Consider the following 72,089-nt stretch of genomic DNA (forward strand, 5'->3'; position numbering starts at 1 on the left):
GCACAGCTCTGCGAATCCTGATTGAAATTCAATCTTTGCTCAAACAGAAATCTTGTTAAAAAAAAAAAAAAAAAAAAAAAAGGTATTGTTTTTTAAATGTATTTCTTTTAACGTCTGGCTTATTAGTGACATTGTTGAACAGCCCCCCCTGCCCCCCCCCCCCCCCCCCCCCTTGTGCTGCGGGGCAATTAGTTGCTCTGGCATCTCAACATGCACGCCCTCCCTCCCCATGTGCCCAGGGCATGGAGAGCCAAATCGATTTGTGCATCTGCTGTAACTGACTGCAGCAGCGCAGACTCTAAATAGGCCGGTCGTTAGAGAGGGGGGGGGGGGGGCGCAGAGCTCAGATTTGGAGAGCAGGGCAGCACCTGAACTCGCCTGGAGAATATCTGCCCCGGATGCCTTCACAGAAATTAAACGCTCTTTCCTAAATAGTGCTGATACGACTGAGTCACACATCTCTACATTCTGTGCTAGCAACATAATGTACATGAACCCCAATTATAAAACTGGATCTATACTTCTATAATTCAGGTTTAAACGTGTCAAAGGGTAAAAAAATGTAACTATTGCATTGCCTTAACAACTACTGTGTCCTTCTAGACCACCTGTTTACTGTAATGGTGTTTTAATCCAGGTTAAGATACATGAAGAAGGCAAATAAATCTAAGCAGCTTGTATTAAATGGTTCAGTTTATTTCCTGAAATCTGAAAAGAGTAATAAATTAACATCTTCAAGAATACACAAAATGTACAAAATGCTATACCTTTTTTTGTAGGAGGGGGGCAGGGTACAGGGCTCCAGCAAACAGCAAACTACAGTGCAGTTATCTACCAATAATGGTGATGGTTTTCAGATACTTATGAGTGTTTACAAAAGATAATACTGGTTACACTGGGTCCCAAAAGCAGTGTCAGAATTTGACATTTCAGTGAACAGCCTGAATTCAGCCTTAGCCTGACCAGAGAGAAAAGTGAATTCACTGATTCCTCGCACAAGTAATGAATATTTAACACAAACAGTAGCATCTATTCTCATTCGGGAGACAGCATGCATTCACAGCTTCCGACATGGAAGCTAAGCCAAGCAGTGGTTTATTTAACTGAATTTAGGAGTGTTTTCGGGGGTTATACTGTACAGTAACCCATATGGGCCATTTCACCATTCAAAGACAACCATGGGATTGTGGCTGTAGTGAAGTACGGTGGCCCTGAAGGTCAATCGTCTCTCTCTGAGACAGCTGCTTACGCAGTTTTTCAGAGCATGGAGGCAGAGGCCTCATTTACACACTACAGCATCACAAATGGCGGATTTCCCTCCTGACCCACACAAGAGAACAGGAAAAGGAGAGAGACTCCAACTCAGAGGCTTCAGAACGGACACTTTCACTTCGGGTCAAACCACACTGGCAGCTTCCTCATCTAAAACACCATCACTGGACTGCTGGCTTACAAATGATGCCCTAAATGACTAAACCTTGAGGGTTTAAACAATCTGATCAGGACGTACAAAAAAAAAGAAATAAATAAAATTTGAATCGTCATTCAGGATTCTTCCAAGACAATGTCCTTCAGGAAGTGGAGATGCAACCCTTTCGTATTTCTCGCAGGAAGTACCACTGAGTTGTCCAGTCACATGGCACACCCTCCCTGCTTATGTGGTCCTTGTGTTAGTGGTCCCACTGCAAATAACGTCCCCCAGGAAACAAGGACACCGCAGCTCTTAGTTGCTGCAAGTGTTGATGTTCTTGCCGTCAGCTGCGTCCTCCACGAGGGAGAGGTGGTAGTCTGTGGAGAGGGTGAAATGGGAGACACAGCCGACCAGACCCCGCATGTACTGCCTGTTTGTGTGCAGAGAAATCTCCTTCATCCCCCCTGGGAAACAAGGAACACCATCATCATCAGCATCATCAACATCACCACAATAGCATTACCACCATCACCAGGTAATGGTGACAGTCAACATCACTGTCACATTCTCATGACCATTGCCACCTGCAACAGCATCCTCATCATCACTACCATCATCATCATTGCTACCATCATCATTGCTATGACCCCCTCCTCTGTCTGCCAGTGTTGCTTATTCTGGTTTCTTCACAGGTGCCTGGTGGGCAGAGCAGAGGGTCGTTGGTGGGCGGAGCAGAGAATTGTTGGAGGGCGGATGACATCATCATAATCATCATCACTGTCCCTGTCATCATCGCTATTATGATGACGTCATCGCTGTAACTTACCGACATACAAAACGCCGTTGGTGTTGAGCTGTCTCATTTTTCCCGGTGATTTTCCGGTCTTGGCTCCGTAGTCGTCCACCGTCAACTTCCCAGACTGACCATCCTAAAAATGCGGAGAGAGCATCAGCTGACGTTCCCTTTACCCATCAGAGGGGAGGGACAGAGGCTGATCTTTCTCTCCACTGCAGTGATGCTGGCTGCTATGGACTGGTCACTGTTCACAGGCATTTACACTGAAATAACAGATCAGCTGCAGCCTTGCACAAAAAAATCCAGGCATGTTTCACAAGTTCAATTCTCGCTCTCTCTAACTCTCTCTCTCTCTCTCTCTCTCTCTCTCTTTCACACAAACACGCACGCACACACACCTGCATGCACCCACATGCCTAACAACTTTTTTTTTTTTTTTTTTACTTGATTCAAGGTTAATCTTGCTTTTTTGGCATGGAATACAGTACAAAACCAACTTAATTTGCAAAGCAACAACCCAGGAGAGAGTGCTTCCTAATACGAGTCAACATGACAAGAGGAGCAATGGGCTTTTTTTCAGACGGCCATTTTAAACATGAAACGTGAAAAAAATCTCTCCTCAGAACAGGAGCCATATGCCCTCGGGCACGGCGGGCACTGCCCAATACGTCCCTGAAGACCGGCATATCAAAGGCGTAAACATTGGTTTCAAAGGTTAGTTGCTAAGCAGCCAGGCAGCACAGAGGTCACACCCAGTACGTTTGGCAGGGCTTTAAAAAGAGGCTTCCACACTACATAACATTTTGTGTATTTTTCCTTTCAACAATGAATGCACCAATTTGGCTTTTTTTTTTTTTTTTGTTCTGCTGTAACTGACACGCCTTTCTTTGGCGAGGCACTGCTTCATGCTCGTGCACTGCACTGTCACATGACGCATTACAGGCCAATGGGTGATGCAATACAATCCTGCACAGCCAATCTAAGGACACGTAATCGAGTAAAGAGTTTACGGTTTTAACTGCCGGTCATTCCACGGCTTGTGTGGGTCTACAGGAGGTCGGTTCGAAGGGGGAACAACCTGACGGCCTTGACTCTGTGCCACCTTCCGTCGCTGAAGGTGCCGTTCACCATGACCGTGCCAACCCCGCTGCCCAGGTTGTAGCTGGAGAGACAGAGGGAGGGTCAGTCAGTCCAGCACACATCGCATTTATTACATTACAGGCATTTAGCAGACGCTCTTATCCAGTGTGACTTACACAACTTTTTCACATAGCATTTACACTGCATCCATTTATACAGCTGGATATACGGAAGGAGTGTAGGTTAAGTACTGTACAACGGCAGTGTGCTACCCGGAATCGAACCTGTAACCATTAGGTTACAAGACCAGTTCTTGATACTACACTCCCGTCCACATACCCAATGCATACTGTACACACAAAACAACACATACACACATGCGATTTACATACAGGAGGATACACAAACATACACATTCAGTACTGCATATACTATGCATACATACATGAGTACACACATGCTGTGCTCACAGATGCACACACAAACACACATATATACTGTACACAGAAACACAGAATGCGCACACACACACACACACACACATAAATACACAATCACCCGTACAAAACCCCAGCACAGACACACACCCGTGCAAGCGGTCTGTTCTCAGTTTCTCTTCACAGGAAGTGACACGCAGACAGGAGGACAGGAAGCAGAGAACCGCAGAAGCAGGACGGAGCGGGAGACTCACCTGAAGACGAGGGCCCCGTCCTGCAGGCCGAGGGACAGGAAGTCGCTGTTGGGCCCCGTGGGGCTGCCCCCCCCAGAGTAACAGGCCGTCTGGGGCGGTGCTCTTAAAGCGCATGAACGCGTTAGTCCTGGAGCCGCTGACTCTGAGAACGGATTACACACAGGGCTTTAGGCTCAGCTGCTTTACACACACACACACACGCGCACGCACAACGCACACCACACCACGCACCACGCACGTACACACACGCACACGCACACGCACACGCACACAGATACACACATCCACACACACACACAGACGCACATATAGATTTTATTTCTAACTGACATTATTGATGGTCGGTGTCCCCACTGTGACTGAAGGAAAATGGCATCAGGTTGCCGCGCCAACGAGCCGGGAGAAATAAAGGGCCGGCCAGGCGAGTTCCGCCGTTTACCGCGCAGAACAACAAGCCGCTCTGTAATCCGCCAACCGCTACCACCGTTCAAAAAATAACTGACAAAAACGACACGGGTCAGCTGCGTAATGAAAACGAAGACAAACGCTGCCGTGTCATGGTCTAAACTGCTCGCCACGCGGCTGATGCGCGCGGCACGTAGTCTTACAAAACACCGCTCCCGAAACCTGCCAGATGGAGGCGGTCACGGCAGAGCATGACTTGGGCTTTCGGGACAATCTAACGAGCGCTGCAGGAGGTCTGAAGATGGCAGCCATCTTAAAGTGAGAGAGAACAGGAACGGTGGTTTAAAATCGCTGGTAACCTCACAGGTAGACTGGGGCAGCACTGGTCAACCCTGGTCCTCAAGAGCCAGAGGGTATGAGGATCTTTGCTTCGGTTTGAAAATCACAGACCAGTTTAGAATAAAGAATCCAGGTCAGGTAAATGTGTAATCATTTACTTTAATGAAGTTCTGTAAGAGATGAGCAAGAAAAAACCCAACATTCATCCTGGCCCCCCAGGTCCAGGGTTGGCCACCCATGGGCCCAGAACAAAGACTGAAAAACACACAGATCGGTTCCACAGATACAGCGCACACTCATAAACCTGTTAATACGATTGGTCGAGGAACACGCACGGGGGGATGGGGCTCCTTCGTCCAGACAATGGGCCATTCAGGGGTACTGAGGCCCCCACCAAGGGGAACACACACAGTTTAATCCCTACTCAGGGGGCCCCCAGCGACCACTCCAGGAACAATTCACTTTGGTTAAGTACCAGGAAACCATTAAATGCGGTCGATTTGGGGTCAAGTAGGTTCAAAGGAAATGCCGCAGGGTGCTGTAGGCAACCTGAAATACACGTTCTCACCTGTAGGCTTTTTTTCACTTATTGGCTCCTGTTTTGGGCACACACACTAAGATTTTTTGAAGAAATATTGAATCTGCGCCGTTGCTTCAAATCGACATTGTAAACGTAAGTTGGGTATAAATCCTGATTACTCTTGCACAACCGATACCATTCTTCTTCTGAAAGAAAATTGCCTCTCAATATCACGCAATCTTGTGTTGAGATAATTACCAGTTATCTGCCTGGCTTGTGGGCTTGCTATAAGATATAATTATGGGAGAACGTGAAGCTGAAACACAGGCGGGGCAGCCACAGGTTGCGCTAGTTTAGCTTGCTACGCAGTATGCAAATGCTCAAATACAACAGTCAAGCAGGCAGTTCTCATGTCCCACGCTTCCTGTTTGATGCTTTAAATTGAAACCTAAATTCCACAGACTCCACGGCTCCAGAGGACCGCGATTGGTCACGCCCCACTCTTAAACTTTGCGTCTGTTTGAGGCCATTTCAATTTCATTGTCATTAAAAAAAAAAAAAAAAGCAATACTCATTTTGGACAATATGATTTGATGGTCAATGATGCCTGTTGGCATTTGGCATTTTCACAAATTAATCATTTTAAACATTCGCAACCAACTGCGTTAACTTGACATTTCACTAAAACAGGCCGTTTACATTCAAAAAGGTGTATCATAGCAATATCATGACCGAAAGGTTTGTCCAGATATAAAAATATGAGAACATTCATTTTGCCACATTGTAAAAATATCCTTAACATGGGGCTTCCAGACTGGGGCTTATGACATTTCCAATGAAAAATAAGTATTTTTTTCTAACTTCAACCAAAAGTGTACCCATTGCCTAGGACCACAAAGCCACAATCAAACCCAAGCCATATACTCATATAAAATGAATGCCTTTCAGAATAAAGCAGCGCACCTTTTGAGGATGTCCGGTTGTCGTAGGTGAGGTAGCTGCGTCCGATGAACTGAGGAATCTCTATCGCCTCCGTAACAGCTGGGAGAGGGAGGGGGTGCACTTACTCAACACGACCACTAGATGGAACTCAAGGACTTTTCAGACGAGTAAAAACGACATACTCAATTCACTGTACTGTATTGTAATAGAAAATATCAGCAAACATTAATATGGGCTCAGAATTATTCACAGAATATGTATGAATTAACTTTTGCTGTTTTGGATGTTGTTCATCTCAGTATTCATTAACATCATCTTTGCAAGGAAAAGTATTTGTGAGAACTTTGCAGTACAGAGAGACTTACTGTTTAAGCAATAATTTCCACACTCTTTGCAGCAGAAAAAAAAAGAAGGGGATAGATTTAGGACACGGCAACGTGCAACTCAGTTACATCCACAGCGTCAAATGCATATACTGTGCCTCAGGACCTTCTGGGGTCCCACAGCGCTCACCCTACTGACAGTGCCTGATCACAGAAAGCCCAAACTGTCCTGTGACTCAGGACTGTGACTCAGGACCGTGACTCAGGACCGTTTAGGGTCCCGCAGGCTCACCCTACTGACAGTGCCTGATCACAGAAAGCCCAAACTGTCCTGTGACTCAGGACTGTGACTCAGGACTGTGCCTCAGGACCGTTTGGGGCCCCGCAGACTCACCCTTCTGGCAGTGCCTGATCACAGAAACCCCTGTGACTCAGGACTGTGACTCAGGACCGTTTGGGGCCCCGCAGGCTCACCCTTCTGGCAGTGCCGGCCGTCGTAGCCCAGGGGACAGTCGCACTCGTACTCGTCCCATTTGGGCCGGCACGTCCCGCCGTTGGCGCACGGCTGGTCCACGCAGGGGTGCACGGCGTTCTCCAGATTCACCCCCTCGGCCGGGGCGGCGGTCAGCGGGATGGTGCGGTCGTTGAGGAGGACCTGGAGACGGACGCACGGACGGACGCTCAGGAGAGGGCTGCTCTTTACAAACGCTCCTTTACTGTATCTTACAAGGTCGCATTTAATTAGCATTTTGTCATTACCTTCTGTATGTTGCCGCTGAAGGGTCGCAGGACCCCCGCGCTGCTCTTGGTGATGTCATAATTAGGGACGCCGCCGATGTACAGTGGAGTGTTACACTTGATCTGAGTGAACGCCCCCTGGTGGACACAAGGAGAGGCACACAAACCAGGAACGTGACAGTAAATTACCAGTAATTACACCAGAGGGATCCCTAACCTTTTTAATCTCAAGGCCCCCCTAAACCCCTCTGACTGAGTTTCCCGCCATTAATATTACTGTTAACCATTACCCAGCAGCCACTGCAGGCTCCAGTGCAGTGGCTAGGTCACAGATGGCCAGAAACATGTCCAAAATCAGACATCATTTACATGGTCCTACATCTGATTTGTATACATGACCTTGTATAAATAGGTATACCTGAAAATCCAAAAATATGCCATTTCTAAAATGTGTAAAAAATGAACTGAATATTCGTTCATAGGGCCATTTGACTGAGGCCCCGGTACGGGAGCCCTGCACTAACGGCACAAAATGGCGGCCGTGACCGCACCTCGGCCATGCTCTCCACGGGCCTCTGGTTGTCCACCTGCAGGATGCCGTTCTTTGCGGTACGGGAGACGCGCAGCTCGTGCCAGGAGCCAACGCTGACCGGCTCCTCGCTCCTGCACACACACACACACACACGCACGCACACACACACACACACATACGCACACACCAGGAAAACAGGGGAGGTCACCAACAGACCAACCGACTGAGAAAGACCAGCGCTGAGAGACCTGAATCAAGCCCCACCAATCAGGACTGGGCTCCGGAGCAACTGCCTGATCAGCAGCAACAGCAAACACTCAACTGCTAAAAGCTAGTAACTATAAGAAAACAGGAATCAGATTAAAAGTGAGCGGTGGCATATTTCAGCAGCTAGAGGGCGCAATTTACCCATAAATCAATCAGTCTACTCCATGCAGAAGTACCCTGTGAATAAATGCCGTTTCCTGTACAGTATCTGTGATTTTGTAGCACCGGTGCTGGCAGACAAATTGAGAATGACTTGGCGGGTCTTGGGAGGAGGTGTGAGTTTAGCCAGCGGCGTACCGGATGAGGGCGGCGCCCGTGCCGCAGTCGAAGCGGAACTCCAGGTGCCCGGCCGCCAGCGCGATGGACAGGAAGTCGCGGCTGTCCGTGTCCTCGCTGTAGAGCAGCGTGCCGTCGGGCGCGGCCGGCCGGAAGGTCACCTCAAACTCCATGAAGGAGAGGTACTGCCTGGAGGACTGCGGCCAGGGGGCGCTGGCGTACGACCGCAGCGTCTCGTTGAAGCTCGGCAGCGACAGCAGGAAGCCTGAGGAGGGTCAGAGGTCATTTAACTCACCCACACTCAGAGGCGGTACCGCAACACTCAACGACCAATGAAAACGCAAGGAGAAGAGAAGGAAATAAACACAGACGTTATGTTGGTGGAGTCTCAGTTTGGTGAAGTAAAGAGGGGATTGGACGTTAACATTGTGGAGGCGGAGTCTCAGTTTGGGGAAGTAAAGAGGGGATTGGACGTTAATATTATGGAGGCGGAGTCTCAGTTTGGGCGCAAGGTGGGAAGCCTGGTGAAGTAAAGAGGGGACTCACTCTCCTGGCAGTGCGTGCCCCTGAAGCCAAGCGGGCACAAACAGATGTACCCGTCCGCCCGGTGGGCGAAGCACGTTCCTCCGTTGGCGCAGGTGACCCCTCCACAGACACTCCCGCTGCACTCTCCTGCCAGGTGAACACACACACTCAGTTGAACACACAGGGGAACAGACTCAGGTGAAACAGGTGAAGCACACTCGGGTGAACACACTCAGGTAAAACACAGGGACCAAGCACCCATTTAAAATGCTCAGCCTATTCTCAATGGCAGTAAAAAAATAAAACAAGCCAAAAACCATCAACATTCTTCTCCTGAGATCTTGGGGAAAAAAACACTCAGATCCAGGGCACAAGCAGAGCATTAACTAATAATGCATGTTATGAGGAGGATCCTGTACAGTTCTGAACAAGCATGAGAGAATGGTAAAATAAAGAATCTGCCTGAGTTTGCTCCTGTGTTTGTGCAGAAGAGTGGCAGCACTTTACAGAAAAGTTTTATAGATCTGATTTTTATTCATTTATTTTTTTTTACTGTTGTGCAGATCAAACTGTCGAGCTTCCTGTATGTCCGTGACAGCAGTGGTTATGTCTAAGACGGTGCTGTGTGTGTGCATGTGTGGGCGTGTGCGTGTGTGTGTGCGTGTGTGTGCGAGCGTGTGTGTGTGTGTGTGCGTGCGTGCGTACATGTCTGTGTGTGCAGGCAGTTCACAGAGCAGAGGGGCAGTGCGTGAGAATTCTCCCAGCTCAGTCTCTTCACTGATCCAAGAATGTCTAACATGCTTCACTGATAAAGTCATATCATCCCAACGGCTGTAGGAACACAATTTATTTATTTTTTTAAAGTAAAAACTCTGACTGTTTTGTCCTGAACTGAATAGTTCTCGATATAAAACATGCTGATCACAGGCCACATTATTACACAAACATAATTGTTATGACTGTAAGTATACGCACAGTATGTGCGCCACTGTCCAATCAGAATTAATTACTTCTTAACGGATTAAATCATGTGTTTGGTTTGGCAGAAATCCTGCCGTGTTCGCGGTAAGGCGGAGGCGTGGGAGTGCATATGGATCTCCGGGCCGGCGGAACATATGGCGCACACAAGCGCGGCGCAGACGGCTGAGAGCGACCTTGCTTTGACCTCCGCAGTTTGGGAATCAGACATCTGCGTGGCGTCTTAAATTCAGCTCCCGCTGCCTCTCCCACGGCTCAGCGCCGCCCGCGAACGGACCCGCGGCACGTCTCCCTCAGCGAGGGGAGGACGAGGCGTTCAGAAACCGAAACGCCACAGCGACCGCACGACCAGCGGCCGCCGGCAACATCCCCGCTCCGGCGATCGATGATGCGTCTGCGTCATGACCCCATTCAGTTCAGCAGGGGCTCCCTGCCACCCCCCCCCCCCCGCCAACCCTGCCTGCCCCACCACACTCTCCCTGCTCTCCCCACATAGCCCTAGTCTTTCATTGAGATCCCACACAGTAAGCATTTTATGTGTTGTATCAACTCATACAAAGTACATATGGTCCCTAATGAGCTCAGTTAGAGCTGAAGTAACACCGGGCATTTCACTGTGCAGACGCACAATCTGGCATAAACTGAACTGTGGGGACGTACTAAAAGACAGACAGGTCAGCAGCGAGCGCAACCAAGGCTGACCACGCCCACTGTCGGCCACGCCCACCCCAGCCACGCCCCCTGTCGGCCACACCCACTCCCGGCCACGCCCACCCCCGGCCAGGCCCGGCGTACTCACCGATGTCGGCCCCGCTGAGGGCGTGGCCCCGGGGCCAGGGCCTCATGTCCACGCCCTTGCCGTTGACGCTGACGGACTGCACGCAGCCATGGAAACCGCGGTTGGTCCCCGCGGCCCGCGCCAGCCAGTACACGCCGGGGGCGCCCCCAACGAAGAACGGCGTGCGGAACGTGATCTTGGTGTACTGGCCCTGCGTTTCACAACCAATAAGAGTGCACCGGTAAGGTATGACATCACAATGAAGTGGAACGTGACCTTGGTGTATTGACCCCGCGTTTAACAGGGACCAATAAGAGTGCACAGGTAAGGTATGACATCACAATGAAGCGGAACGTGATTTTGGTGTACTGACCCTGCGTTTGACAGGGACCCACAGGCGTCCAGAAAGTCCACATAATAATCATGTAAACAGAGGGTTTTATAATGTGCCGAACTGCGTGGCGCACACAAGCTGCCCTTACCTGTGAGCGTCCGGACACAGGTGTGTCGTTATCGAGCCTCAGCCACCCGCTCGTCCCGTCCCTGTACACCGTCACGGTGTGCCACTGACCCAGCACCACCCGGCTGTCACTCACGATCTGCGCCGCCCCTGTGCCACAGTTAAACCTGCACCGGTCAAAGGTCAAAGGTCAGAGGTCACTGCTATTGTTAGCTTTCAGCAGGTTTACAATTCCAAGCAGTTCGATGCCCTTAGCAGCGAGCACACGTTTTTAACCCAACGAGCCGCTGAGCAGCGGGCACACGTTTTTAACCCAACGAGCCGCTGAGCAGCGGGCACACGTTTTTAACCCAACGGAGTCCACAGCGCCCACCTGAAGTGCAGCTTGCGGCGAAAGAGCGCCAGGGAGGTGTAGTCCCGCGGGCGTGCTCGTTCTCCCCACAGTACAGCAGCAGCCCGTCCTCCGCCTCCGTCTGACAGACACACAGACACACAGACACACACACACACAGACAGAGACAGACAGAGACAGACACACAGACACACAGACAGAGACAGACAGAGACAGACACACAGACACACAGACACACAGACAAAGACAGACAGACAGACAGACATCCTTCCCGTCAGCACCTAAACCGCTGGTACCCAACCCTGCTCCAGGAGATCAACCGTCCTTTTGGTTTTCACTCCAACTCTAACAAACCACACCTCATTCAACAGCTACAGATCTTATTGAGCTGCTTTTTAGTGGTGTCAGGTGTGCCAAATTAGGGTTGGAATGATAACCTGATACAGATTACTTGCCAGGTGAAAGCCATATTACTCCATTCAAGACTGAAACCCCTACTTTCCTACTCTGAGGATTATAGACTATAGCAGAGTGATACCTGGCCTCCATTTTGAGTTAACCTGACAAACAGCCAAAGCATCTCACCTTGAACTCGAGGGTGATCTGAAAAGTCTGGTAGGAATTCTTCAGGGGTTCAAAGGTCATGTGGGAGTAGCCGTAGAACTGAGGATACTGCACTGCCACACCTGGGTGAGGGGGGGTGAGGGGTCACAGACGAAAATAAGACTGAGTTATTCTACTGCTTAACAGAAGCAGAATTGAACAGGGGCATCTGCAGAGGGATACTGAAAGTCTTTGTCACGTGAAATGCATGTTGGTGCAATTCTGACATGGGGAATTAAGACTCTGGGGGTCTTGCTCAACAAACAAAGTCAAAAAAGACATGAAGTATGTAGAGAATACAGAGAGAGAGATAGAGAGGGAGAGGTGGAGGGAGAATACATGATAGAAGATTCTTCTCAGAGAGTGCCCTTCTAGTCAGCTCTCTTATTTTCCCCATCAGCCCCCCCCCCGCCCCCCGCCCCCCGCCCCACCCTCCCCACCCTCCCCTCATCAGTCTCCATCCCCCCCCCCCCGGTAGTTCTCCCATCTGCGGGAGGGACACAGCGCTGGAGGGAAGGTTACTGTGACTGCCGTTACTGAATGCTCCCATGGGCATGAGAAGGGACAACCAAACCGTCCCCCAGTCTCACAGTATCAATCTGCACCCCCCCCCTCACCCCCCCCACCCCCAGCCTCACGGTATCAATCTGCAGTCTGTACAGTTTAGTGCTGCAGCTACAGGGCTGTGGGCACACAGGACAGGGAGAAGCTCTACACCTGCACCATCAGCAGCAGCACCAGCACCTGCACCTGCACCTGAACCTGCACCATCAGCAGCACCTGCACCTGCACCTGAACCTGCACCATCAGCAGCACCTGCACCTGCACCTGAACCTGCACCAGCAGCAGCACCTGCACCTGCACCTGTACCTGCACCAGCAGCAGTACAGCAATCCTTCAGCCACCTCAGCACCTCCAGCACGGGACACAATTTGACCCAAGCATTCAGCAGCGTATGCATGTCATGAAGGTGCCAGGAACTGAAATCTAATGTCTAGTAAATTTCCGTACATGTTAAAATACATGTCATATCCTCCTATTCGGGAACATCTATTGCTTTGAAAATGATAGAAAATGGCTGCAGAGAAAGATTTAGACATAAAAGGAGGTTCTCGTTTTGATGGAGGTCAAGAGTGACCCAAGATTTTCCAGAATGTTTGGTGGCTGAATCATTGTGACTATAAATGGCTAAATTATTGGATGTTTTGTAAGCGGGGGGGTGTACACAGACATGCTTATATCTGTCCTACCGTTGTGTATAAGTGCAGTCGGAGGAGAGGAAACACAGTAAATCACATTAGCGGGGTCGTGGAGAGGAGACCTTGAGCACAACAAAAAGGGGGAACAGAGCCCGGCGAGAACGACAGGAAAAACAGGAGGAGAGAAAACCTCTGGGGAAATGAAAGGAGGGAAGAGGGAATTCCATCACTCATCCCATCTCAGAGGGGGAGAGGGAAGGAGGGAAGAGGGAATTCCATCACTCATCCCATCTCAGAGGGGGAGAGGGAAGGAGGGAAGAGGGAATTCCATCACTCATCCCATCTCAGAGGGGGAGAGGGAAGGAGAAAGGGATATAAAGGGAGGAGAAGAAAGGCAAACGGCGAGGACTGTCCTTCAGAGAACAGATCAAAACCGGGGGGGGGGCGTTTCGGTTTGTTTTTGGGGGGGGGGGGGCGGGGGGGGGGGGGGGGCGCTGAGGAGTCCTGTAGGACGCGTAGGGAAATGGAAGCTTCTGTCTGTGGGGTACCTTCACTTCAGCAAAAGCTGCGATTAGGAAGAATTCAGAAAGTTTCCCAGCGGTGGTGAAATTGGAAAGGCTAATAAACCAAGGAAATATCATCGGAGATAATTACCGCTTGGAATAAAATGGCCTTGTGAGAAATTTTCGGGTCCATTGAGCATCTTTCGGTGAAATGAAATTTTCCAGATGCGACAGGAATAGGTTTATATCGAACCACGGCCACCGTGATCATCATGACCGCCGGTGAAAGCGAAGCCGCTCTGCTATTCTAAGAAATTATGACGTACAAAAGAGACAGAATTAGCATTAACGTTATTGTTAAGTTTAAAACGTTCTTTCCGGAGCAATCAGCCCACTCAAGCTGGCACAAATCCGTCATCACATTAAGATTATTTTAAAATGACTGCACACAACTTTTGAGGACTCCTTCCTAATTGTATTTCTTAACCAGTTTTCGTCCCGATTCTAATAAACCTTTTGAACGATGAGATAAGGACAATCCTGGCTAACTGAAACCCACCCATCCTGAATGAAACACGCAGACTGCAGCTCTGCAGCTCGCAGTTGGCACCGGCAAAGAAACAGGACCAGACCAGGGACACACATCACTACAGGGATACGATACCTGGCAGCCCTCCAACTTTTATTTGCACCATCACGTATCATCATATCTTTTTTATACTTTATTCATAACAGATTTATGAAAATCAAATATTTTTCTCCGCTCTTAACTATATCCGGGGGTCACGAAATATTCTCAGAGCTGGAATGGGGAGAAAGAGCTGGAGCAGGCGATGGCTTTAATTATGGATAGTCTCTCCTGTACCACACACAAATGGATTCCGTTCTGGCCACCGGCCACCAGACAGCAAACAATTTTCTGATTCCAAGAGCATTCTGGGAAAGTTAGGGCAAAAGTTCCAGCGGTACATTTGGATTGTATTAGGGTCAGGGTTTAGGATATATATATAAAAAATAATCTAAATTGAGTATGACCATTCGCCGGAAATTCTTTCAGGACTTTTATGTAAGAACCTGCCATTACTGAAACTGAAATTCTGAACCTCTGCAGTAGATTCAGTTATTTACATTGACACATTGAAGACATTTTCATGGCTAAACGACAACCATGAGGAGTAACTGACGTGGGGAACATTTTTCAAATATACAGCATAAGATCGTTTTAGGAACGTATGTCAGCACACAATCAAAGGGAATCAAACCAGTGATATGGCCCAAATTTCCAATATTTTTGAAAAGTTATTGGCTAGAACAGGAGGTGGGTTTTGACCCCCTTACCCTCAGAGCAGGTGACCCCCCCCGGCCCAGGCTGCAGTGGCATAACCCCCTTACCCTCAGAGCAGGTGACCCCCCCCCGGCCCAGGCTGCAGTGGCACCGCGACCCCCGCTGTCGTAGTCGTTGATGCAGAAGCTGTCGGGGGGCACACCGTGTCCTCGCAGGGCAGGTCGTAGAAGCGGGGGACGGGCCCCTTCCATTGGGTGACGGGTCTGGAGGGGGCGGGGACTAGCGCGGGAGGCGGAGGTGTGGCTGTGGAGGGGGCGGGGCCTAAGGTGGCAGCGGAGGCCTCTGTGGTGGCGGTGGCAGTGGGCGTGGCGGGGTTAAAGGTCACGGTGGTGGAGTAGAAGGCCTCGGGGGTGGGTGTGGTGGGTGTAGGCTCAGCAGTGGTGGTGGGGGTGGGGTGGGGGCAGGGTGGTGGTGGGCGCAGGGGCAGAGGTGGTGGCGCTGGTCGGGGCAGCAGTGGCGGTCGTGTTGGGGCAGCGGTGGTTCTCCTGTAGATCACGTTTCCTGTCCCCGTCTGGGAGCGCAGCTGGGACTTCCTGTCGTCCGTGACGGCGGGAAACGGGTCGAGCTGAAAAGCGAGCGGACGCAGGGCGGTGAGCGGCGGCGCGCGGGGTTCCAGCGAGCTCTTCCTCACGGCCGCGCGTCGCGGGTCACCCACCTCCTCGATGTAGACGTCGTAGTCCGAGTCGTCTGCGTCGAAGCCGTCCTCGTCGTAGCTCTGCGGCCCGGTGATGTAGCCCCGGCTGTAACCGCTGCCCACCTCCTCCGCAACTGCGCGGACGACAGAACAGAGGGAGCGGGGAGCAGCATCATTTGGACATGCTCCATACGGCCATTTTACATAACGCTGTTCTGTCATTCATTTAAAATAAAAAACACATCTTTAGAAAGATTCTTGCATTCACCTTTCTTGCATTCTCAGAAGCTAAAACATCACAGATTGTAAGTTAATACGACAGTGTGCTATATGTGTTCAGAACTGAAACGCAGTTCTCTCGCGGGTTGATGAAGATGAGGGTGAAGAGCAGTTATTACAGGTGAACTGAGGAACGGCACATGCACCCAATAGGAGCTGGTGACAATGCATGGGATGAGGTGATTGGTGGTCTCCATGGCGATGAAACATGGGGGGTGGAGCCCAACCCAAACCCCAGGCATACCTGTCACTCTGTACCCGTGCCGATTCACCAGGTATCGGAAACTGCGCTGTGGGTACAGGACTGCCCGAGGGGGCGGAGACAAAAGAACACACCTGTCAATCAACTGAGGGGAGGGACCAACAGTCCCATTGCACAGCTGAGCTTGAAAAATATTTTGTTTGGAAAGGCAATTCTCAGGTAAACTCAAATAAATTATTTCGCTGTAAAATGCACAAAATGCACCCGGTAGCTCTCAAAACAAGTCTTTCGCTGTAAAAATGCGTCCAGTACATATAGTTTTCTCTCAAAGTGAAAGGCTGAACATTGGTCATTTCATGGTGCATGTTTTGGCAGAGCAACGACACGCTCTGATTGGCTGGATAAATGACACTGGGAGTAAAACTTCACGCATCGCAGAGCGCCTGTCTTTGAAAGCTGGTCATGGAAACAGCACCCAAACACGCAAAAACAGAGTCCTGAATTGAGCCATTAATCTACCTAATCTATAATCTCTCTACGGCGGGGGGGGGGGGGGGCGCAATTTCAGTCCTGGAGGGCCAGCATATGTGCAGGTTTTTGTTTCCATCAGTTACCCAGGCCAAATGAGCTAACTGGCTGTGTGCACCAACACTGGTTATGTTCACCGGTAGATTAGACCACAGACACTAAAACGTTTCATAGTCTGCAGCGTCCCTTCACTAAGAAATGCAGCTAAAATGTCCGATGGTGTAAACAGACGTTAATTAAGTAATTAATTAAGCTCAGAAGTTTGGGAATGAAACCCAGAAGCAGACACCGGCCCTCGGTGCCCACCTCTGCTCTACGCTGTGCCATGTTAAGGGACAGGTGCCTACGCTGGCACACGGTGCCGTGCGTGTGAGCGCGTTTCCGTGTTGATGAGATCACGCGTGTGTTTGCAAGTGCGGTGGCCTCGATCGGGACAGAGGTCACACGACACTCGCCCCCAATCACCCCCCCCCCTCCTCACTGCGGGAGGTCCGGCCTGCTCTTAATCCTGTCTGAGGCAGACAGAGGGAATAACCCGATTTCATCCAGTGGAGGATAGGGGGGGGCGGGTGAGTGGGGGAGGGGTCTGGGGGCGGGGCTGTGACGCAGGGGCTGGCCTCTCTGTCCAAACCACCAGGGTTTAAGATGCTTAATTCAATTAGCCCGGGTTAACCCCCTGACAGCCAGGCTGCGTGCGAGGGCTTGTGCCCCCCCCCCTCCCTTAACCCCCCCACGGTCCTGCACACACCTCCCACCGCACCCAACCCGCCCAGTGCTCTCTCCTGCCTGCACCGATCGGATCCCCGCGAAGGTTTGGGAGCGCGACAGAAATAACAGGTCGCAGTGGCGCTCGGATGCGAGACAGTACTGCCACAAATACGACACACCACCTAAAGACCTGGGAGAGTAACCCAGAGGATACGCAGCTGCACCCTTACAGCGACACACTTACCCACTGCTTCAGTACATACTCAGCTTCAGCAGAGGATACGCAGCTGCACACTTACAGCGACACACTTACCCACTGCTTCAGTACACACCCAGCGTCAGCAGAGGATAATGCGTAAGAGTGTACATTACATAAGTCGCCCAGGACAAGGGCATCGGCTAAGCAGACGTTTGACATAAACCGCTTCTTCGTCTCACATTAAAATCCCAGTGACTTCATGGCCAGGGGATTTCAACTCTGAGAGCATCAAAACCTTAAGCATCACTATAAGTGAAATGTCATGGCTAGGGTTCAGAAACGCCTCCTGACCATAGTCTTCTTCATGTAGACAGATTGCAAAGAATGAGTGTAAAATGCATCGCACGTTACCACTTAACTGTCTCCACAAATGTGCACATTTCTATTAATGATGCAGTTGATGAGGTAGCAAATTATCGTATTTCTAATATTAGAGCACTTATGTCATCTCTCTGGGGACTTTTTGAGACAGCGAAGAGATGATTCAGAATTTAAACTCTAATAAGAAGCGGGAATGAAATGCTTCCTCGTGAAAGGCAATAGGACGTGACTGAAAACTCCACCCTGATTGGCAGCTCGATGCGCTCGTCTTTCTCTCTCCACCAATAGGAGCGAGCCTGTTTTCTCTGGAGGGAGCTCTGAGGCTTCATTAGTCTGTCCTGCTAGGAGAGGTGTTTAAGCCAATTACACCATGCGGGGCTTGGAGCAAAGAGGCAGGCTAATTTCAAGCAACATATATTTCAAATGAGAGACGGAGAATACGGGTGGTCCTGTGCACCCCCCCCCCATCCTGTGCGCTAACTTGTAACGATAGGATAAGGAACTGTACTGTACTCTACTGTAGACTGAGGCGCATTTGTCTTTTAGTCACCCAGGTGCATTGTGGGTACCATTTACTGAATAGCCTGAATTGAGGATATTCAGTAAGTGACTTGCAAAATGATTGTTGAAAAGGACAGAAACCCTAGGCTAATCAGGCAAAGAGACTCAGAGACCTCAAAGCATCCTACAGAGTTTATGTTCACATGCTTTTATGGGAAAACTAAACTGGCCAAAAACAGCCGGAACAGGGCAATCTAGTCAGAACACAGATTAGTCCCAGAGCTGCTGTAGTCACAGAACCTTTACCCTAAACAAGCTCGTCAAAACTGAAACACATGCCCACGCAGGCACACGTGCCCAACCGCACACACACACACGCACACACACACTCACCTGCACACACCTGATTATTTTGCATTTGTATTATTCTATTCTTGATATTTTACCTTGTTTATAATCAATTTTAATGGGGTTTCTGAAGTTTTCCAATCTACCAATGGCTTCAATTAGGGTTAAGGCCCAAATTAGGGTTAGGGTTAGGAAAACCGTAAGTCTGAGGGTAAAGGCAAGTTCACAGCTGTGTTCAGCAGCTTGAATAATGGTTAAGACACAGGTTTGTTTATGATTTTGAATGAGTCAAATATTTCCTACTGTAGCATGGGTACCTATGGCCTTTAACAACATGTGCAATATATTCATATTCCTTCAAGAAATAAAAATGTTTTTAAAAGACCTGAAACATTATTTTTCATTTGTATTATTCTATTCTTGATATTTACCTTGTTTATTAATCAATTTTAATGGGTTTTCTGAAGTTTTCCAATCTACCAATGGCTTCAATTAGGGCTTAAGGGCCCAAACTTAGGGTTAGGGTTAGGAAAACCGTAAGTCTGAGGGTAAAGGCAAGTTCACGGCTGTGTTCAGCAGCTTAGAAAATGGTTAGGACACAGGTTTGTTAATGATTTTGAATGAGTCAAATTTTTTCTACTGTAGCATGGGTACCAATGGCCATTAAAAGAATGTCAATATATATCCATATTTCTTCAAGAAATTAAAATGTTTTAAATTACCTGAAACGTTATTTTTCATTTGTATTATTTATTCTTGATATTTACCTTGTTTATTAATCAATTTTTACTGGGTTTTCTGAAGTTTTCCAATCTTCCAATGGCTTTCAATTAGGGTTAGGGGCCCAAACTAGGGTTAGGGTTAGGAAAACCGTAAGTCTGAGGGTAAAGGCAAGTTCACGGCTGTGTTCAGCAGCTTGAATAATGGTAGGACACAGGTTTGTTAATGATTTGAACAAGTCAAATTTTTTCTACTGTAGCATGGGTACCTATGGCCTTAACAACATGTGCAATATATTCATATTTCTTCAAGAAATAAAATGTTTTTTAAAGACCTGAAACGATTATTTTTCATTTGTATTATTCTATTCTTGATATTTACCTTGTTTATTAATCAATTTTTAAATGGGTTTTCTGAAGTTTTCCAATCTACCAATGGCTTCAATTAGGGCTAAGGGCCCAAACTAGGGTTAGGGTTAGGAAAACCGTAAGTCTGAGGGTAAAGGCAAGTTCACGGCTGTGTTCAGCAGCTTAGAATAATGGTTAGGACACAGGTTTGTTAATGATTTTGAACAAGTCAAATATTTCCTACTGTAGCATGGGTACCTATGGCCTTTAACAACATGTGCAATATATTCATATTTCTTCAAGAAATAAAAATGTTTTTAAAAGACCTGAAACATTATTTTGCATTTGTATTATTCTATTCTTGATATTTACCTTGTTTATTAATCAATTTTAAATGGGTTTTCTGAAGTTTTCCAATCTACCAATGGCTTCAATTAGGGCTAAGGGCCCAAACTTAGGGTTAGGGTTAGGAAAACCGTAAGTCTGAGGGTAAAGGCAAGTTCACGGCTGTGTTCAGCAGCTTGAAAAATGGTTAGGAGACAGGTTTGTTAATGATTTTGAATGAGTCAAATTTTTTCTACTGTAGCATGGGTACCAATGGCCATAAAAGAATGTTCAATATATATCCATATTTCTTCAAGAAATTAAAAATGTTTTTAAATTACCTGAAACGTTATTTTCATTTGTATTATTTATTCTTGATATTTACCTTGTTTATTAATCAATTTTTACTGGGTTTTCTGAAGTTTTCCAATCCTTCCAATGGCTTAATTAGGGTTAGGGCCCAAACTAGGGTTAGGGTTAGGAAAACCGTAAGTCTGAGGGTAAAGGCAAGTTCACGGCTGTGTTCAGCAGCTTAGAATAATGGTTAGGACACAGGTTTGTTAATGATTTTGAACTAGTCAAATATTTTCCTACTGTAGCATGGGTACCTATGGCCTTAACAACATGTGCAATATATTCATATTTCTTCAAAAAATAAAATGTTTTTAAATGACCTGAAACATTATTTTGCATTTGTATTATTCTATTCTTGATAGTTTACCTTGTTTATTAATCAATTTTTAATGGGTTTTCTGAAGTTTTCCAATCTACCAATGGCTTCAATTAGGGTTAAGGGCCCAAACTAGGGTTAGGGTTAGGAAAACCGTAAGTCTGAGGGTAAAGGCAAGTTCACGGCTGTGTTCAGCAGCTTAAATAATGGTTAGGACACAGGTTTGTTAATGATTTTGAACAAGTCAAATATTTCCTACTGTAGCATGGGTACCTATGGCCTTTAACAACATGTGCAATATATTCATATTTCATCAAGAAATAAAAATGTTTTTAAAAGACCTGAAACATTATTTTGCATTTGTATTATTCTATTCTTGATATTTACCTTGTTTATAATCAATTTTAAATGGGTTTTCTGAAGTTTTCCAATCTACCAATGGCTTCAATTAGGGCTTAAGGGCCCAAATTAGGGTTAGGGTTAGGAAAACCGTAAGTCTGAGGGTAAAGGCAAGTTCACGGCTGTGTTCAGCAGCTAGAAAAATGGTTAGGAGACAGGTTTGTTAATGATTTTGAATGAGTCAAATTTTTTCTACTGTAGCATGGGTACCAATGGCCATAAAAGAATGTTCAATATATATCCATATTTCTTCAAGAAATTAAAATGTTTTTAAATTACCTGAAACGTTATTTTCATTTGTATTATTTTATTCTTGATATTTACCTTGTTTATTAATCAATTTTTACTGGGTTTTCTGAAGTTTTCCAATCTTCCAATGGCTTTAATTAGGGTTAGGGCCCAAACTAGGGTTAGGGTTAGGAAAACCGTAAGTCTGAGGGTAAAGGCAAGTTCACGGCTGTGTTCAGCAGCTTGAATAATGGATAGGACACAGGTTTGTTAATGATTTTGAACAAGTCAAATATTTCCTACTGTAGCATGGGTACCTATGGCCTTTAACAACATGTGCAATATATTCATATTCTTCAAGAAATAAAAATGTTTTAAAGACTGAAACATTATTTTTCATTTGTATTATTGTATTCTTGATATTTACCTTGTTTATAATCAATTTTAAATGGGTTTTCTGAAGTTTTCCAATCTACCAATGGCTTCAATTAGGGCTAAGGGCCCAAACTTAGGGTTAGGGTTAGGAAAACCGTAAGTCTGAGGGTAAAGGCAAGTTCACGGCTGTGTTCAGCAGCTTAGAATAATGGTTAGGACACAGGTTTGTTAATGATTTTGAACAAGTCAAATATTTCCTACTGTAGCATGGGTACCTATGGCCTTTAACAACATGTGCAATATATTCATATTTCTTCAAGAAATAAAATGTTTTTAAAGACCTGAAACATTATTTTGCATTTGTATTATTGTATTCTTGATATTTACCTTGTTTATTAATCAATTTTAATGGGTTTTCTGAAGTTTTCCAATCTTACCAATGGCTTCAATTAGGGTTAAGGGCCCAAACTTAGGGTTAGGGTTAGGAAAACCGTAAGTCTGAGGGTAAAGGCAAGTTCACGGCTGTGTTCAGCAGCTTGAAAAATGGTTAGGAGACAGGTTTGTTAATGATTTTGAACTGAGTCAAATTTTTTCTACTGTAGCATGGGTACCTAATGGCCATTAAAAGAATGTTCAATATATATCCATATTTCTTCAAGAAATTAAAATGTTTTTAAATTACCTGAAACGTTATTTTGCATTTGTATTATTTTATTCTTGATATTTACCTTGTTTATTAATCAATTTTAAATGGGTTTTCTGAAGTTTTCCAATCTACCAATGGCTTCAATTAGGGTTAAGGGCCCAAATTAGGGTTAGGGTTAGGAAAACCGTAAGTCTGAGGGTAAAGGCAAGTTCACAGCTGTGTTCAGCAGCTTGAATAATGGTTAGGACACATGTTGTTAATGATTTGAATGAGTCAAATATTTCTACTGTAGCATGGGTACCTATGGCCTTTAACAACATGTGCAATATATTCATATTTCTTCAAAAATAAAAATGTTTTTAAAAGACCTGAAACATTATTTTGCATTTGTATTATTCTATTCTTGATGTTTACCTTGTTTAATAATCATTTTTAATGGGTTTTCTGAAGTTTTCCAATCTACCAATGGCTTCAATTAGGGTTAAGGGCCCAAACTAGGGTTAGGGTTAGGAAAACCGTAAGTCTGAGGGTAAAGGCAAGTTCACGGCTGTGTTCAGCAGCTTGAAATAATGGTTAGGACACAGGTTTGTTAATGATTTTGAATGAGTCAAATATTTCCTACTGTAGCATGGGTACTATGGCCTTTAACAACAATGTGCAATATATCATATTTCTTCAAGAAATAAAAATGTTTTTAAAGACCTGAAACATTATTTTGCATTTGTATTATTCTATTCTTGATATTTACCTTGTTTATTAATCAATTTTAAATGGGTTTTCTGAAGTTTTCCAATCTACCAATGGCTTCAATTAGGGTTAAGGGCCCAAACTAGGGTTAGGGTTAGGAAAACGGTAAGTCTGAGGGTAAAGGAAAGTTCACGGCTGTGTTCAGCAGCTTAAATAATGGTTAGGACACAGGTTTGTTAATGATTTTGAATGAGTCAAATATTTCCTACTGTAGCATGGGTACCTATGGCCTTTAACAACAAAAGCAATATATTCTTATTTCTTCCAGAAATAAAAATGTTTTTAAAAGACCTGAAACATTATTTTGCATTTGTATTATTCTATTCTTGATATTTACCTTGTTTATTAATCAATTTTAAATGGGTTTTCTGAAGTTTTCCAATCTACCAATGGCTTCAATTAGGGTTAAGGGCCCAAATTAGGGTTAGGGTTAGGAAAACCGTAAGTCTGAGGGTAAAGGCAAGTCCACGGCTGTGTTCAGCAGCTTGAAAAATGGTTAGGACACATGGTTTGTTAATGATTTTGAATGAGGTCAAATTTTTTCTACTGTAGCATGGGTACCAATGGCCATAAAAGAATAGTTCAATATATATCCATATTTCTTCAAGAAATTAAAATGTTTTTAAATTACCTTGAAACGTTATTTTTTCATTTGTATTATTTTATTCTTGATATTTACCTTGTTTATTAATCAATTTTTACTGGGTTTTCTGAAGTTTTCCAATCTTCCAATGGGATTTAATTAGGGTTAGGGGCCCAAACTAGGGTTAGGGTTAGGAAAACCGTAAGTCTGAGGGTAAAGGCAAGTTCACAGCTGTGTTCAGCAGCTTGAATAATGGATAGGACACAGGTTTGTTAATGATTTTGAACAAGTCTAATGTTTTCTACTGTAGCATGTCTACTTATGGCCTTTAACAACATGTGCAATATATTCATATTTCTTCAAAAAATAAAAATGTTTTTAAAAGACCTGAAACATTATTTTCATTTGTATTATTCTATTCTTGATATTTACCTTGTTTATTAATCAATTTTAAATGGGTTTTCTGAAGTTTTCCAATCTACCAATGGCTTCAATTAGGGCTAAGGGCCCAAATTAGGGTTAGGGTTAGGAAAACCGTAAGTCTGAGGGTAAAGGCAAGTTCACGGCTGTGTTCAGCAGCTTGAATAATGGTTAGGACACAGGTTTGTTAATGATTTTGAACAAGTCAAATATTTCCTACTGTAGCATGGGTACCTATGGCCTTTAACAACATGTGCAATATATTCATATTTCTTCAAGAAATAAAAATGTTTTTAAAAGACCTGAAACATTATTTTGCATTTGTATTATTCTATTCTTGATATTTACCTTGTTTATTAATCAATTTTTAATGGGTTTTCTGAAGTTTTCCAATCTACCAATGGCTTCAATTAGGGCTAAGGGCCCAAATTAGGGTTAGGGTTAGGAAAACCGTAAGTCTGAGGGTAAAGGCAAGTTCACGGCTGTGTTCAGCAGCTTGAAAAATGGTTAGGACACAGGTTTGTTAATGATTTTGAATGAGTCAAATTATTTTCCTACTGTAGCATGGGTACCTATGGCCATAAAAAAATGTTCAATATATATCCATATTTCTTCAAGAAATTAAAATGTTTTTAAAATTACCTGAAACATTATTTTTCATTTGTATTATTTATTCTTGATATTTACCTTGTTTATAATCAATTTTTAATGGGTTTTCTGAAGTTTTCCAATCTTACCAATGGCTTCAATTAGGGTTAAGGGCCCAAACTTAGGGTTAGGGTTAGGAAAACCGTAAGTCTGAGGGTAAAGGCAAGTTCACGGCTGTGTTCAGCAGCTTGTAAAAATGGTTAGGACGACAGGTTTGTTAATGATTTGAATGAGTCAAATTTTTTCTACTGTAGCATGGGTACCAATGGCCATAAAGAATGTTCAATATATCCATATTTCTTCAAGAAATTAAAATGTTTTTAAATTACCTTGAAACGTTATTTTGCATTTGTTATTGTTATCTTGATATTTACACACACACGTATACCCACACGTATACCCACACACGCGCACACCACATGCACACGCAGACACACGCGCACACACACACACACTCTCCCCATGTCCAGCAGGAAACCCTCGGCGCTTGGTTCCTTTCTGCAGAAGCGTGTCCCGGGTGGGACGCGAGCGCGCTGACTCACCGAGCGTGCGGGCGGGGCTGTTGATGGCGCTGGGCGGGCTCGCCCCGTGGGTGTTCACGGCCCGGACCACAAACTGGTACTCCGTGTCCGGATTCAGGCCCTTCAGCACCATGGAGTTGGCTGCGATCGGCTCCCGGATGGACGTCCACTCGGTGTCCAGCTCGGGCCTGAGGAACGCGGTCGCAGGGATTTAGACTTCCGGAACGTTCCGGAATACCCAGGCTGGTACCTCCAGAGAGCGCCGTCAGACAGCGGTGTGATATAAAACCTCAAGAAGTTTAAAAACCTTCGGTAACCCGTGTTTATAAACTGTAGAATGCAGGTGTTTGATGGTGTCAGCCTTTATTGCAGTGGAAAAGCTGTCGCTAACCTTTATGAATAACCCCCCCCCCCCCTCAGCCCAAAGCGCAGTTTAAAATATATTTGTCACCTTTTAACTTAAAAAGCATCAACAGGACAACATGAGCAATGTGCTGAGAATCCACAGCCACTGAGCCAGATCTCAGCGCTGCTGCATATTTAATGGGCAGAACTGGTTATGAATCAGAACGCTGGGTTTGTACACGAGCCAGCCGGTCGCCATGAGAACCCGGTGCTCCGCAAGGTCACCCCCCCCCCCCCACCCGCCACCCCCACCCCCTGGAAGCAGGAGACCCAGAGGGCACCAGGGGGGAGGGAAAGACAGCGGGGTCGATGAAGGATGTGTGCCAAGGCAGGCGGGGGGGGGGGGGGGTTGGCAGAGTTTAGAAATCACCCTAGATGCTCCGATCCAATACGAGGGGGTGTGGGGGGGGGTGGGGGGGGGGGCCGAAGAGTGTTTCCCAAACGCTCTCAAACACTCTTCCTCTCTCCCTCTCTTCCTCTGCCTCTCCCACTCCCTCCAGCTCTCTCTCTCTCTCTCTCTTTCTCCCCCTCCTTCTCCCTCTTGTTCCCAGTTAAAGTAAACTGTTGAGTAAACACCAGAGCTTCAGTGTAATCCATCAAACGCACTCAGTCTGAACGTGCGCTCCGTGCTCTCCAGCACATTCAGCTTCACTCTCCGGCTCTGCCTGCAGCGTATGACATCACTGCTTCTTCCCGCGCACGGCCTGCCAGCCACGTACCGCCACAAACGCGGCATCCGTGTCCAGGGTCACGCCAGCGTCCGACACGCTCGAGGAAGAGGAAGACCAGGGTCCGGTCTGGCTGCAGTCAAGAGTGCAACGCAATGTCACAGCTGACTGTTTACTGAGGAACTGGCTGCACTAAAGGAAGTTACAGGAATAGGGTTCAGAGGTAAAGGGTCAGAGGTCAAGGGTCAGGGCTCTGATTCGTGAGTGCCAGACATCACACACTCAATTTAACATCTTTACCACTGAGCCCATAATTGGCACACATGGGCTTTCTGCACTGAACACAAGGGCAACTTCACAATGATTCACATTCAGCAGGTCACGATTAATGAGACAACAAAGCAGATGTCTGCATTCACGAGGTCCAATAACCCAGTTTGCAGAATTCACATTACATACCAGGATTCAAAGAGGACCAGTAATATAAAATATCTCTTTTATACGCTTCCAAATTCTGGCCCCTCCCCTCTCTCTCTCTAGATCATTCTATGCAAGGCAGTCAGATGTCCCACAATGCAACACATTGTCTTTTCAGCTCTGGACCCCTTATCTGTGTCGCCCCATTCAATCCTTTTGTTCCCTTTTCAGCGTGTGATAACCCAGGCCATGAGACCCTCGCACGTCCCCTATGACACACATAATGGCCCGCATTCTCCATCGCGAGGGGTCAAAGGTCGGCCAGGCTCGGGGACAGGACGCGTGTGGTCTCCCACAATGCCACGCTGCATTTCTGCCTTTTCAACTCCACTCTATAGCTGGCAGCACTTAAGACAAGTTTCTGTTGGGATGACTAAAAAAAAAAATTATAAAAATTCTGAATATCAGATTGCGGTCAGGCAAACATTCCACTGCATTGTTCTGTAAATGCTTCAACTCCTCTGGTCTGCGTCAAGGCTTCAACAAAGACTGACAGCAGGTGCCCTCTGACTGGTGAACGGGTACGACCCAGTGCCCCAACCCAATAAGCAGGCCTGTAGCCGAACAGAATGTCACGGTGACACAGAAACTGGTTGCCATGGTTTTACTACTACCCTGACATTATCAGAGACCTGGATTACAGGAAGCGCCTTTGCCATGGGGGATTTAACTCTGCCCGGTGTAGAAGCGTTCTGCACACAGAGCATAACCGTCTAACGGTTCACGGTGCTCAAAAGCAGATGTGGCGCTCATTCCTAAAGTGACAGATGTGCAATGCTAACACGCGGACCACACACTGTACTGCGCACACACACACACGGACCACACACTGTAATACTGCGCACACACACACACGGACCACACACTGTAATACTGCGCACACACACACACGGACCACACACTGTACTGCGCACACACACACACACACGGCTTTAATCCAGGAAAAAGACCTTCGCGCTTTATCCCAGATAGCTCACGGCAAGGGCTTCATCCCTGATGGAGGAACACTCAGAGTGGTGAAACTAAGTTGATTTCCATCTCCGTTTTCCACATTCACACTGCAGAGAGATTAAAAGGGTCTGTTTCCCTAAACACTCGACTGATGCAAAAAAAAAAAAACTGCCATCCAAATAGACTAATTTCTTCAGGACACATCCTGTCAAGTTTACTCTGAGTTTAGTGTTGACTCACATTAGAACAAATTTTTTTTGCACACATTAGCCTCCTTTGAGCCTGAGCTACAGCCAGTGATTCATTTTTTCACTGGCCGTCTATTCGGAGCGCACCCAACGTCACGCCAACGCAGCACAACAATAACAAACAAAATGACATCGTCACTTCACCTCGTCCATGTCTCAGGCCTGCGCTGTTTATGCCAGCAGAAGGGATTATATATTGTGAGCTGTGAATCTTTGGCTTCTCACACGCGACGCGCTTGGGGAACAAGGCCTTTTTTCTCGCAGACTAACAGCGACTCCACAGAGCTTCTCAGCTTTCCCAGATACCCCGGCGGGACTGCTCTGTCTCCGCTCGTCTGCCCCGGGGGGAGGGGGGCGGGGGCGGGGGGGAGGCATGCGTTTCCAATTACCCCCTCCTTTCAACTCCGCCGCCTCCTCCTCCGCGGGTCTGAACTTCCCGTCGCCCGCGGCGCTCCGCAGCGCTCGCCACACGCAAACCAATCGGCTCCGTGTTTACGTCCGCGGGACCGAACCCTTCTGGGGTCGTCCCTCGGTCTCTTCCTGTTGGTCTGCCCGCTGCCTCGGCCTCTTCCTGTTGGTCTGCCCGCTGCCTCGGCCTCTTCCTGTTGGTCTGCGCGCCGCCTCGGCCTCTTCCTGTTGGTCTGCGCGCCGCCTCGGCCTCTTCCTGTTGGTCTGCGCGCTGCCTCGGGCTCTTCCTGTTGGTCTGCGCGCTGCCTCTATCCATCCCGCTCTGTACACAGAGAGCTACGCTGGCGGGCCGAGCGGAGGCTTTGATGGCTTTTATTTTTGGTTTTGTTTTGTTTTTTTTAAAGAAGAACTGTTCCCGGCCTAGTTGGCTGTGGGTACGACCATCCAGGGAGAGACGCAGTCATCGGACACAGTGCATGTTAAGCTTTCTGATTGGCTCAAACGCTTCGCATAAACAGTAGGCCTGTTTATTATGACATCATAATTATGAGCCTTAGTAAAGGAGGTATTCGGTGTTTGTGATGATGAACAGTTTACTAGACGAGGGGTGGGGTGCAGTTCTGCTGGAGGACGATATCTTTATCTGCCCACATTTTTCCCCCAGTTAATTACACAGCATGCAAACAACATCACCAGAAAATCTGTGGATCGGACCACAGCGAAGCATCTCATACAGGGACATGAGAACGGTCTTCGTCTGTCATTCACGTGTCAAAGACGCATTGCGTGGCCACTAACTCCGATCCTGTGAGTCTGTGCTGTCATCGTTAGTAAGGAACACCCAGTTTACGTTCGCTTTTACTCTCAGATAGCGGGTACCTGGTGGTGCAGACTTGGATAACGCCCAGGTCATGTGACCGTTTCCCATCAGCCTGTGCAGCAGCGGCCTCTGCCTTCGGGCTCTCCGCCACGTGACTGGGTTTAAGCCCGGACACATGTTCTCACTTCTGTCTCTCTTGTTTATCCTGATTTAGTTTTCCTCAGTTGTTGTTATGACTGTAATCAAACCCTCCAGCTGAGGTTTTCTGCCCATAAAACCAGCTGTATAAACAGAGCACTGCAACACAATGGCTGAAAATGAGCAGCACGTATACAAAAGTGTTCCCAATACAAAAGAGAGAGGGGAAAGACAGCTTTAGCCAGAGTCGAACGCCTTGCCCTGTACATTTATTCATAACATGGGTGTCTACCATGGGGTCAAATGTGACAGCCGATGTATAGTTTTGTGATGTCATACATGACCAACGAGCGGCTGCTTGTGAGTCTCTCAAAATCACCCGACCATAGAGACTCATGGCTCCTGTAGAATACAGACTCACCATAGAGATTCATGGCTCCTATAGAGTATAGACTAACCATAGAGACTCATGGCTCCTATAGAGTATAGACTAACCATAGAGACTCATGGACTCTCACCTGATATAGGCCACCAGGAAGTGCAGGACCGGTGAACTTCCCTCACTTTCGCCCTGTTGCCATGACAACGCAAGCTCTGTGTCCGACACCACTTTGACCCCTGGTTGGGTGGGGGGAGATGGGGGCATGCACTTATCTGTGCAGGGGAGGGACAAGAAAAAGATCAGAGCCTCCATTTGCATCTACATCAAATCTGACTCACTCAATCTGACTCATATCACAACAATACCAATGAAAGCATGGCCATTTTGTGAAATTTTTCTGAAAAATATCAAAATACATCAACATCCTGGGGTTTTAATTGCTATTTATAATACATGCCTTCTCTTTTTTTGGGAGTGATATTTCAGTTTCTGTACATACTACCTCATCAAAAGAAAAGCACCTTTTTTAAGCAGATTTTTTTCCATTCCCATTTGAATCTCACAATCGCTCATTTCGAACAGCTGCAACAGGTCCCTCTGACAGTGTTCATAAAAATCCACCACATAAAAATGTCACTCTTTTTTTTGTATAATTCAAAAATCCTTTGCTAATAGAGATAATGCAGGGACCTGACTGTGATGAAGTGGCCGTGATGAGAGAGCATTAGCGTTAGCGTCAGAGCGCAGGGCTATCATTAGCATTGTGGCGAGCGCTCCCTGCCCCGGCCAGGTCTGAGCCGCACGGGTACGCACCGTACCCTCCGGACCCCTCATTCAAACCGCTCTCACCAGCCATTACAATCTATCCATCTCTCCCTTTTCACAAAAAAATCAGACAAAAAACTCCGACGTTAATTTCCCGGCCCGATGTGGACCAGGGCTCAGGGACACTGTGGGGTAGCAGGTGGCCTTTCAGTGCCTGCGCGGAACGGGACGGGGGGGTTCGCTCGGTCCGGGGGGGGGGGGTATGACAGAAAAGGGGACAGGAAGTGAGCCGACTCACCCAGCGACGCGGTGCGGACGTCCCGGGGCATGCTGGGTCGTCCCTCGCCGGCCCAACCGTACGCGCCCACACTGACGCGGTACAGCGTGCCCACTCTCAGGCCCCCGACCTCCACGTCCTGTCAGCCAATCACAGCACAGTCAGCCACCCAGAAACAGCCAATCACAGCACAGCCACCCAGAAACAGCCAATCACAGCACAGCCAGCCAGAAACAGCCAATCACAACACAGCCAGCCAGAACACCAATCACAACACGCCACAAACACCGACAGCTGGCATTAATAACATCAGCGTATTTTCAGGACTTTTTTTTTGTTTTGTTTAGTTTTTTTTCCATTTAGGTGATTTTCACTTCCTGACTGTTCTTTAATACTCTTCCTCATAAATATCAGTGAAAAGTTCACTGTTGCGGTTAGAGTGAAAATGAATGTGGTGATAACAGAGTACCGCCAAAAAAAACAAGCGCTGAGGAAAGAAAGGGCACTTACAAAGCTGGCCTGTCCATCAAACTGTCCCTGGGAGCAAACAAGAGAAAACATCCTGTGTCAGTGCTTTATACAGGCTTCTATAACACCAATAAATAACCTCCACAAAATATACACGGCACATGAACTGCTGAAAATCTGATTTGTAACTCTGTTGATACATGCGGCTGACGATGATATTTTAACAATCCATAACAGGCCATATTTCCACTGCACGAACACAAAATATGTATTTCTAACTTAAGGTGAAACTCTGTCAAAGAAAAGGGGAAGGCAATTTTTTGTGAAACTGACAAAGTGAAACATAACTATGCAAACAATGCATACACAGTGAGGTTTACATCATCCTTCATGCATTGTTAAGGCCTCAGGACAGAGTCTACATACTTCATGAAAACAAATCAGACTTTCAGTGGAATCCTCCATCAAATGTACAGCGGTAACCAACCCTGTTTCTGCATCTTGCAGGTTTTCATTTCAACCCTAATTTGGCACACCTGACTATGCTAATTAGCAGTTCAACAGCTCAACTAATTAGCTCTTGAATGAGGAGTGCTTTGTTAGGGTTGTACTGAAAACCTACAGGATGGTTGATCTCCAGGAACAGGGCTGGGTAGCCCTGCTCTAGCTGTTGAATAAGGTGTGCTTTGTTAGGGTTGGAGTGAATCTGCAAAAATTTTGGTTGGTTGGTTACCACTGATCTAACTTGATGGACAGTGCACACAGGCCTTCTGAAGGCTTAGTAAGGAACAGGGAGCTCACGGTGGTGAGGCTTTCCAGGCTGAGCGGAACCTCCAAGGTGACCGGCGAGCTTGCGGGCCGACCGCTCCTCACCTCCGTGTAGAACACCTGTATGCAGTACAGACACACACGCACTGTCATCTGCCATCAATCACAGAAGGGCCAATCACTGTCGTCCATCCCCGATCTCCACCCAGTCACAGCTCTCTCAGTGAGACACAAACCCCGCCCCTCCTTTCGAACCCCGGCTACACCGTCGCCAGTCAGAAGAGGTAGTGGTCTCGTACCTTGCAGGCCCCGTCTTGTTCTGAAATGTTTTTAACCTTCCTCAGGTGCAATCTTTCAGTCTTCCCTCCTCTAAATTCACCTGTTGTGCTACCTGTATGTGTGTGGACTGTATTTTATGATTAACACACTGTATGAAGACAAAGGGGGCAAGCTCTCCCCAAGCTGATCAGTACTAAAGAGCGCTCTGAAAAAAAAGATTTTACATCCGTCCAGAATCCTCCAGAAAGTTTCACCAAACGGTTTGATTAGCACTGCAGAAGGTAAGATGGTGAGTCACATGATTGTCATAATGTTCAGCTCATCTGAAAGGCACAGACTAATAATAGCACAGGACTGATTTTACTAAGATACACTGCAGTCTTCACCTGACCTCTTGTCTGGATGAAATGATCCTAAATGAATATAATGGGAGCCAAAAAGGAAAGGCAAATAGAGATGCAGTCACAGTTAAGTTCTGTAGAGGTGGGGGGGGGGAGACAGGAGGAGACAGAATGGTTTTGCTTTGGAGGGGCTAGATTAAGCCGTTCCACAGTTTTTGATACACATTTCACATGCTTCTTCTCTTAAAATGACAGAATATTACCATTGCTATACCTCTCGCTGCAAACTCAATAAATTAAAATTGCTAATAAGCTATACTTAAGAGAGTACAGATGACCGCAGTTTGGAACAGTACGGAAAATTACATCGGTACATCATAACACCGGAACTGGAACCGACGTAATGGTTAAATAAATGGTTGTTTCTGTCAGGATAAATGAGCACCTAAGTTGATTTGTGCCACCCCTCTAATCTTCTTAACGGTAACATATGGTCTACACGGGGAAACATAATGTGGAACTGATTAATATTAAACCCTCTTCAGAGCAAAACATGACCTCCGCAAACAAACGATTAGGCAGCGAGCTTCGTCCCGTTCCACAGACGATACGCACCCAACGAGCCGCGACCGACCAGTCAGGGCGGAATTCATTAAAAGCCCAGGGTACGAAGACACGCCAAACTTACGACTTCCTTCCTTTCTGCGATTAGAAACGCACTCCTGGAAGCGGAGTAAACCCACGGACCGCATCTCGCTAATGACAAATGGACTGCATTTATATAGCGCTTTATCCAAAGCGCTTTACAATGATGCAAAAGCATATCAGTGCAATAGATTTCACACGTTACTTAACCCTCCACTTAACACTTAACCTCCACTTCAACAGATACATGAAACTCAGAAGCGAAGCTAAAGCTGCTGCTTTTAAAAGATCCGCCCACACAAACGTGGGAGAGATCGAGAGGTCTACTACGAGGAGGATTACTCTGCTTTTTTTTTCTTTTTTCCTTCCGCAGGCAAATTCATGGTGAAATACAGTCCGACCAAAACTGAAATCAGTCACCGTTTCTGTGGCTCTCAAACCACTTGCCTTCTGCCTGCTAGTGTAAACTTGTATACAGTCTTTTTGAACCCCAGTTGTGGGCCTGCTGTTGAGATCTTTAAGGCCACTGTGTAGAACATGACCCTTCGTAACGGTGCCAGAGTACTCAGTGAAACTCAGACATCTGAGGCAGGCACAGTCAGGAATGGGGTCTTGGACTTTGGAGGATTTCTGAGAAACATTGCTTGTTTTTTGGCCGCTGTATCTCCTGAGTGACTTTACAGAAGGCTGGGAAGTCTCCGATAATACAAACATGCAGACGTAGACTTCATTTTTCTAAAAATTCACTGATACCAGATTCATTATGTAATCATAATTTTCTTCCTTCAGTGTGAGTCTAGCCAGTGACTGGTTCAAAAACCCTACCTCAGGGATTATGTGCAGGGAAGTGTGTGCACTTTTCTTGAACTTAGTCATGGAAAAAAAAATCTGTCTTCGCACTTCTTCGATCATCTCCCAGCGAGCTGAATAGTTTCTCATCAAAAATGTATCCTTACATGTGCGGTATGAGGTTTTACTTTAAGGACATGTTCTGCTCTTCTTCCACTGAAAACTTAAATCCACTGGGTGTGATTCGGGACCAGAAGAGGCCTGTATATTCTATCCCTTTTGGAGCCAGTGGAGCTGGAAGAGCGGGAGAAAACCCCGGAGGACCGAGCTGAACACAGGGCGCACTCGCCCGTGTCCGGTCTCTCAGGTCCGCCAGTCTCTCCCGAGAGCCGCAGTCCAGAGGAAAACGATCCGAAGTGAAGGCCTTTGCTAAGGTTTGCCGGAGTTACGGAGGGGGCACCATTAATTTAGAAACTTCCCTGAAGCCACGGGGGACATTAAAAATGCTCTGCCACATTCGTTTCCGATTAGAACACGATGAAACGCAAACAAACAAACAAACAAACAGAATCAAAACAACGGAAATGTGAGATGCTCAACCAGTGCCGTCTCGAAATACAGATGGAAAAATCTTGATAAACAACTGTGTGTTTGTGCGTGCGTGCGTGCGTGCGTGCGTGCGTGCGTGCGTGTATACAGCATCTTACCGCTATCTTACAGTTCTAAGCATTGTGCAAAGAGCTGACTGCACATGCGAACCGAACCACAACTCAACGGCGTGAGTTTGGAGGGAAAATGTTTACTCAGAACAGGCTGGACTTTATGAGCTGTGCTTCACGCCAGACCTAATAAATCCTTTTTGGGGAGGGAGGGGGGCAGAAAATGTCACTACTCATTTCGGTTACAAATAAGAGAGCGAGGTCGATTTGCTCTCGCTCAACCCTAACCCTTCTCCCCCTCAGGATCCCAATTTATTCTGTGCGGGCCAGGGTGCGGGGCGGGTCGGTGACAGTCTGAGGTTCCTGGAGCCGAAACTTAACCCGCGTGCACTCAGAAAAAACCACATCCATCTATAAACAGCACGAACAGACTCTTCACAAGGATGTAATCATGTACACGCACAGGATCTGTGAAGTAAAAAAAATATGTGAGATACAGTATTATTCATTTGTAAAATTTTAAAAGTAGGGGGAACCATTTTGATGCACACTTGGCCAACTGCTGCAGAAAGTGGGTGTGGACTTTAGAATGTCCGTTTCGGTGCGTTCAGACTCCGCCCCCCCCCGCCCCCCAGCCGGTGGGGTGAAGCGCGCGTAGGCCTTTAGCCGTGGCGCGTGAGCCGCGCGGCGGCGGGCGGTACCTTGTATCCGGTGATGGTGCTGACGTGCCGGCGGGGCATCCTCCACCGGACGCCGAACGCCGTGCAGTTCAGCGCCTCCAGCTGGATGTCCAGCGGCGGACTGAGCCGATCTGCGAGAGAGAGAGAGAGAGAGAGAGAGAGAGAGAGAGAGAGAGAGAGAGAGAGAGAGAGAGAGAGAGAGAGAGAGAGAGAGAGAGAGAGAGAGAGAGAGAGAGAGAGAGAGCGGGAGAGAGAGAGAGAGAGAGAGAGAGAGAGAGAGAGAGAGAGAGAGAGAGACAGAGAGAGAGAGAGAGAGAGAGAGAGAGAGAGGGAGAGGGAGAGAGAGAGAGACGCGTCAGACGCCGCGAGCGATCGCAACATGGCAGCCGACGCGCTTTAATGACACACCGGACCGACACAAACGCAAGGGCATAAAATAATCCACGCGCGCACAATGAACCTTTTTTTAAACTACATTCTGTGTTGATTCACACGTTTTTGTGATTCACACTTTTTTTTTTTGAATTCACACTTTTGTTTAATTGCTGCCTAGAACTTGTCATAATTTAGCGTGCCATTGAATTCCAAATTGAAAAATTCATTCGGAACACAAAAGCTTGTGACGCGCACACACGCGCGCGCACAAACACACACAAAGCCCTGTTGGTCACAATGGCAGCACAGACTTTGTCTTACGCTGGGGCTTTGAGCAAACCCAGACAGCCTTGGCTCAGCTTTGCTTGACGCTGATGCGTAGTGCACCCCTCGTGTCTGGACTCTTTGTCCGTTTTTACTCCTTCCGTTCCCCAGAGGTAACGAGCACGTTGCCGTTTCAGAGAAACATTTTCGTTTGAGCGTCGCTAAAAATAGCGGGCCTCAGCACCATGAGAGGAGAAAGCCACCCACGGCAGCCATCGCTCCGTGAGAGAGCAGCGATGGACAGGCGGATAGTCCCGGCTGGGGGAGAGCGCTGTGACCCTCTGGCGGAGCTGCCGGCTCCGCGCTGTGACCCTCTGGCGGAGCTGCCGGCTCCGCGCCGTGGCCCAGGGCGTGAACCGCTCCGTGACTTCACCGTCCTCCAAACCCCGAGCGGCAGATGTTGGGGGGCAGATGTTGGGGGCCGACGCCGCGGCAACTCGCGTAAATGGGCCGAGATGGTGGTGTGCGGTTAACGCTCTGGCGGTTCGGGGGGGGGGGGGGGGGTTTGCGGGGTGGGGCGGGGGCGGCGAGGCGGGAAGGCTTCTCGTGCAGTCAGACTGCTGTTGGCAGTTTAAAGCAGTTTCTGTCTGAAAAGCGAAACTTTGAGCGGGAGCGCTGTGACTTGCTCTGCGGCGGGCTCTGCCTGCTATCCATCGCTGTCCGCCGCAGTTCGGATCTCCTGGGGGGGGGGGAGGGGTCCGCAAAATTCAGCTGTAACAGTGATAGATTTAAGGGCTGTAATTACATGGACCCAAGCCACTGAAATTAGGCACCATTTTGGGACGGACGCAAGGTTATCTACATGCTTTAATTAAGCAGGGAGAAAGAGGCAGCCAAAAGCAAAATGGAAATACAGACAAATGCATTCTACTGAGGTTTCACCTTTGTACATTAAACCGAAATGGGATTTAATAAAGAGACAGTGGGAGGGTAGTAACAGCAGCAATGGGAGAACAGTTTCATACAGCACATCAGCACTGTCAATGGCCAAAGGCCACTTATTTTTTAAAATTACAAGCAGCATTAATTAAAAGTACAGTTTCCATGATTCCCCAAATCACATTCAGTGCATGTGGCACTCTCACACAAGCAGCCAGGCTATGAGCATGGGCTCGGCGGTCTGTGTGAGCGGCGCGCCGCGTTCTCACAGATCCCAGTCTGTTTTCTCTGAGCCCGCCCGCTGGGACACAGTCACACGGTCGCAGGCCGGCAGATCTGCCCGCTCTGGCCCCGACAAGAACCAGCAGCGGAAAAGAGAAACCCCCCGCCAGACATTCTATGTTTGAGGAGCGGCGATATTTCATTTAAGCGAGCGGCTACCAATTAAAAGGATGACAGTGCACTACGACAGAGGCGGGGATGACAGCAGTGGCATGCGGACCGGCCAGTTTGAAAGCAGTCGTGTTTAATCGCTTGTTTCTTTTTGTGTCGGGCGCACCGGTATGGAGCCCTGCCCTCGCTCTCCAACCAGCAGCCCAACCCAGCTACTGCAGCTTCCAAACATGCTCTTAATCGCTCTGCACTTACAGCCTACGCATGTAAACCTGGATGCATCTTCTTAAGTCAAATACATTATTGTTGCAACTTTTAACTTTTTTTTTTTTAAAACATCTTTTAGGCTCAACCCACCCAAGCAAAGGCAATGTGGATGCCAGGAAATGCATCATCAAGAGTAAAGCTACTAATGGGCCATTGTGGCAGGAAAAATCCAAAAAGCAAACACAGACATCAATCTATAGTATATAAAAAATGTTCTCAGTATATAGCTCTAATACTTGGTAGCCTTAAGGGTACCCAACCACTGAAATTTTGGTGAAGCAACCTCTGTTCTACCAATACTCAAACTGAAGCCATTAATTGGAATGTGAATGTAAGATAGCTGTGCTTAGCTAAAACACCTGTTTTATATTTCCAGAACACTCTTAAACAAACAAAACATCAAAAACCAGCGGATAACATGGAAGCTCACACTCTCAGCCACGATTTAATAAAATTAGACTCTCAATTTGTAATCTCAATGCCCTTCTCTTTTTGTTCCCTCTAATTTATTTTCCGATATTATAATATTTTTTGTGTGTTCATCACATCATCAGAATTGTTTTGGCTGCAGGCAAACACTTAAAATAGCTTGTGTGTTTATTATATTTTATGGGTCAAAAGCTATATGTTTCATTCTCATTTCCATTCCAGCTCCATTCAGAATACATTTAATTCTCTCGGGGATGGGTTCTGTGGCTTCACACTGGAACCGGGGATTCTGGCACCAGAGAAAATTCTGCTGGTTATTCTGACCTCTGCGCATTCCACTCGAGTCACGGCAGCTCAAAGAAAACAAACCCAAAAAAGAAACAATAATGCATTCTGAACACAATAAAAAATAACCCCTCAGAAGCAATCTGGCCACTGGCCTGACCATGAAGAACAGCAGACGGAATAGGGAAGGAAAGGGGTCCTCCCAATCCACCAAGATTTCAGGTCACATGAGCTAATCTGAACGGACATGCCAAAGAGGGTGACACTTGAGCACAAAACACAACAGCAAACCTGACCACACCAGGGATGCATCAAGACCAGACATGCACACGTCAAAAAAAACTCTACACTGACGTCGCTCCTTCGTCAAGCAAATCCCCTTTTTTAAAAAAAATAAAAATGGACTTATGGAAGATTTACAAAGACATTAAAATTCAAGGAAATTCACCACCTGGGTGACACAGATATTAGAGGGCATCACGCTTCTTTGCAACCGGAGCAATGCTTTCCATCACAGAGAAAGGATGAGAGACGAGACTCTGGAATGCTGTCAACTGAGGGACGATCTGAATTTCTGCTTGAACCTTGAAAAAATGTAAACATGGAACATACTTCAGCACCAGGCACTATTTTGCTTTTGGTTTAGCTTCGACAGACTCAAAAACTTCCAGCAGTTCTGTGTTCCATCTCATATAGCTTCCAAGAGGCATATCCAGCAAAGGCACTTTTTTTAAGGTAAAACGATGCTCCCCATGATCAGCACTCTATCCTGACCTTCCCGGTGTCTGCTGTGGCCAGGATCCCCACAGAGAGATGCAGTTACAATCGGCATCGTCCAGGGAGCAAGGGGTTCGGACGGCAAACCACACTCAGCCTCATTACTTGGTAATGGCTTGTGTAGCCAACCGGGTGCCTACGGTCTGCTTGTGTCAGCTGAGCCCACTCCACTGAGTTCTGGACCGCACTGTCCAGCTCGGCTGGTGGATCGCTGAATGAAATGAAGCAGCGACAGACGTTTCAAAGAAATCTGCAAGGCAGCTAAGGTCTGTTTGGGTAGCTGTTTGTTTGAATACTAGAGTGAAAGGGTTCTAGTATAACGTCATTGACAATTTAACAACTTTTGTTTTGGAGGACACAGCTGTTACTTGTTTGTTGATTGTAGGGATAGAAGACTTAAAGTGGTAGTAGGATACATAAAAGAAAGAGTGAACAATAGACTGATAGATTTGATGATGTTCTGCATGTAGTGGTGGAGGATTTTCTGTAATTTTCTATTAAGGTCAGTTCTGTTCTTGGGGATCTACTGTCCTGTAGGTTTCCACTCCAATCCCAACAAAGCACACCTCATTCAACAGCTAGAGACCTTGTTGAGCTGCAATTAGTAGAGTCAGGTGTGCCAGATTAGGGTTGGAGTAAAAACCTACAGGACAGTAGACCTCCAGGAGCAGGGTTGGGCAGGCCTGGTGTATGGGGTAACGTAGCCCACATCAAAAAAAATCTGCCCAGTCACTCACTGCAGTGAAATTTAAAATGAAATGAAATATTGTTCGCATCCACTTTGCAAGTCCAGTTTCATAATTTTGACCGAGAGGTAGACAGATACCTGTAATTACAGTTCCAGGCAATTACCCAAATTTTACATGGAAACGTAGTGCATCTTATTTTAAAATCCACTTTTACCGGGAGCTCCCAGGGCCATAGCTCAACCTTGGCGCAGACAGGTGTAGCAAATTATTCTAAAGTGAAATGTCACAGGTTTTTTTATTTTTTATAAACAGAGTTAATAAACAGAATCCGTTCTGTTTTTAAGGACAATGTCTATTACGCCCCCTGCCCAAATGCAGAGGTGGAAAATCCAGGTCCGGAAAGTAAAAGTCCTCCCCAGGACTTTGTTCCAATCATCTGGATTTTATTAATTAACACAATTCTGCCATCCAGAGGTGGAACTAATTAGTGTAATCAGCTGGCTGAGCTCATGGGTGGAGGAAGCACATGACAGGATGTTTACTTCCGCTGGTCGAATAGTATATACAGTACTACATAAGCACATTGGACAGCTCAGAAAAAACTTAAAGTTATTTTACCCTGCAAATTTAAATAAAAAAAACGACAACAACCGAATGATGTCTGCAGTAAGAAACAAAACACTGCATTATATTTCTGAAAAAGACCTCTGCTGCCTATGCTTTATTCCCTCAACAGAGAACGCAGACTTCAAGCAATATTGATGAAATGTGCATGTATGTGCCAAAAAAAGGGGGGGGGGGGGCTTCGGGGAGGGGAGAGAAAACTCAACTGCCAAGTACAACAGTGCACTTTGCCACGCCCTACTCCCAAGAGCATCAATCCCTGAAAATGTATCAATGCTCCAAGCCCAGATCCTTCTGACCAAAAGGCATCTAACACCGTATCTAACCTAACCATTTTAGAGTCGGGCATGACCACCCACACCCTATGTTATTCTCATCAGAGCTTACGGCTGTGCAACTTCAATAACATTTTTTAGCTTTTCTATTTGCAACCGTTATTGATTTGCGAACATCACTGACCTACATTGAGCCTTTCTGTTTCTGTGGACCTGGCTATAGAGCAGAATGATCACACAAAGACATGTGACTTCTGAGTCATGTGAGTACATATTGTGGCAGCACAGCTCTGTCGATCAACATGTCAAGCCTGTGTATACAGTAAGCAATCAGCAAGTTTATAAAATAATGACATGAGTCGCAACCAATGGTGGAGTTCATATTACAAACTGTCTGAATCCAACCACAAAACCTTGTTTCAGACGGCCCCACGAGAGACTTAGACTGCTTCCAGTGAAAGGAATTCAAATTTTATTTTTATAAGAAGGCAAGGAAAACTACAGGGTGATTTAGTCGGTTTTTTCCACAATCAGGCAGCTCCTAGCCAGTTTATCACAGGGTCCTTCGTTCGCCCTCTGAATCAGCTCATTAAAGTTCCTTCACAGAACTGTTCACATTTGAGATAAAAGCAAGAAAAATTTTCAGCAAATGTTAACTCTCTCCAGCAGCCCAGTTTTTTATTCTTTCCTGAGCTGTCACATCAAATATCCCATTAGTACTGACTCTAAATGACAGACTAAAGACTGGAACTACATCGGACGGTGCAGACACTCCCCATACACCAGTTAAATACTCGCCGCTTTGAAATCAAACGAAGAGCCCGACGAGCTCTTTTGATATTTGAGCACCGTAATTAAGTTGACTTGTACACATGCCTCCCTTTAATGGATTCTAATCACTCCCACACCGCCAGACTTCAACGGACATGACAATGGCCGAGGGATTATATTAGCCGGACACTCAGGCACTGACATTCAGAAGATCGCAGGAGGCTGTATTAAAACTGACAGAACAGAATGCGCTATGCCAATGTTTTCAATGTAAGTTATAGAATTGCACTATGAAGTGTGCAAATTCATTGTGCACCATATGTTATGTTTAATCATTACATGCTGCGTCACGTTTCAACTTTCCCACATTGAGTAACAAGCGGCATTCTCATCCGATAGATCATCTACTGACTGCATTTTGTACACAGCAGTTTGTTCTTAGTTTAAAGCAGCTAACATAGGCCCTAGTTGCATACTTCAATTAAATAAACTATAGATTTGCACAGGCGTTTTGACTTTACATTGCCGGGGTAGAAATGCCACCAGAAATGTTGGAGGTTCTGTGGAGAGGGCATGTCCCCGAACCTCCTCATTAGGGGGAAGGTGACTCTTTAGCGACCCCATGTCAAGGACAGAAATTTGAACGAACTGTGAAATTCCGTCAGTCAGGAGACGAGTGCCAGAAGTCTAGAGGAACGTCAAATAGTTTCAGAATCCACAGTAATTAAACAAATTTTGCCATTAGGGTTCGTTGTTATTTTATTACAGATAGAGGTTACCGCCTCTTAAATCACCGCAATCCAGCCGCCAAGGCTTCCATTAGCGCGAATCATCAGCGCAATCGCATTTTTTTATATAGGCTACGCTAGATTTTGAGGAGGGGGGGGGGGGGTGTTGAATTAACAGTACTAACTTTGCATCGACGATGACATTTGGAAGGGCAGAGAACGAGTTGCAGTCCCAGGGTAGCTAATATGACCAGAAAAGGCGCTTCATTGATGGGAAACAATCATTCATGTAGTTAGCCATCTCCTTGACGCACAGTGCCCACCACCTAGTCAGCTTCTCGTGAATTAAAATTAAGGCAATTCAATAAACATACAGCCGGGTATCCTGTTGGTGTAGCAACTGTACCTACGCTGTTTGCCCTATCGATATGCATGAAATTGCTTGGATCTGCTCAAATCCCTTACAATATTCAATTAGTTCAGACATATAAATACACGAATAAACCTTGGGAACTTACCAGATTTTCTCACATTGGATCTCCTTGCGCAAAACGAAACGTCGACCACACAAATTATAACAAGCGAAAGCAATACTGCGTTTCTTAATTTGTAGGGAAACTCCATGTCTTGCGAGCATAAAGTTTTTAAAGTTCAAAAAGGCATAACTGACCCACCGTAGGAAAATGTAGCAGTACTTCGAAAAAACAGAAAGATTAACAAAAGATATTGGATACTAAAAGTTACGCATGTGAGGGCAACCAGTCCTTTCCCGTGATCGGACTCGGTAAATCCCGCACAGAACAGCAAATAAATTAGGAAACAGACGTTCGATCCTTTCTCGCGGTCGGAGGGGAACTGGGGGGTTTGACACTGATGCGATTACAAGCTACTAAAGATCAGTAAAATGCGCAGCCCGAACGACGACAACTAGAACAAGCGCACACTCGGACATGACAACCTAAGTATTCTTTATAAATCGTTCAACGAATCCGCGGGATGTGTCGCAGAACCCGGTCGGCTACAGTGCGGATACAAGCTGCGCCACACAGTTTCTCTCGTTTCGTCTGATTTGGGAATTTGTTAAATGGCCGGGAAGAAGAGAACGGGGGGACATTAGAGTTAAGAGGATAAAGGGATTCCAATCCACCCAGATGGAGACGCTGAGATTGCTCCAGCTACTCAGACTAATATAGCAACACTCCCAGGAGGCATCGAAAAGTAGCTAAATAAAAATTAATTAATTAAGCAGGACTAATTAATTGACTATAATAAACTAAATCGTTTTAGTTTGGCTGCAGTAAATAAATGAAGGTATCAGGGAATGATACGAATTTATCCGAAACATGTCGTCAGATAATGGGGATTTACTTAGTCAATAACTATTATCTGTGGAGTGAAGAATTCCGTGCCTATTTACATAATTATTCTCTAAATAAAGCCAATCAACCTTTGCATTTAGCTGTCGCCAAAAATTCAATTACGTCTTTAAAACTACCGAGGTTGATGCGTATGAAGTCAATTACTTTATCATTTAAACCCGTTTTATCATTAAACCTGCTTTACCCTCAGGAAGAGAGGTAGCACAAGTTAAATTCACCTGACATCTCGTGGCCCAAACATTTATCCTGCGTTTCAGCTTGTTGGCAGCACGCGCCATCAGCCTGCAGGTGTCCCAGAGCGCAGCGCTGGCACGCGCGGGTAAGTCATTTAGCTTACCCTGCTGCTAAGATAATTGAAATCCATACTGGCTGACGAGTTGACAAGTAACACATTTACTGCGTGATTGTGTGCTGAGACATGTGATCATTAGCCTAATGGTGTTAGAATGAATGAAACGCAATTTAACATAATTTGACCCCAGTTCCTTAAATTAACTCCAAACTCAGAACTGACACAAATCGATGTGCGTAATGACATAATGTATCATGCACGTCACCTGGACTGGCACACAGGCCTATATTGCAAGGGGTGGAGTTGGGAAAAGCAGGATAATTTGTTCTCCTGGAAGCTAGACCATGCCATTTCATATGTATCACTAGATTATGACCGTTTGTAAACACTTTCTTGGCCATTCCATTTTTAAGTAGACCTGTGGGTCAGGGGTCTCAGTGTCATCAGATTTCTTTTAGCAGTTCTATTTGTTTTTTAAATTAGATATTGCAAATACTGTAGCCAACTATTCAGTGAAGGAAACGAATCCTCTCCAGGGTCCCTGCGGTATTTCAGATGTTGTAATAACATTCATCCCTGATCTAATGCTATCCCGTGTCCTGAGCCATCACCAGGCTCTCAGAACGCATTACGCCATTAGATGATATAGCACGGGAATCTCGGCTTGGGCACTGAGCCTGGGTTCATAACAGGGAACAATGTCCCAACAATAAAGCATCGGTGCCAGACATTTGGGTGTTCCGCAGATCGAAAGCAAACCTGCTGGAAGCCGCTTTTCTCCTATAAATGAATACTTGAAAAGTATTTAACGGATGAGATCATGCTCTGTAGCCAGGCTTCCCTTCCTCACGGCTCCCGCCACGAAACGCGTCTGAAGACGGAGGCTCCGGCGCGCGCGGCGTCTTCGTCTGACACATGCCTTCCGATTGGCCACTGTCGGCACTAATCCAGACCCAGATCCGAGCGTGTCACAGCACGCCCGAGTTTCGTTCACCTCCGCAGCGGTTTCTGTTGCTATAGGTCCCAGGGGAAACCTAACAGGGAGGTATCTAACGCTGCTTCTTACTGCGTGCCCGAAAGATCAAAGCTATAACAAAGAATGTTACTGGGTGCTATTATAGAGGTATTAGCGCATATTCTCAGGCTGCATACTAGCCTGAGTGACCTGTTGCTGCTGCTGATGATGATGGGGTGCATTTACTTTTGAGCTGCACAGATTCTCTAAGCACTGGACACTGAAGAAGGAGAGCTCACCCGAGAGGCTATTGAATGATCAGCACACAGTCACTCAGGTGCTGAGGGAAGCCCTTATTAACCCTACTGTTTATATATCATATATGCAATGTTCAATGGACAGATTGAGAGAGCCAATTTGAGAATTTGACCAAGACAGTGAGGAACCGCTTCACTCTTTGCTGCAAGTTCAAATTTCATCAGAAAGCTGCAAGCACACCTGGTACTTTAGCCGACTATGGGCATTTCCATTCTGGCAGGTGCATTGACTCTTTACACGTGTACCCCTTTAAGTGATCAATGCCTTGCTTGATCGTTGACTTAAAAACATTTTCAAAGCAGCCGTACTAACGCCAAATGAAATAACCAGCTCTGTTTTTCTTTTGAGAAACAGGATGCCTGTCAATCTTCTGAAAGACAAGCAGCAATGGATCATCTTATTCTGTGGTAATAGTGTCTACTTTCACCTCATTATGTCTCTGTCTCCTCAGTCTGTTACTATGCGGAAAGGAAATGAAAATTCACAACCAGAAGTCAAAAGGAAATTGTTGAATTCATTACTCATAGGAATATTGTTTTATGAGGTTATTTGGGAACATATTTATATTCAGGAAACAGATATTTCTCTCACGTTTGCTCAAAAAATGCCAAGAGAGCTGGAATGGGTCAGAGTTCAAAAAGGACAAATTAAAGCCCACCATTTAAAAAAAATTGGGATAACAATAAATAAATATATAAATAAATATGTGATAAACCACTTGATTTGTTTTCACTCTGCAGCAGCTTTCACCATGATGGTTGGCCACTTGGAAAAAAAAAATTTTCTACTCTACCGTGAGAATTATGTTAGCTGTTTTTGGGAGTGAAACATTCTCGTTTAATTGAACACCTGTTTCTTGCTGTACAGTTTCTTCCACCTGCGAATCAAGTCAGGAAACAGAATCAGAAGTCCAGACTGAGAAGCAGGCCGGCTAACATCAGCTGGAAGAGCCAGAATACTGTCTGTTTCTCACAGGGATACACACAATTCCTCTGAATGAACGCAGTGGAATAATCTTCCGCTCAGACAGGGGACAGAAGCTTGTGTACATCTGCAGACTGACTGCAGTTTTCTGAGTATCTCAGTAATAAACGCTTTAAGCAGCAACAACATTACAGAAAAAACATGCCAGCAAATGTATTGTTTATTTCTAACCAGCCTTTGACTTTCAAAGACCGTTAACAGAGGACCACCACCGTCATTTTATTCGCTTTTGTTAATTTTTGTTGTCTACTGCCACCTTGTGGCTACACTGAGAAAGCACTTCGAAATACAACTACATCTTGAGCGTGACTCATAAAAACACTTTCCAGTATTCCTGCTGAAAAAAGTTTTCCATGGTCGCGTTTTAATCAGTAAATGTCTAGTTTAATCGAAGCCTGCTGTGCATAAATAGTTGAATAGCACGTTGGAACAGCGGTAAACGCCGAGACAGATGGGAAGTGGACTTTATTGACGTGTGATAAAACCGCGCTCTGGCGTTCCAGGACAGCCTGTTCACAGCTGGAAATAGCGTCCAGACACGCGTGTGGACCGACCACTTTGGCGGGTCTGACCTTGAACCAAAAACCCACTGGTTTCCCACCTCGGATCGAGCCGCCTTTCATCTCTTGTCACCTTCCCCGGTCCAGGGCGCGGAGCGGACGTCTTGTTTTCTGCCCCTCACAGTAAAACACTGTGACCTCCCGTAAATCACACCCCATCAAGGCCTCCGGGGTACCAGCAGGTCCTTAATATTTACATGTGCAAAAAGCTGTCGAAAAAGACCCCTCGAAATAACACAGCAACCACGGGTCCTACAAGGGACTCTTAAATAAATTGTTGCGGTCGCTGAATTTTTTACAGTAAATAAGAGCGGCGGTTAAGCACCTGATATGAAATAAAACACGCGCTTTTTTCCCCTTAAAAAAACACGGCAGCGGACATATCTGCTGAAGTTCGCCGGCGTTGTGGCTGATTTAACGACCCCGACGGTCGCGTGTGTGGAAAGTGCGGGAAAGCCGTGTCCATGGCGACAGGACGGGACTCTCCTCTGAGAGAACCGACCGTGTGACCGCCATGCCAGAACACCGCCAGCAGGTCGCCCGCGCTCCACAACAGAACACAGCTGAAGGTCTCTTTCCTTCTAATGAGTCAGAGCAGTGCAGACGCCAAGTCTGAGAATTTGCCCCGCCAAGGGAATTGTTTTTGGGCCACATTTCTTTTGTCACATCCCTGCTGACACCTGTCACTTCCTGTCAGTGGTTCCCGGGCGGTAATCCCTGTACCAGGCACAGTCGGGCAGATCAGATCTTTGATGAGGGAAGAGGAGAGGTATCTTGGGCGCTTGTTGTGAATTTCACGCAGACGCCCGCTCAGTACTGTTGCAGCGCTAGCTCTACGACTGGCACGTCAGATTAAAAAAAAATGTGTGTCTTTTTATGGTCTGGGGATCCTCACGCAGAAATAAAGATGGAAGGATCTGGTCATCTGATTATATATTTCACTGTTTTCCTTTAGCGTAGAAGACCCAGTACGTCTTTCAGCATGTGGGATCTGGTTAGCACACTGGCCCGGGCACAGAATGAACCTGGTTTGAGTTCTGAGGAGAACATCGCTTTTGCTTTTATAAAACCCCCTTTTTTTGTCTTCAGTGTTACTGCTGAGCCATCTGCACCCATGAGATGAGCTCTGGAGCAGAAGTCCCTGCAGATCTGCTACGCCAGCTCTCCTGTAGCCCACTACTGTGGCAAACAAGACACGGATCACTGGAGAGTAACCTTCAGCAAGGAGGCTGTAAGTCCACTTCTACAGCAAAAGGATTTTAGAGAAGAATCTGCTTTCTGAGCACATATGAGCATAAACTTTGAGTGTTAAGTCTACAAAAAAAAAAAAGAAGAACTAAAAGAATTGCCAAAGCAGGATCTAAAAGAGTTGCCGATACAAAGTAAAACTGCCGTGTAGTGAGCTGGGAGTAGGAGGAGCAATGTCACCACCAACCTGCCCCCCTCCCCTGCGCCCCCCGCCCCCGCCCCCCCTACACGGCCGATGTCCGCTCTTCCTCCCCGGGTTAATGGCGCCGCCGTCATGGCGGTCAGGGCGTCGTGCAGGGAGGTCTGGGACAGGCGTTTCGCATTAGCGGGGCAACGAACGCAAGTGGTCCCGCGATGGATCACACGAGTGGGCCCCAGGGCCCCATCAGGCCGGATAAACTTCCTCACTCGCCCGGTGTCAGCGGGGAAAGGGGGGACGCCGGGGTCTAATCTGCGGAGTTTACGATCTCCGCGGGGTAATATTACTCGATCTGGGAGGCGGCGCGGAGAAACAGGGGCTTCAGAGCCGTGGCCCGAGGGACCGCACGTTTTCAAAGTCTGGCCGAGACACGCGCCCCTCCCGTACCCCAGGGCGAGGTACGCCACAGAAACCGCCGGTGTGTCGGCTGAGATTTCCAGGTTGTGCTGGACGGATGAAAGCAGCAGATCAAGAGAGCCGTGGCTGGCAGTGACAACACTCTCTGGCGCCCTCTGGTGGACAGAAACAAAAATGCCCTAGAGTACTATGATGTCACTGGCCAGCGATGAGTCAGACAGGCTAATTCCAGTTGCAGTGTTATACACAAAGTATTTAATTTATTTCACAAGAGGCGATGAAACAATGCAATCCAAATGCTGAAAAATTATTGGAACTTAAGCAATAGCAACTAGTGAGAAAACTAAGAACTTTTATTTGTTCTACTCTTTGCACATTGTGCTACAGCAATTGTGTGAAGGGTGAATTATAAATAAAGGTATTATAACTATAATAACTCAGATGAAGACCTGCTAATGAGACAGGTATGGAGGGCCTGTAATATTATCCAGAACGCTCATTCATCAGTCATAACTGATAAAAACTGCAATAAAGCACACTAGAATACAAAAGAATGAATATGCTAGAGGAAAACTTGAGAATGCAAAACAAAAAATAAAAATACATCAATAAAAAAATAGACAGCTATGAAAGCAGAGACGATAACGATAGAAATAATGTAAAGCAGTAACTTCAGAGCGGCACTTCAAAGGCAGACTGGTTCGTCTTGTCTCAGTCTGAATAGGGGTGAAATTCACAGCCTTGCAACACAACATGAAGAGGGCTTGCGCAACTCGATATCCTTCATCTTGTGTTGAGTCGGGCTACAGTACCGCACGCCCTCACTGAGCATCTGTCCTCCACTACCATTCTCTCTCTCTCTCTCTCTCTCTCTCTCTCTCCCTCTCCCTCTCCCTCTCCCTCTCTCTCACTCTTCCTCCCTCTCTCTCTCTCTCTCTCTCTTTTCTCTCTCTCTCTCTGCCCCGTTGCAGAATGAGTCTTTGGAGATACAGGCCCCTCTGAAGGCCTGAAATTCGATGAGATACCAAAAAAAAAAAAAAAAACGGCGGTGGTGTCGGAGCGTCCCAGCTGTGGCGTGTGTCACCGTCCGCCCCCTCCACCCCGACCCCCCCCCCCCCCCCCCCACGACGCTCCCCTTTGTAGCTCCTTGACTCTTTTTAGAGCGACGCCCTCGGGGCGACGCCGATCAGACCCCACCTGCTCCTGAGACCCCGGCCTTTCTCTCGCCGAAATCACCCCATTATGTGCCCCCCCCCACACGCCCCCCCGCCCCCGCGCCACACCCAGATCCTGTTTCTCTTTCAGATTCCAAACTGGGCCTCCTCCTTTGTGCCAAACCTGGCCGGACAAGCAATCGAGCGAGCGATCTTCGGCAAAAAAGGAAACTTACCAACCGGCAAAGGTTTATTGGACTGATCCGATTTATTCCTCAACCCCAATGAGAATAACAAGCTCAAACATATCTAATGTTAATGTGGAGTAGTAATGAAAACTTTCATTACAGTTTGAAACTCATGAAATTTGAGACTTAAGTCCAAGTTTAGACCATTCCTTGTGACTGAGCTACAGGGCCTGAGACGCTTGGCAGGAATAATGATATTAAGAGGTTAAAAAGTGTCTGAGCGAGAAAAACTATCTGTAATGGCCATTGATGGTATGGTATTGAATTTTCCTGGAAGCTGGGATTCTGACCCCAAATTCTGACCTCCTTTCTCAGGGAAAACTAGACGAAAGTGCCAAAAGCAACCCGGGAAGACTGAGATTCCTGTAAGGATGATGTCAGAGGTCAGCCCAGGCCCAAAGAGCACTTCAGCAGACGCGTCAGGATTGGTTACTGACACCAAACGGGCCTCGACTTTGTGGTGTGTGGCTACAGGATTAGAGCTTGGGCATTCAGTGGAGGCTTGAAGTCTAAGCTTGCTGCATTGCTCTGAGGCACAAAAAAACAAACTACAAATCCCACCGGGACACTCTTGCTTTGGCCTTCGCTTGTTATTTAATTCTTTAAAAAGTTGAGGAACGTGCAGAACGCTCTTGTTTTTGCCAGAGAAATTCCCTACCCTTATTCTCCCTCTGTTGCAATTCAACACATCAAACGGACTCATAGTTAAAAACAATGTCATCCCCCCCACAACCTGTCCAAAATGGGGGGCAGCAGGAGGTCACGTTACAGCGTCGCTAAGCTCCCTGGGTTATTTCAGCTGTCCGTGTAAATTTGATTGGTCAGGCACACCTCTGACACGAGCAGTCACATGGTTGGTGCCGATTGTTTGGAACAGAAGCCTGTCGGTGTTGCTTGATGAGAGATCAGATATCAGAGCATCCGAGGATCCCCCTGCACAGCCAATGGGCAGGATTTTATTGGTCAGTGCCACCCATGTGACATCTGCCATCTTTGACCCCTCATGAACTTGACCTTCACTCATGGTACACTTGTGGTCAAAAAATATAACCCACTCTACAACTTGCAACTCTTGAGGTCTGCTAGAATGAAGACAGGCTGACTAAAGATAGAGTAACTGGAAAATTTAGAGATTCTTTCTGCCTTTTTTAAGAGAGACAACAATTTAAAAGACAGTTGTTTTAAAGACATCTCAATCTGTCATATATTCCACTAAGATGTCTCTCAGAACCCCGATCACGCACAGTTTTCACTGCTCCAGTTAATATCCCTACGGAATACGTTGTTTCCTGTCAAAACATCATTGCTCCCTCTTTCAAGTAACATTCGCAACAGCTTATATTGTCTTTCTGAAACGTACTAATGTTCTCATTATTTCTTTGTTACGAACACAATATCAAACAAAATGGCAGTTACAGAACGGATTTATGGCTTTTGGATGTACTGAATTGTAGAAGGAATTCAGGGTACAGAGCTGATTTTACAGAAGGGTGCTCGAATGTGATGGGAGAGAGGAGAGGGGTGATGACACTGACTGGATTGGAGGAGTCACTGAACCGTGCCAGTTAGGATACCGGGCAGGAAACACACTATTCCAGCTTAGACAGAGTCGCTCTGAAGGTCGAAATGGGACAGCCCAGTCATCCATGATCATACATTCTTACTTTTCTTACACTTCTCACTTTGTAGTCCTGACTTAACCCAAAAACTACGATGACTCATCTGTGCCATTCTATTTTTTGAAAATGATGTAAATGTGAATTAAATCCCTCGTCTTAAATCGATTTCTTTAGTTAAAATCTGTTTACTTCTACCCCAAAATTGCTCTACGTCTTCTGTAGAATGTTAAATATTTCCAACATTTAATGCAATCCAATATGAACAAAATGTTTTTAAATGGCTCCATAAGGTGGAACCCAGGCACTTTTGTTCCATCAACCAATGAGGGATTGGATCTGTTCCTAATTCCAACCACAATTAGTAAAATGGCCATGGGGCAGTACCAGATCTCATCGCAGGTAGAGAACACCTGATTGAGGATCAGCGCTTTGGGATAGAATAAAAAAACTCCCCTCTCTTCAAGATTATTTTACTGCAGTTTTGTTAAATAGTTTTTTTAAGCAGTAAACCAGTAGGTGGCACTGAACTGAATTAGCCAGGAACACACTGTATATGTATCATTTCAAGTTTTTATGATTCAACTAACCTGTGAAGGCAGAGTCCAGACTTTAGTATGACCTGTTTTCTGTCTCCATTTCCATTACATTTCCAAAATAAAAAGTAATTACAATAGAATTTCATATCGGCTTGGAATGCCTAACTCTGCTGCCTAATGAAATGCTCACTGTTCAGAATAGTCAGACAGACCTTCAAAAATGTACCACCATTTTACAATCACAGGGGGTCAGGCAGGAAAGCTAGATCCCAAAAGACAGGATTTACAGAACAACTCTTAAGACAGAGGATCGATTACGAAGTGCACAGGTTCCACGCAACCATTACAAAATGAGATAACCAGCCCTGCGAAACTCCATCGTTGACCTTTCCAAAACTGGAACTAGGTAGAGGACACTTAGTCTTACTCAAAGTGAAGGCCACAAGACACTGATTAGATAAGATTAAATTTAACAGGGCCTACACAGTAATCATATGCATCATTTAATTTAGTATACTTTAACAGAGAGGCACAGGCTATGATCCCTTGTGAGCCAATAATTCTGTTCGGTTTGGTTGAAGTTCACCCGAATAGGATTTACTATGTGAATAACACTAATTTTTAGACCAATCAGAATTAACTTCCCCATGACAAGATGTTCATCATATGTTTTGTTTACATTTGGTTTTCAGGGTTTATGACCCATGGGAGTTTATCAATGAAAACCAAAACTAATTACAAAAACGTAAATTACTTCAGAGATCATGCATGACTAAATACTTACAAGCAATTAACACACCTGGAGTAAAACTTGCAAACTATAACTTGCCTGGTTTCTAGACTTGACGCCATTACGAATTTTAGTTCATCATTATCATTGAAGAGATCAAATGTCCACAATCTGTTTTAGTCACTGCCTCACAGAGAAGTATGATTCTCTTCAAAACAGGTAAAGATCAATTATCTCACTGATTATATTATATTGTACATCATTTTTGCAGTAGTTATTTTTAAAAAGAGCCTTTCCAGGACCATGGTCAATGGCAGCTTGCTCTTTATGTTCATATTTCCATGTGCAGATACTGTATAAAAGGGGCTAACAGCCTGTTCTAGACTCCAGAGGATTTCCCTATATAGCCCCGTATTTGTCTCCTCTTGTGAAAGGAAGTACAAAGCATTGAATAATCACCAGCCTGTGTGTCTATTGACCTTGAACTTCTAGTATCATTTTCTCCACCACACTGGTTCCATGGTCAAGGTCACAGGCTGCGATGTTCAACAATCTCGTCTCTGAGCACGTTCAGCAGCATCGAAGCCGCTTGTTTTCTTTCTTTCATAACTATACAGTCTTGTTTGTAGTATTTGAAGCAAAGTTCAAGGATCGCACTTCAATGCAACACACTCTGAGGGAAAAATCTGTGAATCTCATCAGGGAAGGATTACCCCCCCCCCCCCCCCCCCCTCCCCTTCACAAGAAATTCACACTTTATTAGCTCACTTTGAAATCAACAAATTTCACATTTGACAAAACCATTGAGGAGTCTTTCAGAGGTGAAACATTCTGTATTTTATACGAAAGCCTATCAGGTCTTGATTTGCCCCTTCACGTGACCTGTTGAAAACAATGAGATACTATTATCTAATGCCAAATTAAACAGACATTTCAGATCTTGATTAATCTTGTTCCTGACAGTTGTGGAAAATCAAACAATAGCAGCACTATATCAGCTTACAACCACAACAGAAATTGTACGCCCAATAAAATTAATGATACGTTCAGCTATAAATAAAATTAGGCCCACTCCTGAAAATGTTTCTCAGTTTAAGGTTACTCTTTAACTAAGATACTGTAGTAAAACTCCTCCAGGTAGGGTTTATAGGGTGAGACACATGAGGTTAAATTCTCTTGTATAGTGTGTTATTAATCTCTCGTTTGTTCCTCATTAACTATAATTAATAGCAGTATCTGCTTTAGATTGCTTTATTGTCTTTAGATTAGTTTTCTTTACCATTGCAGTCACTGCCAATGCACTGACTTGGGCATTCTATTAAACATTAACAAGAGGAGCCAAGTGAATTTCACATGCAAGGTATGCATGTATCATAAAGTGGGATAAAATTCCAGAAGGGATTTGATTTTGGGGCATCGCAAAGACCCAAAGCAACCCAATGGGAAGCTCACCAGACAGTGAGTAACGCTCCAAAGTTAATCAAGACATTCCATGGAAACGGCTGATTATCTGTGTGAAAATGCCGTCCCAGACACCCAGCAACTGCAGCTAGTCCTTCCACAGAGGATCCAGCGGCCTCTTTCAAACTCTCCTGCCTTCAACGGATATTTAGCCTTTAGACTTTCCTGGACTTTGCCACAAACATCTCCATTTTAAACCATGTTAAAAACAACCTGATTAAAACCACAGGCAGGCCGCTGCCTTCAGGGTGGAGCGGAACGACCAGTAAACATTTCCACTCTTTGTTGTAACAAACACACAGAAGAGGCAAAGAGAAAAGTACAGTACCTGTACAGTAGTCATACCCACATTCACAAGATTGAAAAGCCACAGTATTAATGAATCAAATACACTGCATACTCCACCTGTTGTTACCTTTCACCCTGAGAGCTGGACTTGAAACCACACAGCGTTCATGACCGACATTCACCATATCCTGAATCAGCTACCTGTAGATAAATCCATAGAATGATATATAAATGGCTCATAAAATAACTAGCTCAAGGATGAACTGTAGAGCACTTGATTTCCTAAGCAGCATAATAACAGGGTGCATATATTTATTATAGGGCACTTACATATATTTGATGTCTCCAAATGGAATGCCTCCCTGAATCTTAGGAGACGTTTGTTCTCAGAGCAGTGATGCTAAGTTCTGGAGTCCTGTGGGATGACATGCAGTAATAAGCTCTAACCCTGGGCAGCAGGTCATCAGGAGCCTCGTCAGCCAATGAAGGCTCCTCAGTCAGTGGTACATGTTTGTGCTTAGCTGGTGGACTGCAGAGTGAAATGGAACAATGCTTGCCTGCTGTACGGAGGGATGGCCTGTGATTGGACATTCCAAATATGGTAGGAAAAAAAGACTTCAAAATTAAACTGGTGAAATTCCAGGCCTGTTCCTCTTTCTTCAATTATTGAGTTCATATCGCATGTGTCTTACATTAAGTTCAAATGTTTCAATATATATCCTCCTAAGACTCCGCCAATTCATTTTTGTTCCCTGTAGGGGACGTGAGTCTCTGGACCTTATTCTCAAGAATCGTATATTCCACTATTCTGAAATCTACACTACAAATGACAATCAATAAAAAGAAATTAAATAATAATTTTGAAAATATTTTCACTGCAAAATGTTTTTGTCATTCAAGACATTATGTCAAAAAGATCTAGAAAATACTTTTTTCTGTTGAATCTCAGGGGAATATGACACGCACAGGAACAAGAATATTTTAAACTTATATCAGGCTTAAAGACAAAGGTTCAAAAGGATCATCCAATAATCTATACATCTTACTAAAATATTTGCTATCCCCAAACAGAGGGCTAATCAAATGCCACAGTTATTTCCAGTAAAGCAAAATTTCAGGACTCGCATATCTGCATTCCCCACGGTAAAAGTGCATCTCGACAATTTCCAGCCAGAGGACAGCGGGGACCAGACGATATACAGGAATGCCTCCTGATGCGTTAACTAGGAGATCAGGTGATCGCAAGCTCCAGGTGATGCTCACACCACCCGGAGGGGATGAGGGTAGGGTCCAGTAAGAGTTCGAGTTACTACTGTGTCGCCAATAATCACACTTGGGAGCAGGACTCAAAAAACAAAGCGAGGGAGGCGGTTTATTGGTTAAGCATCTCTCTTGTAGACTGAGGCGGAGCGATGCCGGTGGAACTAGGCCAGGTCTGCGGTGACAGAGGAAGGTAGGAACCGTCTGAGGATCCACAGGGAACGCTCTCGCACTCCATCACATGCATCCAGGGTTCCCTGAAGGCTGGAGCGTGCATTTCTCCCCTTTCAACTGTTCCCATAATAATATATGACGCGCTGCACTATTCTTAAAAATGCGAGACTCACAGTATGTGAACCACCTCTGGATTACTGCTACTGCATGAGTAACACCAAGCTCAGTGCTTTCACATTAGCTTGCTCATAGATGTGAAACCATGGTTACAACTCAGGGACATACATGCAAACACAACCATCCTTTCTGCTAAGCTTAGTCTGTGCTTCTGTGTTGTATTCAAGCCCTTTGTTTAATGATCAAATAAACACTTCCACCTGTTCTCACCACAGCTCAATGAACTCCAGACCCTCGGTTTGTGTACTATGTGTGTGTTTGCCCTGGTGCTAGTCTTTGATTATGTCCGTGTTCCAGCATAAACAGACTACAATCAAAAAATGGCAAAACATTGAACATGAAGAACAGCATTCTTACAATTCAACAAACTTAAAGAGGCTTTAAAAAGCTTTCTTTTACCATGTGATAATATGCTAAAATACTTATGCATTTATTTTCAATACTTTAAGTAATTTTGGAAAAGAGAAGGTGTCACCTTCTGATACAGAATCACATCTTAAATCAGGGCTGCTCTGGAGATCTACCGTCAGGTAGGTTTTCGTTTTTCAACCCTAATTGAGCACACCTGATTATAATTATTAGCAGCTTAACAGGATCTCTAGCTGTTGAACGAGGTGTTCTTTGTCAGGGTTGGGAGTTAAAACCTACAGGATGGTTGACTTCCAAGAAAAGGGTTGGGCGGCCCCGTCTCAGATGGATAGTATTTACATGCACAGGGACGCACGTCAATCTGCAGTACTGTTCAACAACGATCCTTTTTTCAGTTGCGGTACACAGCCCTTAGATTAGTGGTGAAGAAGATGACCCCATGGGAAAATGAAGGTCCAATTTCCCTGGAACTACATTTGATCTCAATATCTGATGGGTCAGCTAAATTTTGTAGCTGTGTAGAAGAAAATAAAGATCTGGATGGACAACACAATAATTTGTGTATTTGTATTTGAAAGAACATCACTGAAATATACAAAAATGCGTACACACAGGAGGAACACATAGCTTATCGGTAGACTCTGGATTAACCTGACTATAAAATGAATCGAAAAAACCTTTACGAAGGCAAATAGGAACAGACCAAAAGAGTTTAAACACCGTATACCTCTCTCCAAAGGACCCAAACCAACAGCTCGTTCATAGTGTCTCACAGTTCAGCATAACCGACCAAGCTCCTGAACCATGCACCAGTTCAATACGGCACGACTCCTTGCATACTTCTGTGGAAATTCTTTTTTAAATGCTTACAGGTTCGAGGAGAAGGGGCTCCCTGCTAACCCACAGTACGGTTGTTATTACCCAGATTTTTACCCCCAACAGGAACCTATTTATTTTGAATTCTTGTCTATTTCTCCGTGCAGTATGAAAAAAACAATTCCCATAAACACACATTTCATAAGTGGATACACATGTCGGCTAATACCACAGAGGCTGAAATTTCACTCCTCCTAGACCATTTCACTTAATTCACCTCTGTGAACTTCAAAGCAGGCTTGACTAGATGCTTAGTCACTGATAAACATCCGCATCTTCTCATCAAGGCAAACTTGCGTGTCTTTTAATGTTAAAGGTCTCTTAGCAACGGACGCCACGTGCGCAGATGAGGGAGGGAGGCGTGCTCTGTGATTGGTCATGAACATGGAATGTCACAGAACCCCTTTGGTGGCTCAATCATTCCGACCTTCCTGGCATTCCCAGGGCGTGTCCCAGGGTTCCCTTCACCTCGTTTTCCCTCTCGCGTGCAGATCCCGGATCAGTGATTGGCCGGTGAGCGGTCTACGCGACATTCCAAGCGCTGGTCGCAGTTCCGTGGGACCCGAAGGAGTTGGGAAATTTGGGATGCGGTCTCTGAAGCAGACTGAGCGCTTTCGCTAATCCCGTTGCTATGTGACCGAGAGATCGCAGAGAGGAACCTGTCCCTCCAACACACAAAAAAATGTGCTGAATTAGAGGAGGGCCCTGCGCGATCATGTGGGGGCAGGAGGAGCTATATCACAGAAAACAGTTGGGGGGGCATTTCTTTCAACAAATAAGCAGTTTTTGCTTGAAAAAGTTCTTGCTAGCATATGATGGAGCAAGAACTCGAGCATTTGTTATTCTGGCTGGAAGAGATCCTAATAGAATTATAATGGCAACTCTCGCTGAATACTATAAATTCAGAACTGGCACACTTAATGGTGAAGTAAAATGTTTATTTCACAGAGTGAACTAATGATGTAAGAGCGTGCCTGGGCAGGAGAAAGCACTGAAAAATACTTTTTAGGCTTGGCATTTTACACAAGATATACAGTATACCCCTTCTTGTACTTGACTCACATGGGAATTGGCCAAATATTTTACTAACACACTGCTGAAAACATCTCAGGCATTCATTCTGGGATTCAATCTACATTTGTTCTTAACTTAAACAAGCATTTGTTTCTAACTTTCACAAACATTTGTTATTAACTTTCACAAACATTTGTTCTTAACTTCAACAAACATTTGTTTCTAACTTTCACAAACATTTGTTATTAACTTCCACAAACATTTGTTCTCAACTTTTACATGCTCATACTGCTGACCATGGGACATGAGGGACAATGGTATGCGTAATGTTGTGATTTTCTATCTATCTGATTATTTATCAAATTGTGTTTGTGGCTGACAGTAACCATGGTATACAAACCTGAATTTGGTACATTGCTCACAAGACTGGAAATATGGGACAAAGACCCATTGGCATTTAACATTAGCACTCAGTTCAACTGCATTACATGTCTGTTTTTTAAATAACTATCACAGCGTCAAAAACGGGTGAGATCAGCCAAAACACAGAAGTTCTCAAGGCCTTGTGTTTTAAACGCGCAGATTTCTCAACGCAAGTGCTGTCAACTCCTATAGATTTGTTGTTGTTTTTGAGGTCTCGTCTCTGATGCAGAAGTGTAGGAAACTACACCACAAATATTCCTTCAGGACCATAGGGAACAGTTACAACTGAAAACATGTTTAATGCAACGTTTTGAAGAGCAATCAGGTAATGTACACTCACACAACCTCTGGAGGCATAACATCCCTGTGTTTGCTACTTTGGAGTTACTTTTCTTGTAGTGTATTTTCTTTCTGAAGACCACAAACTCCCAAATGCCCCTGTAGCAGCCATTTTAAAGCCCGCAGATCACCAGAAACGTATGTAAATATGTGAAATACCCTTCCCTGTGTATCGGGTCAATCGAAAACATACGCCAAAACTGAAATAGCATCAAAAAAAACTTTGGAAAAGTGAGCTATCCCTTCAAGGAGAATCGGTTCAAGCACAGAAGATCCCAGTCTGATCCATTAATGGGATACCTGGTTTTTCTCTCGAGAAAGAACGCAGAGAAACAGGGTTTCCATCTGACGACCGTAATTGAAACAGCGCTGCGCGGCTCAATTAAGTAAATAAGCAACAGGGATGGCAGACTTCGTGGCCAGCCTTTGGGGTATGTTCTGTTTAACCAGCGGCTCACATACGTTGCTCCGTAGCGAGCCATGTAAAGTCACAGGACTGACTCATTCTTTTGAGCTGACATTCCAGATTCAAAACAGACGGTGGGACCGTACCCGCGGCGCTGGGACGATGATGACAGAGAGCGCGGGGTCGGCGCGGGAAGGTCCCGTCATACCGTGGGCGTCCGCTTCGGTCCGTGGCCAGGAATTCAAAAACAACGTCAGGCCAGCGAGACGCGCGAACGAAAGCCACAGCCAGGTTCGCGGACAGAACAGGTAGCCCCGGCCGACGGGACGCCAGGACACGAGGAGAAGCGTGCTCACCTGTCTCTGCGGCACACGTCTGTCACGTCCAAACCTGCAAACGGAGAACAAAAGCAAAACAAGAGCCCCACCCCCACCAGCACCGCCCCGCCCCCTCTAAATCCGCGTGTCCATTCCTCAATCGCCTGTGCGGTCTGCCAGACAGTGCGGCTCCTGTTAGCATTTAGCGCTCTGGAGGCCGTCCAACGGTGCCCAGCTGCATCAACTGACTCCACTTTGCTCCAGTCACTTTGTGCCAATGACACGAATACGCCAAGCCGTAGACCAAGTCCTTATGGGGTAGAGTAGCTCGCACACATTAACCCATCCGTCCGTGCCTTGACAGAAGTGTCCGTGAAAAATAACAGGAAAGGGCTGCTATTGCTGCCACTTCTATTAGTAAAAACAACCATGGAGGCCTACTCCTTATTGTCAGCATATTTTTAGTAGCAGTTGTAGATGTACAAGTAACAACACAAGTGCGCCCATTAGGTGAGTGGTGTTGAAGCACAGTAAGATCTTGCATTAGTCACTAGCTTCAAAGACCAACATCTCTAGTTCCACCCTATGATTCAGACCACAGAATCACACACCTTCAAAACTCCGCACACATGACTAGGGCCACCAATTTGCCATCAATAGGGCGACTTGATTTCTCCCAGGTACTTCAGTTCTCCACCAACAAGAGGTCAACAGCCTTTTTCTCAAGGTTAATGACCTAAAATAACCTGTCTCAAACAATGTCCAACAATTCTACCAATTGCATCACCCCAGACATCTACCATGATGACGTAATAATTTCCACTAATTAAGCAGATATGATAATTAACATATACTTACGCCAAATTCAGTTTAAATATTTAGGATCATTTAACTTGTTATCCATATTTATCCATTTTCTCGGTTGCTGTGACTTTCTCCACGGCAATAAAACAATTGGTAGCAATAAAGTCTGTCATGATTTTCCTGCATGATTTATGCAGTTATGAACCATAAACATTTTATATGGAGCCAAAGGAGGGGAAACCCCACTCAGCTGTAAAAAAAATAAAAAAATAAAAAATCTTAGGGGAGGGTCAAAATGAAAAAAATATTTGCACATTCAAAAAGGTATGACATCAGGTGCAATAGAATACGGTGATTACAATGATGACACAAAGATCAACGTACACGTGTATTAAGTATTACTAAGGGGAATGGATTTAAGGGATAGGGTCAAAGAATATTCTCTAGGTCATGATCAGACTGTTTCAGTCTGTTTTGACTGGTTTATTTCAGTTTTTTGCTTGTCCAATTCCCAGATTCCTCATTCAACCTCCAATCAACTTGGTCCAGGAGGGGGTGTGAATGAGGTGTGCCTTGTTAGGGTTGTACTGAAAACCTACAGGATGGTAGATCTCCAGGAACAGGGTTGGTTACCCCTGCTTTATATCTACAGTAAACACCCTGACTGTGCACGAAGACGCTGTGAAATGGCAGAAGCTTCAGCACAGCTCTGATAAAAACCATTTGGGAATCTCAAATCGTGGATCTAACATAAGTAAAGAAAAAAAAAACCAGACCTCAGTCTGTCGCTATGCCATACGAAAGGCAAAAGTGACATGAGATATACACAAAGGCTGCACAGTGGATCATCTGCTCTCAAAATAATTGAGTTCTTGTTTGGGGTAAAAGGGGTCAGACTGGGGCACGAAGGGCTGTACTGTGCATTAAAGGGAGTCCTTCTCTTCAAAACTGTCGACATTTCCCAAAAAAGGGAAACCCTTGATTCTTCGGGTGAATGACATTACACAGACAAGCTTTTGTCTCAGCATCTTCTGGAAACTCTACTGACAAAAATGTGGATTCATTCATTATTCTGTTTCCTATACTAAACATTGAAAGACAAATGTTAATTCCTGTCTATCTGAAGATGTTAGACAATGCATTTAATAAATAGGCCAGACATGTTTTAATGGATATGCTTTTATTTCCTTCCTTTTTTAAACACGGATTGGAATAGTTATTGGCAAATGTCAAATTCTAATAGATTGATCAGAAAATGTTGTCCATTGGCCTTTCATGGATGTCATTACTGACATTCTTTTGATCCACCCACGCACGCACGCACGCACGCACGCACGCACGCACGCACGCACGCACGCACGCACGCACGCACGCACGCACACACGCACACACGCGCACACACGCGCACACGCGCACACACGCGCACACACGCGCACACACGCGCACACACGCGCACACACGCGCACACACACAGTTTCCCCCCACAGCACACTTATAGGAGTGGTAGTGCCTACAATGCAAGAGTGTTTTTTGGTAGTTTTGTTTTGTTTATACACTGAGTCTGCAATGACCCTGGACAGGATATGGAGATGGCACCCTCCTTCAGCTGTTCTAAGGATTCACAGCCAGACAGAACAGGAGCTGAAGAACAGCAAGGATCTCTGTCCCTCTACACTGTACGTCACAGTTCAACAGGGAACAGCCCGAGTTTCCCCAGGAACTTAGCCAAAAGCACACAGTAACACGCTGTTTATGTTTGGACTATTTTGACTATATCGCCAGAGGGTCTGTTTTGGTTTATGATTTGAATAACTGGTATGCAAATTCTATCCCATTGTCTTCTGATGCCTGCGAAATTTGAAATCTGTTTGGCTTCATTGTCAGTGGAACTGTTTGTGCAAACCCTGGGATATGTGACATAGTTTATTATATTGAACTATAATTTCCCAGCACGCATACAAGCAAAAAAAAAGACATAGAAGCTACTTCGAGCACAACCACCAACACAAATTTGTAAGGAGGGGCTCAATTTCTCTATGAACCGCCCTAGGTATACGCTGTGGATATACTAACAGAAAACACACAAGACAAATCCCCCATTTTGAAGACACCAGCCAAGCACAGCCTCCTGTTGTGACACCCCCCTACCAGTGGATGCGCACATCCAAACAAAAAGACAAAAGAGGCGGAGCCAAACATGAATAATGAATGAGGCACAGACTCATAATTATGTAATGAAATAAATAACAATGACTCAGGCGCGTGGCGCTGCTGAATGGGGGAGTAAGCATCGGCAGGAAAATCTGACGTGAGCAGAAAGCTGGGGGGTCGGACTGAGTAACGGGCACGTGTCCTTTCCAAATAACTAAAAGGAGTAACAAGCCGCCCACGTCCGCACTGAAGCCACATTGATTAGGCTGCTGACAAATGCAAGTGACCAAAAAACAAACCCAAAAATAGAAGGACTTCAGACAAAGTCGTGTTTTGTGATTTCCCTCTCCACTGTGACTGCACCAGCGTGACACTGATAGGTCATGGTGGGACCCAGTCACCAGCTAGGGCTAAATGTTAAAGCCATAGATTGGAATAGCACTGATATTACACCAAAAATACAAATAGCAATTTTTATGACACAAAACCTGCATTTAAATGTGAAAAACTAGTATGGTACTGAGGAGATGAGAAGATAGAACATAATTGCATGAGCGTGTTCCTCAAGTTCAAAGTTTTTTTTGTTTTTTTTTTTGGATTTGTCAAAAGATGTCAACTGTAACATTTCATGAAACATGAAGACTATTGACTTCCTGTCTTGAATGTATTTACTTTAGCAAATCTGTCCCATCTGATGAGGGGTAACCATCGAGCAATTCTGACCCTCTCGGGGTTTACATGAGCAAACTATCAATCGCAAGAGACACAATCGACTCACACTGACACAAAGACTCCCAAATCCACTGGGGTGTTTCTTCAACAGGTCTGGTCTACATGGATTGGTAGTAACTCTTTAATGAGTTGAAGGTGTAATGAAGGTTCTCAACAAGCATTATTTCTTTCCTGCCCTATGAGTCTTTTGCCGGCAGGCATGTTGTGTAGGAGTGATCCTGACCAATTAAACTGTAAAAAAATTCAGAGCATTGTAAACATGATCGGTTAATGAGAAGCCAGTTTAAAACTTTCTGGTTTGATGTTATTGGTACCGTGTGGGTATGATGTCATTAGAAACAGTTCATTGGTGATTACCTGGTCTCCTAGCAGCCACCCAGGTAGTCAGGTAGTCACTGAAGACCCACCATTTTAAACTGTACCACGGCACCTCAACTCAAACTAACCGCTGATTGTGTGTGACTTCTATCTTACAGCTTGGGAGTCTTTGCCGTTGCTCATGTAATGCAGCTCAACACTCGTTTGTACAACTTAGTTTACTGTTGAATAGGGTAGTTGACAAGCTGTCAATCAAGTCTGTACTTGCACTTGCTGTCTCTCTTGTAACCGTAGTCTCCACCTCTGGGGAATTACTGTACTTCAATCCCTTATATTCACACTTGCAGTGCAAGTTGCTCTGGATAAAAGTGTCTGCCAGTCAAGCACTGTCCTCCCTCTGAAAGGCTACAGACACGGTAGGGTTAGGATGAAGGTACCACGGGCAAATCTACAACTGGTGTCACGTAGAATTTTTATTGCAAACCACCTTTTCTTCCTTCAACCATTTTTTCTGGTGGAGTTTCAAGACCATTTGAAATGCTATCGGGCTTCGTTAGCACCAGTACACCAATACTGCGCCAATCGGCACTTCTCAAATTCAGGGCCCTCTGAGCAGGAATCCTCGAACGCTGAAATGGCGCGGATGTTTCTGGAAGAGCTGGGCCGCCTGGAAAACAGACGAAACCACGAAAGTGCACAACGAGGGCAGAGGAACGAGAGACGGGATCCAAAAGGGGAAATACCACACTGTACAAGGATTCACAGAGGCGTTGATGGGAGCTTCAGAGCTAATGTATAAACTACTCCCTAATCTAAATTTATGGACTTCACCTCCCTGCAGAACAGCTGAAAAATGTCTCTTAGTGAAAGACTACTGAACTTACACCAGGTTTCAAGTTTCATTAAAAAAAATTTTTGAGACCTTTCCCCATTTCACTATCTATTGTTTTATGGCTCAAAGAAATCTGCTTCCTAGTTTTCTGCACGGTTCACGGTTCACGATGTCATTTAGAAACGCTGATGAATGAAAACTGTGACCGGACTCTGGCGTGTCCTGGACTCCTTCCACAATGCAGAGAAAGTGCCTCCATGCCGTCTGAACTACCCATGTCTAACTGGAACCTTTTTTTTCTGAAGATGGTTCTTGTGCCTCCAAGACGCTGCAGCTATAAGCAGCTCAGCCGGCAGGTTTAAAAGCAACAGCCCCTCTGCTTCTGAGGACGGGTCGCGTCCTCACGAACTGACAGAAGAGGACTCTGCACTTCCGAAATGAACGGTTAAAGAAGGAAGGGAATCAAAATAGGAATCGACATGGCATTGCAATTTCAGTGATCAATGACCCATTTTCTTTTTTTACGAGATGGGTGGGGAGTACAGCCGCGGCGGTCTGGCGGAGCTGTGGCACGCGCACGATCACATGCACAGTCCCTGGCTACAGTGGCACTATGATCTTTGCTCTGATCTCCGTCTGGAAGAAACAGGTAATGACACAGACGAGTCTCTCACCCGGTGCTACGTCGATGACAAAGTCCCCGGCTTACTAATTAACGCTCTCCACGTCCTCCCGAGCGAGACATTTTAACCGAGATTTAGAGTCAAACATTTCCCCGTTTATTTACGTTCATATCTAGCACGTAACGCGTTTCCTGCTTCAGAACGTCCTTTCTCTCTGTTCCTTTGTAAAAATAATAATAATAATAATAATAATCAGCCACTTAGGCCTCACTCTGTCAAGGCTATCATTGCTACGGCCATAATGTTGAGCTCTAATTCTGCGGCGTGTTTATCGTAGTCAAAGCAATTATCTTATCTGAAGCGCTCTAATGGCTGCGGATGAGGTTCACCTCGTGTCCCGCACATGAAACGCTGAATATCACCGCGCACGAGATAGCAGCTGAAATGCACTAAACCGGGAGTTTAATAACATTACAGCACTATTTCATAATCCTTCTAAACAAAGTTTTTGAAATGAGGGAAATATTTTTAAAATAAGCCCCCGACGGTCAGCACAGTTAAACGCGTGAATCTCATATGGTTCTAACCTGACAACATCACAGACGCTGTTCTATCAGTCTTCTCTCCGTGATTGACAGAAATAAAGAAAAAAAATTATTTAGTGCCTCCCTAGAAACATGAAATTGGCAAATTAATACACCGAAGTAACAACAAGCACATCAAACAGTAACAACCCCTAATGTGTGCGATGAAGACGTGCAATTTATCTGTTGAGTTATTTTTGACACGAGGTTACCTACCCAGTGATTTATCGCCCATTAATTAGTCAGTCTGATGTTGCACGAGCCCTAAATACCGCAAAAAACGGTAACCCTCGATTCTTCAGGTCAAACTTTGCCTAGCGCCACGCCCTCCCCTACCCCCTAACCCCCCCCCCCCCCCCCCCCGACCCAAAAAAATGCCCAAGCGAAATCTCTGCAAGACGGAGCGGGAGACACAGAGGGCCAAAAAAACAAGAGAAACGAAAGAAGCAGAAGCTCATAATCAGAGAAAGCAATCTGGGCACGCCGCCAGCCGTGACAGCCGCAATTATATTTAACCCCACACGCATATCTCAGTGGAAACGCGAGAGATCGGACTTTGTTATGGAATGAGATCAATTAAATGTCATCCAACCATATTTGCCAATTGCCACGGGGCAATGGCGCTACTCTCGTCACACACTACGCCCTCCTACGAGGGGCAACTTGACATTTTGAAGCCCCTTTGGAGGGCAGGTTTTTAAATAATGACAGGTACAGTACCTGGGAAATGCAGAGACATCGTACAACGAGAATTCCCGTCGGAAACCAGTACTTGAGTTTTCCCCACCATGCGATTGCATTAATCCGGCTGTCCAATCGTTTTGGCCTTTCACCGGAGGCGGAGAAACTGGCAGCGAAACGGAAGTACCGTGATCAGGTGCAATGGCTTTCCGTTTCCCTTTATTTTAAAGATCACATAAACGACATGTATTGAACGGTTAATGCGCATTGTATGAAACAGAGAACGTCAAATAGAGTAACTGTAAAAATGCATCTATATTGTCTATAGTCTATAAAGGTATGATTACATAATGTAAATTGGCTCATTTCTCTGTTTATTGTCTGCATATCTAGCCCATATAATCCGTAATATAAATATGTTGCATTGATTAACACACACACACACACACACACACACAAAACATATACAAGTGTCTATTTAAATGTCTAAAGATGCTTTGAAGTCTGCAAGGCCATCAAAACTTGGCAAACTCACTGAAAAGTAACAGAACAACCCACTTGCTTCTTTTAACAATATACAGGGCCACCTATCAAGCAATCTCACTGCTGATCAAAAGTGCATTGGCAATTTGTTTAAGCAAATAAAGGAAATATGTTCCAGCAGGTTGCAGGGTGTTTATGAACAGGGGTGTGTGCTTCATCCAACAGAGGGACTCCTTTTCACAGAGAAAATGCCTGCAGCTAAAGTATCTTAGATCAGCTATAAACAATTTAAAAATCTGTCTTTGCAGTTACCAAAGCAAGATGCAGCCCAGGCGATTCACTTTGCTGGGAACAAGAGGTTGCTTAATTCCACAGTTCTTAACCCAAGTGCCAAAACCAAAACCTTCCTGCCTCAGCCCCCCTGCCATTATATGACACTTTGCATAACACCTGCTCCACATACACAAATATAATGCATATTTTACATAGAATACATATTTTACATGTCATTTATAAACAAAATATATACTGTGTAGTTTCTCATAACAGACATTTTCAAAAAGAAAAATTAAGAGACATACTGTTCCTAGATGACTACACGGTAAAATGTTTAGCGTTATAGGCCTATCAACTCTTGCAGAGTACATATGGTCCCTATTGGACTCATGTGCACTCTGTTAGAGTTGAATTAACACTTGACATTTCACTTTTTAGCCTTATTCCAAAAAGTAATATTGAATTATATGGCCTGTCACAACTGTTATTTAAATTACAGTCACTTCTATAATAAATTGTAGGCTATAGTCTATACATTCTTTAAACATACTGAGTTAATCTGTGTGTTTTCCATGGGAAATAACCAAGAGAATCTAGTATTAGTCGCCCAATGTTTAGGTTTACCTTTTCGAAAATCATTTGTGGTGTTTTACGAATTTCCTTTTGCTGAGTTACCGTTTGGAGAACCTAAGCTGTTGTGCCAAATATAGCGACATATGGCCTATTATTAATATTGCAACAAACTTGATTTCGCCTTTCAATTCATTACATTTCGCTATCAACGGCGTAAAATAATACACGTCGCATGAATGAATGTTGGTCGCGAGCCAGTTGTGTACTATTTGTAGTAAATAATCCACCCCCAGTTGGAGTTGAGAGCATCCAGTCGGAATCCGACACCTTGTGGCATCAACATTGCCTCGAGCGTGGGAGAGATCAAAATACACACGCATCTACCGAAAGACAGCCAACTCCTCTAAACCGCCTTCCGCATTGCTTGGCATCGAATAAAAGGCCATGGAAGGAGACTGACATTAAGCCCAAGACATCCCAATATCGCCGTCCTTCAACCGGAGAGCCAACGGGTGGGTCGCGGAGGTATGGTCTGAAGTTGTTTTTGACGGGCCCTTGGCAATAGGGATATAAAAAAAAGGAAGCGAAGGCAAGAGGACGGACTAAGAGACGTCAGCAAGCTCAGAACTATAAATCTATCTCACCCAGCAGCATCCCCCGGCAGGGAAGCGCAGGCAGCTACACATCTGTACTATTACGAGTCTCCAAAACCTGCGTCTGCTCAGCCACTGTGGACCTCGCTCAGACATGCCCCGTTTCTGATATCGGCGCACTGGAAGGAAAACATCGAAAGTGCACATTTTAAAATTGGGTTTTTACGCGTTGCTGTTCGTCGGGAGATACAATCAAGTTTTGCTTTCTCCATTTGGATTGTGGAATGCACCCTTTTCCTGTGAAAAGCCTGACATAATTCACGTTTGGATCTAATTGTACTCGTTTTTCAAGAGGACAAAACCTTTGGCACCGCAATCGCTCTGCATTCTTTTTCGTTTTTTTCTTCTTCTTTTTTTCTTTTGAGAAGACGCGGAACTCTGAAGTCTGGCTCGCGTTTCTGATGTCTTCATTCGACTCCCCTGCAGTTGCCGATGTTGTGTCTCGCGCAGATTTCCGCCGCGTATCTCAACATCCAATTAATTTGCAACTGAGCTCCAGAAGAGTTGTTCAGTCGCACCACTGACCAATCGCCCCCAGTGTACCGGTGAACCCGACGCGTGGGGTGGTTTCTTTGAACTGCGAGAGGGGAATGAGGAAACAAGGTTGTCGATGCGATCTGTCAAATGAGCAAATTTTCATTTCCCTCGTATTGGTACGGACACATACGCGTGTGTTGTTCAAACGCATGGAAGTCTCTCTTCAAATTGATTGCTGATCACAAATATTGCCCATTGTCTCAGGATACATTTTTCGATCGATAGACCTTGGGGAATTAAATGCATCGACCTGTATTCTGCTTGTTTTACACATTGACTGCAGGTCTGCATGGACCCGATTTAAGGTGAGTTATACTATGCGTTTTAATCAGTAGTTATATTTCTGTAGGTCAAAGTCGAATTACATAACAATTAAATGCATCTGAATTTTCTTTTGCAACAGTCGAAGGGTTGTTCAGTGACTCATGTTGTTTATGTGCTAAATTCGGTCTACATATTTGGTAGTCTTTGTGCGCAACGTCATTTCTGACACACTATATATATATATGGGATTTGTCATAATGCATCGTTGCAAACGAATATGTTTGAAAACACCAGCTTTTGTTTTACGTTTGTTTTAGTGACTTTTTACCATTTTTGCCATCTACTCTGATTAGACCAATAAACGAAAGCGCTTCAGGATAAAATAATCTTGTGAAAACAGATTCGGAAACCACTGATCAGCGTTCATATCGCACTCGCGCTTAGTCTGACTCTTATTTCCCATAAATACGCGAATAAAAAATTCTTAGTTGGCTTATTTTGCCCAAAGGAGTTTATTTAGTCGAGTTTTATACGTTTATTAAGAATTTTCGGGGGTGTTCGGGTATTTGAGAAACACCATCTGGCTGGGATTAATCCCGCTCAGCATACCCTCGGTCTCATAACCCGCATGGTTTCTCTTCACTGGATTTGAAAACTTGGCTCGCGCTTACGTGCGCCTTTAAACTTCGAACAGAATACATGTGTAGAATGAGAATAATATTTACCGAATATAGCAGAGTAACCGGTTATTGCTATATGGCGAAGTGTTTGTCAGCTATTTGTTACCTCGATTTGTGAAATGTTATTGTTACAGAATTAATTGCAGAAACGTCTAAACAAACAGGCCTATTGTTTTTTCTTCTTCTTCTAATTAAACAACCATTATAAAGCGTTATTATCCAAAACCAAATGACATGCGCCTAAACAGCCCAATGCATAACCAATAGCAATGCTTTTAATAGCTTCTAGGTATTTTGGGCTACAATATTGGGTAGAAGGCCGAAGCAGACAGTCCTCCCCTATTGTATAAGCATCTCTTTATAACTTTGGTACGGCGCAACTCGACCGAGAGAATTCTGTGATGTAAACTGGCACAATTGTATAACTGTAGGCTATGGCCGAAAGTTGAGACGCTAAAAATAGTTCAAAATACACTGTGCAAGATGTTGACTGTATCTTGACTATATCCCGATTTCAGACTTTATATGTTTTCATGTAGAATCCACTGGTACCCACTGCGTCTAAGCGTAATGTAGCATAACTGTGGCAGGCCCCCGAAAGCGGTTGATGTAGTGATGTGATGCTATTTTATATAATTACATTTCCCGTGCCTTGTTATAGGTTCCTTCATAGGGACTGAATCTAAAATGAAGTTATGGGACGTTCTGGCCATGTGTTTCTTGCTGCTGAGCACCGCCTCCACGAACCCGCTGTCCCGAAATCTTCAGTCCGCACAAACCTCCAGCTTCCCGGGGCAGCTCGGTGATGTTCCGTCGCTACCACTGGATAAACCCGAGTCTGAGCCGGAATCCAACTCCGCAGCTGAATCCGGCACTCTGCAGGAATCCTCAACAGAAGAGCACTGTAAGTGAAACATTTAGAATTACTCAATTGTTTAAATTTTAAACCTTTGTTTTGGTTTTCACCATTTACTCTAATTGGAGGCAGGCCTATTTCACAGATCTGATCTAGATTCTCTTAATCCTATAATCTTTTCCACAAGGAAAATATACTTCCGGTGGCTGTGGGTCTGGAGCCTGTGTAACATTTTGAAAAATTAATTTTAAACCATTTGATATCGTTTCACCTTTGACACTGAGTGTGCTGCTGCTTAACTCGCCGTGCACCTGCACAGGTGAGAAAACATGAGTACAGTTTCCAAGAGAAGAACTGAGGGTAGCAAGCAAAAATAAATAATTAAAAATATTCAACTGTGTTAACTACAATACGCGAATGGGGTCAAGGTCTTCGACGGTGCCCAAATGATAGCAGCCTATTTCTATTTAATTTCCAGCGTGACAGCTACTAATCTCTGTCACATGGCATATTGTACTAGTAAAATAATATGCAAGCAAACAGAGTTTTGAGTGAGGTATGGAAGCAAACCAAGAGCCTTGTGTGAACTTGGACCAGCTATATAAGTCAAGGGGTAGGACACTGAAGGAAATCCTGTCTTTTTCAATATACTTGACATAACATACTGTACACACTAACAGAGAGCAACCAATGGCCAGGAAACAGAGAGAGTGAAGTACACATCCCTGCCAAGAATGTATCAATCTCTCATTGCCTGGGGCGTTTACATTAACCATCTATATTTAATAAAACCTCCCATTTATAACAAAGTATGCATTTATAGTGACTCACAGATACGGCATTTTAGTAGTTTTTCTTCATGGGTTTCCTTCCATAGCAGGGCTGGCTGTGCATAATGTTGCAG

General features: G+C 45.3%; 2 protein-coding genes and 1 long non-coding RNA gene across 3 annotated transcripts in view; 1 reads left to right on the plus strand and 2 right to left on the minus strand.

Moving 5' to 3' along the window:
* Positions 1-1,536: 1,536 nt before the first annotated feature.
* LOC118207119 (pikachurin) lies at positions 1,537-43,597 on the minus strand. Its single transcript, XM_035380452.1, is given in 30 exon segments — positions 1,537-1,875; positions 2,238-2,340; positions 3,285-3,369; positions 3,979-4,050; positions 4,052-4,118; positions 6,206-6,283; positions 6,550-6,573; positions 6,982-7,162; positions 7,267-7,383; positions 7,797-7,908; positions 8,342-8,585; positions 8,867-8,992; positions 10,623-10,812; positions 11,084-11,228; positions 11,435-11,480; positions 11,483-11,534; positions 11,999-12,099; positions 15,111-15,158; positions 15,161-15,196; positions 15,199-15,433; positions 15,536-15,628; positions 15,719-15,831; positions 16,221-16,280; positions 25,493-25,659; positions 30,105-30,240; positions 31,032-31,149; positions 31,521-31,547; positions 32,280-32,366; positions 35,661-35,770; positions 42,974-43,597. Coding segments are annotated over 30 exon segments (3,231 nt in total). The 5' UTR covers positions 43,080-43,597; the 3' UTR covers positions 1,537-1,723.
* A 21,001-nt stretch (positions 43,598-64,598) lies between these two features.
* Positions 64,599-65,755, minus strand: LOC118207120. The gene is made up of 2 exons (XR_004761311.1): positions 65,650-65,755; positions 64,599-64,810 (listed from the first exon to the last, which is right to left on the minus strand). It is a non-coding gene; the product is annotated as an uncharacterized LOC118207120 (long non-coding RNA).
* A 3,019-nt stretch (positions 65,756-68,774) lies between these two features.
* Positions 68,775-72,089, plus strand: part of LOC118206845 (glial cell line-derived neurotrophic factor) — a 6,263-nt gene continuing 2,948 nt past the window's right edge. Inside the window, exons 1-2 of the mRNA XM_035379966.1 lie at positions 68,775-69,690; positions 70,991-71,233. Coding sequence (XP_035235857.1) covers positions 71,017-71,233 — 217 coding nt within the window. The 5' untranslated portion in view covers positions 68,775-69,690; positions 70,991-71,016. The remainder of the gene's footprint in view (positions 69,691-70,990; positions 71,234-72,089) is intronic.

The sequence above is a fragment of the Anguilla anguilla genome, chromosome 10, assembly GCF_013347855.1.
Source record: "Anguilla anguilla isolate fAngAng1 chromosome 10, fAngAng1.pri, whole genome shotgun sequence".
NCBI classification, from domain to species: Eukaryota; Metazoa; Chordata; class Actinopteri; order Anguilliformes; family Anguillidae; genus Anguilla; species Anguilla anguilla.